Source organism: Dipodomys spectabilis, unplaced genomic scaffold, assembly GCF_019054845.1.
Source record: "Dipodomys spectabilis isolate Male_0828 unplaced genomic scaffold, ASM1905484v1 ptg000019l, whole genome shotgun sequence".
Taxonomy (NCBI): Eukaryota; Metazoa; Chordata; class Mammalia; order Rodentia; family Heteromyidae; genus Dipodomys; species Dipodomys spectabilis.
The window spans coordinates 6,904,716-6,976,804 of record NW_024870696.1 but is presented as its reverse complement, the minus strand read 5'-3'; positions in this window follow the sequence as shown (position 1 = coordinate 6,976,804).

Below are 72,089 nucleotides of genomic sequence, written 5' to 3'. Positions count from 1 at the left end.
GTACCAAGCTGTTTATCTCCGAGACAAGTAGAAAAGGTCAGATAAGTTGATGTTAGGTGAAATGAACCCCAAGATAAGGATTCAAATATTTATTTTCTTTCTTGTCATTGTTTCTAACATATTTATAAGATTATTTCTTTGTTGCTTTGTATGTCCCTCCCCCACGGTATAACCCCTGCTTTCACTGTATTTGATGTTGTTATAATTTGTGGAGGGGAAGGGAAGAAACAAACCATTTAAATAGGGATACAGGTGGACATATTGAAACAATGAGATGTACAAGTCATTATGTTGAAAACGAACTTTTTACTTAGGCCAGGAACGGGTGGGGGGGGGGTGGGAGTAAGGGGGTAAGGGGAGGGGAGGTGGGAAGGGATTGGAAGGAGTAACAAAGGAGGAGACAACAATGTTGATAAGAAATGTACTCATTATCTTGCCCATGTAATTGTAACCCCTCTGTATGGTATTTTCACAATAAAAAATTAAAAAAAAAGAATTGACAGGTATGTTCTGAACAAATAGCCTGGCTGCACAATGTAATGAGCTCTGATGCAAATATTTTGATGAATTATTTCCTTATGTTAACGTAAGTCGCAATGAACGTGTATCACCTTCAGACATACACATTTGGCTTTTAACAAAGTATTTTATTGGAATATATACTTTTTATTATCTGAATTGATTTCGTTAGGTTCATTTTCCATCAAAAGGTGCAAGTGTTATATATTCTTCATTGAACCTCAAGAATAAGAATATTTTCTTCAGAGAGGATAATTCATTTGTTTTGCTAATAAATGTTACTTCTATAACTAACTTAAAGAAGCCCTGCTGTGGACATTGGGATTGCAGATGTCAAGTAGATAGAAAAGATCCACAATCACAAGGGTGTGGACGGGGTATATGTGGAGGGTGTGCCAAGAAAGAAAAGAAAATATCCAAGTAATGCCAGCCTAAGTCACTGCCACTCTGCAACAATGTGCACCATCTATCAGTACAGAACATTTTTAACTACTTTGGGCAAAATAAGCATGGAGGTGTGAGAGAATCTTCTGTCTTGGGAAATTTACATGGAATTGGCAGCAATAGACAGAAGTGACACTTGAGAAATGAAAGAAGAAATGATAGATGTGTGAAAAATAAGGGCAAATAAAACAGAAGGAACAGTAGAATAAGAGGAAAAGCACAAGTATGCTTACAAAAGAAAAAAGCAACTCAGAAAAGGCAGATATTGTCAGAAAGGAGACAACAGAGCTAGAGACAACCTACATCTCCTCTACTGAATTTATTTCAAGTTTTGTGGGTAAACACTGATGATTGTGTGTGTGTGTGTGTGTGTGTGTGTGTGTGTGTGTGTGTGCTGGTCCTGAATCTTGATATCAAGGCATGGATGCTGTCCTTGAGGTACAGTTTAAGCTTTTTTTAAATAGGTAATTGGAGATAAGCATCTCATAAATATTCCTGTCTCAGCTGGCTTTGAACTGCTATCCTCATATCTCAGCCTCTTGAATCACTAGGATTAAAAGGTAAGCCGCCAGAAACTGGTTAAGAAACCACTGAAGATTTTTTAAGCAGTGTTCAAGAGTGTGAAATGAGCCAATTGGATTCATGTTTAAAAACCTAATTTATGTACTATTGGGAATGTTAATTAGGGAGAAGCCAAAGAAGAAATAGATCATCCCAAAGGGTATTGCAGTAAGTAGTGCAAGCATTAGGAAACACTGATTTGAACTAAGATAATCACAATGGAGATAAAGAGAAGTGAAAAGAGGTAAGATAAATATTTGAGTGGAGGGTGGTGCCAGTTACTGTGATAGATGATAAAGAAGCAGAAGTTGAGATGACCTAGGAAGTTCAGGGTTCTATTTGGAGTGTATCACCTTTGAGATGTTTATGATTTGCATGTTGAAGTGCCAATAGGCAGTGAGCTATATGATTTGAAATCCACAACTGAATGTGCACTTGTCAATCATAATGTATAATCGTGACTGTCTTCACAGAAGACAATGAGATCATCTACCAAGAGTTGAGAAGAACAATCATTGAGTTCCAGTTATTCGTTTTTTTCCAGGTCTACTGAAGTCACCCAGCTACACCTAAAATGAGACCAGATGAAAAGCAGAGAGGGAGATGATGCAAGACTACTATGTCTACAGAGTAGAATTCAAGTGTGCAGAATGCTGTTGAGTATCGAGAAAGATAAAACTACCCACCCACCCACTGACTGGAGAAACATGCCATTTCTGAAAGGGTACAGAGAGGTCACCACAGCACCTGGCAGGAAACACTTGCTGGGGAAGTGGTGCCGTTTTTGAGAAGGGCACAGGAATCTGATAACCTTGCACCACCCCATAACAAACAGTAGGGGGCAGCTGTTCCCTGAAGCACTGATCAAGGACAAGGTCAGCAGTATTTCATGCCAAATCTTGGAATTAGAAAGCCTAAAGCCTCTAAAATCACACTTGAAAACAAAAACAGACAGGTCTTAAAAACTGGGTGTGATTCCATGACATGTTTAAAGTGGAAACCCAGGTGCTGGCCACCGCTCCATGCTCAAGCTCTCTATATAGGGGAATGCTAGAGACCTACAAGCATGCTAGCCCCGCCCATGCTCAAGCTCTCTATATAGGGGAATGCTAGAGACCTACAAGCATGCTAGCCCCGCCCATGCTCAAGCTCTCTGCACAGTCTAGGCTGCTGGTAAGAGGCAAGTCCTACCTGTGAACTAAGGAGCCCAGCCCCCAGTGCTGCCTACTCTGTTGGGGAGGAGAGCTGCCGAGACTCCAATTTTGTAAGGCAGAGCGTTTTTCTGGCCACTCAAACAAACTGATTAGAAAATCCATCTTTTCTTTAGAAAATCTAGGTAATAGCCACACCTCCATATCAAGAAGGCTTCAGAATCCAATTACTGCCCTACCTCCCGGAACTTAAGCAGTGCAGATTCAATCTACCTGTGATATAAGGAACTCCACCCCCTGATGCCACTCAGATCTCCGCTTTGAAGACAGCTGCAGGTCTCAGTAACTAAAACATAGACTCCACTAAGATACTGCATGGCAGATACAGGGGATCACAATGTTCTGCAAATTGGAGAATTAAATTTGTTTTGTTGTTGTTTTGTCTTGTCATTAGGGTTTTTGTTTGCTTTGTCTTAGATATATAGTCTATGGTGATTGCTAATGTGTTTCAGTAGCTTTTCTGTATGGCAACAATGAGAAAATGGCCAGACAAAGAACAAAGGAGGAACCAATGCAACCATGATACAAGACAATATGCTGGAAATGAACTGTACAACTAGGTGGAGGGGTGGGGGAGAGAAAAACTGGGAGAAAAATGAGGGAGGAGGTAACAACGTTTGACGAGAAATGTACTCATTACCTTACACAGTTAATTATAACCCCAGTCCACATCACCTTGACAATTAACTCCTGGGCATTTATCCAATTGACCACACAACAGGCCATAGTAAAGCTCTCAGCACAACTGTGTTAATTGTGTTTTTTTGGGGGGGGAGGGGGGTCCGGTTATGGGACCTGAACTCTGGGTCTGGGCACTGTCCCTCAGCTCTTCAGTTCAAGGCTAGCACTCCACCACTTGAGCCACAGCACCACTTCCGGCTTTTTTTCTTTTTGCTTATGTGGTGCTGAGGAATCGAACCTAGGGCCTCATGCATGCAAGGCAAGTGCTCTACCACTGAGCCACCTTCCCAGCCCCTGTGGTATTTTTTTAACCAAGATATGGAATCAATCCAGATAGTGCTCAATGGAGGAATGAATTAAGAAAATCAAGAAAATGCTATATCTATATCTATGTGTGTATAAAATACATATATTAATGTAAATATTATATGTATGTACATATAGTGGAATTCTTTTTTTTTTCTTTTTTTTTTGGTCGGTCGTGGGGCCTGAACTCTGGGCCTGGGCACTGTCCCTCAGCTCTTCAGCTCAAGGCTAGCACTCTACCACTTGAGCCACAGTGCCACTTCCAGCTTTTTCTACTTATGTGGTGCTGAGGAATCGAACCCAGGGCCTCATGCATGCGAGGCAAGCACTTTACCACTGAGCCACCTTCCCAGCCCTATAGTGGAGTTCTTTGCTTCCACCAGAAAGAATTATTTTGTACCATTGGTAAGGAAATGGTAAGACTTGGAAAACAATGTATTCAGTGAAATAAGCCAGACCCAAAGAAATGTAGGTTGCATGCTCTCCCTTATTTGTAGTAATTAGAACGTGGCTATAGATCTACAGAAAATGCACTGGATGGTAAAAGACAAAAAATACACGTGGATATGATACATTAAACAGGACTCTCCATATTCACACCATGAGACCAAAGGAGGATATTCTTAGGAGAGGCTCACAAAGGCTCAATAGGTATGCACATATGATCAAATCAAATGATGTTTATCAAAATGAACTCTAAGAAATGGAATTAAGGGTGGTTTTTTTTTTTTAAATTTTTTTCCTTTTACCAGTGTTTCTGTACTTTGTGTCTTGATGAATGTTTATCTGTTTTGCAGGGGTGGGAGAGCACAGAAATGGTGAGCCAAAGGCTGAACTAATAATGCAGCAGTGATGCTCACTAGTTACTATATTGGAATATACTATACAACTCTCGGGGGAGGGCGTTGAGGAGGGAAAAGCTGGGAAAAAATGAGGGATGAGGTGACACTGTTCAAAAAGAAATGTACTCATTCTGTGACGTAATGTAACTGTGTCCTCTATGCCTATTCCCTTTATAGTAAAAAAAAAATAAATAAAAATGAAATAAAGTACAAACCTTCAAGAAGCTTACTGTACTGGCAAGTGAAGAAATAGAAATTTGACATTTTTCAAGTAATATTTCTTTCCTAAAAGAGATTCACCCCCCCAAAATACCTTCATATGAAATTGGCTTCTGAATGGACGAAAAATATCAATAAGAAAATTGATACTGAAGTCCTTGAGAATGTAAGAAGACATGGCCACTGGGACACAAGTGGACTATTCAGCTCTTGAAGAGACAGTGACACATTTTCAAGGTAGCATCACTAAAAACTATGTGGGTATAAATATAAAGGCACATCAAATTCATTCTCAGCTGATTCTACTTCAACAACTCTGAAATCTAGTACCTTTGAGTTATGAGATCATCTGCTTCTCCAGAATTTCTGTATACTGTCCAGAACTTAGAAAAGGTGAGGCTAAACAATGCCACTTTACTGTGTGACTTTTCAGATATTTTACTTTGATTTTTCTGTAGTGGGAATTTGTACAAGGGGATCTATGTGGCCAGGAGTTTTTCAAATTGGCTCTTCTCTCCTGATAATTCTCTATGCAATTACTTATTCCTGTGCATGCCATTCTCCAAGACCACATTTAAAGAAATTCTAAATCATTTAAATGAGCAGTATTTCTTAAATTAACTTATTTTTAAAAGATCCTGTCTTTATATTCCTTTCCATAGTCCTTTATTTTGCTAGCCCTCAAATAAAATTAAAAGGAGATTATAAGTATGTAGACCCAAACACTGATTAGGACTACTTTTTATCTTGAATGAAGATGTTAGTGAATTTTTTTTATTTGCAAGTAGGCATAAAAAATGTAATCCGAATTTGTGATATTTGTTCTGACTATAGTAAGATTTAGTAAATTAAGCATCTTCCTTAAGAAGTTATTTCAGCTGGCCCCAGGGGCTAGAGCTTATAACTGAAGCTACTCATGAGGCTGAAATCTGAGAATCCCACTTGGAAGCCAGCTAAGGTAGCTAAATCTGGGAGACACATCTCCAATTCACCAGCATGAAGTCACAAGTGGAGTGTTGCTGTGATGGAAGAGAGCCAGGCTTGTGGACAAAAGCGAAGTAAGAGTGAGATAATTTGAGTTAAAGTTCTGAGAATGGGGAAGGAAGGAGAGAGGGAGGGAAGGGGGAGGGAAGGAGGGAGGGAGAGAGAGAGAGGAAAGAAAGGAGGGAGGAAGGAAGAAAACAAGCTCCAGTATTGGCAGAAACATTAATTAACTAACTAATGAAATAAATATTAAACACTCAACTACTCAAACACTCATTTGGGATGACTGTGTACAGTTATCTGCATATAATGAAATAATCAAGAAATGTATGCTGAATGATAGTAGACTTTTAGAAAGACTTGCCTTAAACAGCCCAGAAAATTAAGCACATTGAGTTTAGTGAAGTCTCAGAAAGTTCCTGTTTCACTGTGTGAAATCCAGGAAGATCCACTCACCCAAAGGCATTTTCTAAAGGAGATAAATAGTATCTCAAATGACATTTTAGAAAAAAACACCTCCATAATCCTCAAATCTAGAAAAAATATGTAATATACTTAGGCTACTCTGCATGCTGCTAGATTAAAAAATAACCAACAACAACAAAACTAGATCTTTTTTTTGCAGTGAATCTTTCTCCTATCATTCTCCCTCCCTCCATCCTATTTTCCTTTCTTCCTTCTTTCCATCCTTCCTGTCTTTCTCTTTCTTTCCAGCTCTTTAGGATTAGTCATTTTATATTTGTGTACAGTTCTGAAAAAGCTTTGCAGGCTTCTGAGAACAGTATACTGCAGACAGTTTTCACCAAATATTTTTGCTTGTTTGTTTCACAATCTCAGGAAGGGCCCCTAGGGATTTTGCACAGTCCATAACACAGACCGTTTCTTTGGAGCAGTTATAAGTAGTGCTGGTGGTGGTGATGGTATGTGCTGTGTTGTTGAAGGGAAGGGTAAAAATGTTCACACATATAATTTATCTACATGCACACACTCAGGAGTTCTGAGACCTTTTATAGTTGGTATATTACATGACTGCTGTCATTTCTCTTTTTTATTTTAAATTTTATTTATCTATCTATCTATTTATTTATTTATTTATTTTCAATCACGAGTCTTTAACTCTGGGCCTGGGCACTGTCCCTCAACTCTTCAGCTCAAGGCAAGTGTTCTACCACTTGAGCCACAGTACTACTTCCAGTTTTCTGGTGGTTTATTGGAGATAAGAGTCTCAAGGCCTTTCCTGCCTGGGCTAGCTTTGAACCTTGATCCTCAGATCTCAGCCTCCTGAGTAGCTAGGATAACAGTTGTGAGCCACCAATGCCTGCCTCAGACTGCTATCACTTCTATGTCCAAGATATCTTCTCTAGATACTCTTCTTCCCATGATTCTAACTTTTGGGTTTCTTCTTTCAAAACAAAAGCATCTGGAGGGTCACTCTGCACATCAACCCATATAATGCTGTTATTCCAGCAGGAAACTCTGTTTGCCATTTAGAAGTGATGGAATTAGACTCAGCTCTTTTCCAGCCACAGAGTTTGGGCGCTGAGGAGACTTTATGGAACCTTCTCAATGACCTTGTCCACTTATGATTTGACTTCCCAGCTTATGTTTACTCCTTTTCATTCAGGGTTTGAGCTCTATTGCTTTCACTGAAAATGTGATTGACTTCTCTGCTTTTTTCCTGTCAGTAGTTGTTTCTATCAGTAGTTTTTGAGGAGAGGAGACTGTTTTCCTCAGCCTTCTTTTCCCAGAGATCTCTCAAAAGGGTTTTTCAGGGAAGAAGAGACAAGAGATATTGAATGGTTAAAAAACTGGTGATAGACAATTAGAGTAAAAATCTGTAAGGGGAGTAGATAGTGACCAGTTTGACTATTGCAATTTTATTAGCGGTAAAGATAAAATGTAATGGACATACAGAAATAAGGAAACTGTGTAGCTGGGATCTTCATTCAGTCAGCAGCTCAAGATGGAAGGATGATTGCAGTAAGTGGAATTCAAGAGAAAACCTGAATATATAATGTGTGTGTGTATATACATAATGTGTATCATTTAGAAGCTATGAGATGGTCAATGAATATAAATGAAAGTATTTTTTTCTGCTGTGATTCTGAGGGAAGCTGTATCTTAGCAGTGTAAAACAATCATGTAACAGATGTGGTGAGCAAGTAGGGCTCAGGCAATGTCAGCATGTGTTGGCAAGAGTTGGCTGGAAATTGGGTTGATTGCAGACTGCTCCCCAAAGTACATCTCTGTGTTGGAAGAGATGGCTGCAGCCTTTGCATTAGTCACAATGGCAAACTAGGATCTGGTTTTGTTTTCTAGGTTTTTTTTTTTTCCCAGAAATTCAGTTAAAATTTATGTGGAATATATTTTCAATTTTTCACAGTTGTATTTTGGTGGCTTCTTTTGTAAAAATATTCAAAAAGTCTTTAAAAACCTATGTATATTTTTGTCTTTAACATCCAGTGTGTTTACTTGTAGATTTATAGGCACATTCTAATTATTATAAGTGAGGACAACCATGCAACCTTACTTTTTTGTGTCTGGTTTACATTGCTTATTCAAGTCCTTCCATTTCCTGATGAATGGTACAATATTATTCTTTCTGATGGAAGCATAAAATTCCCTTGTGTATATATACTGTATTTTGTTGATTCATTTGTCTGCTGAGGGGCATCTGGTTGATTTCATACCTTGGCTATGGTAAACAGTACTGCAATGAACATGGTTGTGCTGGTAGCTTAAGTGTGGCCTAGTTTGCGGTCAATTGGATACATTCTCAGGAGTGGAATTTCTGGGTCACAGAGATGCTCTATGTTTAGTCTTCTAAGGAATCTCCATTCCAAGATGTCCCTCAATGTAGTAGAGTTCCCTTTGGCCACACCCCTGCCAGCATCAGTTATTGTTAGTTTTTTTGATAATGGCCATTCTAACTAGAGTGAGATGGAATCTCAATATTGTTTTGATTTGCATTCCTTTATGGCCGCAGATTGTGAACATTGTTTCATGTGTCTATTGGCTGTACTTACTTCTTCTGAGAAGTGTCTCTTTAAGTCTTTAGCCTATTTATTAGTAGGGTTGTTTTTTTGAGGATTTGTTTTGAGGAGTTTAATTTTTTTATTGTGAAAATACTGTACAAGGGGGTTAAAATTACATGGGCAAGATAATGAGTACATTTCTTATCAAGCATTGTAGCCTCCTCCTTTGTTTCCCCTTCCCATCCCATCCTCCCCCAAACCCTCCAACCCTCCTCCCCCCCTACCAAAATTGTAAAGTTCGTTTTCAATATAACTGCTGTCACTATATTTGATGTTGTTATAATTTGTGGAGGAGTTTAATTTTTTGAGCTCTAAGTATACTTTAGATATGATTACATTTAAGAGACTAGAAATAGAGATTGAAGGAGCCTTGGGGACATGATAGGAGGGATTAGAGATGTGGCTCAAATTGCAGAACATCAGTCTTGCATGAGCAAAGGTCCAGAGTTCAGTTCTTCCTAGTGCAAAAAAAAAAAAAAATCAAGCAAACAAGCAAAACCATGATGACAAGGAAATGTTTATAGATGAGTATTCCTATGTCAAAAATGATAGCAAGTGGCTAGAATCAGCGATATCCTTCACTGGGTTTACAGAATCTTCTCATTCTTCTACAATTTGATTTTTGAAAGTGTTTTGTATACAATAGTGTTGTGCTACTTGTAATGAGGAATTAAGGGTTGCATATAAACATGGTTCTGTGTGGCAGTAGACTTGAAATATCATGGGTTAATTATAATGGGAAATTGATTTTTCTCATGAGGCTCTGTGGTCACCAAGGCTCCTGCTCTGAGCATGTGGCTACCATCTTTGAAGATTTCTGCATCTTCATCTCACAGTAATATGCTATAGCAAACGAACTGCATATTTCACTTCTTCTGTGAAGCTTTCTGGAAGTTCTAAGGAGGTTTCTATTTACATATAATTTCAACATAACTGAACAATATATATAAAACAGACATTTTAGCTGACTCTTGTTACATAAATAACATCTGTGTCTTTTTACAAAGTAAATCTATTTGGTATGAATTATTGATCATTGTGAAGTCTTTGACTAGGTATAGGAACCTGATGTATGAACAAACATTGGATTTTAATTTCAGATGCCCAGATTTTAGGCATTCCCATTCTGCCTGAGGAAACTCTCAAGCTCCATGATCAAGTGTTTCAGAATTAATACTCCTAAAGAAACTTCAGTCTAATTCTGGTTAAATAAATTTCAGGAAGTAAAAATCAGCAATTTAAAACCAACTAACCAACAACAACAAAGTGTGTGTGTGTGTGTGTGTGTGTGTGTGTGTGTGTGTGTGAATTGGGGCCTGTGCACAGTCCTTGAGCTTTTTTTTTTTTTCCTTTTGTTCAAGGCTGGCATTCTACCACATGAGCCACAACTTCATTTTCACTTTCACTTTCACTCTCAGAAGAATCAAAAGGTATATTGTATACACATTTATCTGAATTAGGAAAGGGAAGCAGAACAACAAAATGGTGAAACAAAGGTTAAAGGGCGAACCAATGCAACAGGGATACTCACTAGACAACATGTTGAAACTGAACTTTACAACTTGGCAGGAGGGGCATTGGAGGAAAGGGAAAGTGAGAATGAAAGAAGGAAAGGGTAAAAACGTTCAACAAGAAATGTAATCCCTCTGTACATCACCTTGACAATAAAATTAACATTAAAAAGGCATGCTTTCCAATATGGAACATAAAGATATAATTAGAGTATCCCGATTGTCACTGCAACATTGGTGTGACTTCTCAAAATCTTGATTTACAGAGCCTTGATGAAAGATTTGGAAGAGGAAAGGGTGAATTGATTAATTTTCTGTAGTTTATTCCTTTGTTTTGAGGGAAACTATCATGTAGCCAAGGCTACCTTCATACCTGGACTCTTCTGGCATCATCCTCTGTTATTGAAATTATAGGTGTGTTGCACAAAACCTGAACTGGATAAATATATTTATGATTCTATTGTAATACTATATGTTGGAAATCATTTGAAATAAACCCTTTTCACCAGAATTGATATAATTTATGAAATAAGGAAAACATAACCTTTCCACTTAAAATTTTATTTTGTGTGTATGATAGAAATTATAATTGGTAGTGATTTTTTTCTCATCAATACAGCAGTTCTGAAAATTTTTTAGTCTGTTTATGTTTTAATTTATTCATTTATTGTCTTTAAATAGTTGCACAAAGGAGTTGCCCTTTAACAAAGCAATTCATTAATTCATCTTGATCAGTGTTACTCCCTTTAATATTTTCATCCATCCCTTCCTTACCCACTCCTTCCTTTCCTCTTCTTAATTTTGTAGGCTATACAGTGAATTTTTCACTGTATTTACACGCTGTATTCATCTGTGCAACTCTTCTCCCTTGACCTGACTCCACCCCTTCCAACTACCTGCTTCCTGGTATTTATTTTGTTGAACTTTGACTTTGCTTTTCTAAGAAACTGCACTATTTGAATTTTTCCCTTAAGTCTAACCAAGATTTGTGATGTGGGGCCACTTTATGATTCTCAAAAACTACTGAAAACACAAATTTTTGAGCATATATCACATTTTTTAAAACAGCATTGAAAGCTTGCATTTTAAGCCATTTAAAAATCAGTACAAATCCCTAAAATTTTGTGCAAATGTAACATATATATATATATATTTTTTTTGTCGGTCGTGGGGCTTGAACTCTGGGCCTGGGCGTTGTCCCTCAGCTCTTCAACTCAAGGCGAGCACTCTACCACTTGAGCTACGGTGCCACTTCCAATGTAACATATATTTTAAGGAGACACCTGTATTAAAAAAATAGTGGCAAGATAATGTTTTATATATTTGCAAATCTCCCCCATACAAGACCTAATAGAGTATTACCTGGTTATTTTATCTGATTTTACACAATATTTTTGTGATGTTTTCATGGATAAAATAAATTAAGAGAAGTCAGCCTTGTACACTTCATGTATGCAATTTAAAAGAAAGGAGTTCCATGATATAACTCCTTGGAATAATTAATTGACAGTTTATTCAAATGAATATCAGCAAGCTGAAACATATTTTGTCTGAAGGAGGTGAGTCTTAAGAAGAATGGCCCAGAAGTATTGAGAGAGGAAAGGTGGGTACAGTCATACTATTCAGTGCACACGTATGAAAATAGAACTAGGTAAATTGAGGGGACGAAGATGAACCAGGGGATTAGGGGAGTGGTATAGATGAGGGAGAAGAATGAAGAGGTAGTATTGACTAAGATGCATGTACTTATAAATTAACATGTTGAATTGAACCACTTGTACAACTTTAAACTAATAAAAGTAAAGTATAAGACAGGGAGGACTACTATCACCTTTTTAACAAATAGTTGTGAATAGTCTCTTTGACATTATCCCCAACCTGACAATTAGTTTCATAAAAATTAATTACAATGTGGAATCTAAATTTAATTGGTAAACTTCATTGCATTAAAATCCATTGGTCTTTCATTTAATTGTATTTTGTAATATGATACATTGGCTATTGAGACAATATTGTGATGCTGAATTATGCTACTTTTTCAAATGTTGATGAATTTCATTATAGGATATGAGAGCTTCCATTTATTCATTTTGCTAACAAATTCATAGGAGAAATGTTTAACTATTGGAAAGCTGTCAAGCTAATGGAAGCTTTGACTTGAAGTTTAAATTATCATTGGCAATAAATGCTGTCAGTTGTTTTCCTTAAGTGGTAGGCTTACTTTGTTTGGTTTTGATAAATATCTGCCAAATATCCAAGTCTGAATAACCGTATTTGACTGCCAATTGTTCTTTTCAGTAAAAATTGTGTTTTGTGAAAATAGAGCTAGTTCAATTGATAATTTTAACGACTGCACACATTTTTCTCATGGCATTATTATTTCTTTGTTTGCAATACAAGTATCTTAAGTATCCTTATCATTTTGACACAAAGCTTACATAAAGATATGTGTGTAGCAAGGGTCCAGAATTAATAATATTACTAATTTTTGTTAGCTGATTGAGGTCATTATGAAGTAGCAGTTCATATATTGGCTGTGCAGGGAATAGGAACTACTATATTGTTTTGGTGGCACTGTCCTGGTTGACTCTAAAATGCAGTATCTAAGTTGATCAATTTTCAAATTCAGTGCCAAGTATCAACACAGTGAAAGAAAAGACCAAGTGAGGATTTCATCAAGCATAGTCTGGTCAGTAGAGGATGGCTCACACCTATAATCTGAGTTACCCAGGTGGCTCAGGTCTGACAATTGTGGTTCAAACCTAGCCTGGGCAGGCAAGTCCATGAAACAATTTTCTCCAATTAAACACCAAAGAAGCTAAAAGGGGAACTGTGACTCAAGTGGTAGAATGCTTGCCTTGAGCAAAAAAGCTGAGGGACAGTGTTCAGGTCCTGAGTTCATGCCCCAAAACCAGCATTAAAAAACAAACAAACAAACAAAAAAAAAAACTACCAAAACCAAAATAGAACAGAATTCTTAGTTCCTTTTGAAAAAAGTGTGGTCCTAATCCTATTGGACTTTAAAATTAGTTCTAATCTTGAAATTCTCTCAAGATTTATTCAACACAATTCTTTTTTTTTTCTTTTGTCAGTGATAGAACTTGAACTCTAGGCCTGGGCACCGTCCCTCAGCACTTCAGCTCAAGGCTAGCACTCTATCACTTGAGCCACAGGACCCACATCCAGCCTTTTCTGTTTATGTAGTGCTAGGGCATCCAACCCAGGGCCTCATGGATGCAAGGCATGCACTCTACCACTGAGCTACCTTCCCAGCCCCCACAGTTCATTTTTTAAATTCAGTGCTGTGCTGGGACTTTAGGACCTCAAGGTTTTACTTAGTGTTTTCATTCAAAACTGGCATCCTATCACTTGAGCCACACGTCTCTACTACTGGCTTTATGCTGGTTGGCCAGAGATAAGAGTCTCAAGGGTTTTTCTGTCCAAACTGGCTTTGAACCGGAATCCTCAGATCTCAGCATCGTGAAGAGCTAGTATTGTAGTGGGGTTCAGAACCGGCAGACAGTGAGACTCACAGACAACTGAGTTATGGCCAAACAAGATTTTATTTGAGCATTGAAACATCAGATGGCACCCGAGGTCGGGATCTCTTGGAACCGCCTGGAGCATGGGCTTATGTTGGCCTTTGAGCATTTTCGGCTGGGGTGGGGAGAGGAGGAGGCTACAAGCATGCTCAGTAAGGCTGTTTGTTGGTTCTAGTCAATGACCAATGACAGAGTTGGTCTTTACACTTAAACTTTCTGACTAAGGATTACATGGTTTCCCGCCAGAGCAGGGAATTACATAAGAACTGGCAGGAACCTGGGGAATTGGCCAGAACCTGGGAGGCAGTGATAGGAAGTGGAGGGGTTACTCAGCCTGGTTAAAATACATATTGTCCAGCCGGGCGCTGGTGGCTCACGCCTGTAATCCTAGCTACTCAGGAGGCTGAGATCTGAGGATCGAGGTTCAAAGCCAGCCCGGGCAGGAGAGACCGTGAGACTCCTATCTCCAATAAACCACCAGAAAACCGGAAGTGGCGCTGTAGCTCAAGTGGTAGAGCGCTCGCCTTGAGCTGAAGAGCTGAGGGACAGTGCCCAGGCCCAGAGTTCAAGCCCCACGACCGACAAAAAAAAAAAAAAAAATGCATATTGTCCAAGTTCAGGAGAAGAGAGCGGAAGCAGAGTTATGAAAGTCCAGATAGCTGGTTAGTCAGTAAACGAGGCTATCCAGGGTCAGAGGCAAAACACTTTTGGTGGGAGCTACTGTTCAGTTTTACAAAAGCACAGTTACAATTATATTCCAAACTCATCCATCATTTTAATTTTCTTTTCATTTCTATGTAACCTAAATCAAATATACTTCGTCCTTATTTTTCCTTGTCACAACAATATTACAGGTATGAGTCACCAGCACCAGGCTTACCATTTTGTGTGTATGTGTGTGTGTGTGTGTGTGTGTGTGTGTGTGTGTGTGTGTGTGTGTGTATTATATGGCTCACTGAATAAGACTACCTTTGAATGATTAAAAAAAAAACTAGTAATGAATGAAGTAGCTGATTATCTCTGTTAATCCCTTTTTCTGGAGAATGTAATTTATGAAGCACCAGATAGCAAATGATATTGTCTCTGAGTCCACTTCTTTTGAAGGTGATGTGGTAAAGAATTTCACTCTTAATGTCAGATACTGTGTATATCTATAACCCATTAATGACCACATTTTTTTTGCATAGTTTCTGATCTCTGGTTGTTTTAAAAAAATTCTTTCAATGCATCATGAAAATTGTTTCTTTCATTATCTCAGTGAGACTACTTCCACACAGTGAATAGTATATTGCACATAGTGGGAATTTGATGTATTTTCTAATTCCCCACATATATTTCCCTGTTATTATTATTTTTTGGGGGGGGGAGGTTTGGGTCCGCTTGTGGGGCCTGAACTCTGGGCCTGAGTGCTGTCCCTCAGCTCTTCAGCTCAAGGCTAGCGCTCTACCACTTGAGCCACAGCGCCACTTCCGGCTTTTTTCTTTTTGCTTATGTGGTGCTGAGGAATCGAACCCAGGGCTTCAGGCATGCAAGGCAAGCGCTCTACCACTGAGCCACCTTCCCAGCCCTCCCTCTTATTATTGATAACGCAGGATTTTACTGAGGTGTCTGGTTATCTCTGTCAATTCCCTGTCTCTGTCTGTCTGTCTCTGTCTCTCTCTGTGTGTCTCTCTGTGTGTCTCTGTCTCTGTCTCTGTCTTTCTGTCTTTTGCCCCCTGTTACCTCAGCTGGAAAACTCATTTGCAATTTGTTCTTCTCTGCAGTAACCAGCTTCTTCCTGGCCCTTAGATTCCCTTTCTCTCAAAGCATGTTTGCAAAGCATAGTTCAGTCTCCCTGGTTCTATTCTGATGTGCACAGAAATAATCACACATACCAAACTTCATTTAGCTTTTGTTTACTTAACAAACCGATGACATTAAACATTGAAAATTCAGTTCTGTCATCCATATTCTATCACTATATTGGCTATTAGTTTACCCTGTTTGGATGCAATCTCATCTTGTCTGGGCTCTACCACTTTCTCCCTGGCAAAGCCACACAGGAATTCTTACTTTTCCCATTTTGTGAGTATTTTCATGTTCCATCTATTGAAAATGTATTCATCACAAATTATCTTCTATTTTTCCATTTATCCATTGGATGGAATAATGTACCTGTTCTCCAAATTCTTATATTGCAACCTAATCCTTAGCATACTGGTTATTTAAATATAGTACTATTGGGAGGTCATTAGGAGCAAAAGAGGTTGTGAGGGTCATGGTCACACAATGGGATCAATGTCCTTGTAAAAAGTAACACAAGCAAGATTGTTCTTACTCTTCACAGCCTTGTGAGTATACAGTAAGAAGGTGGATGTTAGCTGGGTGCTGGTGGCTCAAGCCCGTAATCCTGGCTACTCAAGAGGTTGAGATCTGAGGATCACAGTTCAAAACCAGCCTGGGCAGGAAAGTCCATGATACTTTTATTAACCACCAGAAAACCTGAAGTGGCATTGTGGCTCACGTGGTAGAGTGCTAGCCTTGAGATGAAGAGCTGAGGGACAGCCCCAGGCTCAGAGTTAGAGCCCTACAAGGAACAAAAAATAAAAAATAAAAAAAGGTGGCTGTCTGCAGTCTTTCTCCCAACACTGATCTCTGACCTTTAGCCAAGAAAAAGTACATATACATATATATATATATATATATATATATATATAATATGGCTTACTGTGGTATTTTCTTATGATACCTTGAACTTAATAAGACTTTATCCAGTGGGACTATTTCTATCCTCCATAAATTTTCCGTCCTCACTTGGTTGAGCTTCTGTATCAATGACTCAGAAAGCCATCTGTTTCCACTTCTCTGCAGTACTATCTGGAATCCTGGAATCTCTACACATTTGAATGAGAACAAGCTGTGACAATTTCATTCTTTTCTGCTGTCCTCAGACCTTTCCTCATGGCTACAGCCAAAGCTTCTTTTCTGAAGATCTGAAATACCTAGAATGAAGACCCTTGATTTATATCTTTCTCTCTCTCTTTCTGTCTCTCACACACAGAATATGCATATACATATCTTTTCATGGATAGAGAGGTATATATGTGTGTGTGTGTGTGTATGTGGGCAAGCGTGTGTGTGTGTGTGTGTGTGTGTGTGTGTGTGTGTGTCTGTGTCTGTGTATCTCTTCAGGGAGAGAAAGACAGAGACAGAAGGAGATAAAGAGAGATAGAGAGAAATTGGAAGAGTGTTTTTGTTAAGAGTCATATGGACTTTGTGGCCCAGGTTGTCTTTGAAACTTAATCCTCAAATGTCAGCCTTGTGAATACTTAGTCTTCCATAGAATATGAATAATTAACTGATCAGTGAAATTTTGGATGGGTTGAATTATTGCTTCACTTCTGTCTAAAGTCACACTTTTTCTTAGAAGTAGCAAAAAAAGAAGATATTTTGCAAAGATTTTCTATTTCTTAATTTTACTTCCAAGTAATTCATAATAATATTCTTTTTTTGTTGTACGTTTTTATTGTAAAAATGCTGTACAGAGGGGTTACCATCACATGATCAAGGTAATGAGTATATTTCTCATTGAGCATTGTTGCTTCCTCCTTAAAACCTGTTGTCACTGTATTTAATTTTGGTACCCTACGTATTATATATTTATGTTTATCTGAATTAGGAAAAGGAAGGGGAACAAAAAATTGGCAAGACAAAGAGCAAAGGAGGAACCAATGCAATAGTGATACTCACAAGACAATATGTTGGAAATGATCTGTAAAACTTGGGAGCGGGGATTGGCAGGAGGGAAAGTGGGAGAAAACTAAGGGAGGGGGTAAAAAGTTTGACAAGAAATGTACTCACTATCTTACTTATGTAACTCTAACCCCTATGTACACCTCCTTGACACTAAAATTAAAATAAAGAAAAAAATCTCTATATTCTGACTAGAACCAATCCTACCTCTAAAAAGGTTTTGGGATGTCCAGAGGCTAAAAGAGTTAGAAGATCTCTATAGTGTTAAAGGTCCTGGGATACTCACATACAATGAGACCAAAAAGGATAGTCTTAGGAGAGACTCACAAAGGTGCAATATTCAAGCACTTCTTCATGTGTATATAAAATAACATACATACTGAAAGGAACTCCAATGATATAGAAACAAAAAAAACTTTTTTCTTATTTCTTTTCTGATGATTCTGTAGTTGTTACTGTATATACAGTGTATTCAAATACACATCTGTGGGAGGGTGGGGGGAAGGCAGAGAATTAGGAAAAAGGGTGAAAAAGCACTGTATATCATCTCTGACACAAAAATAAAATAAATTAGAAAAAAACAAACTAACTGAAAAAAAAAAAAAACACGAGTCCTGGGAAGGGGAGATATGCTTCCTAGCTAGGATACCATTCTCCTCTGTCCTTCTGTCTGTTTTGAAAATGGAAGGACTTCCAGCTGGGCACATCCTGAAGAACACAGTGCACTTTGTTGACTCATAAGATTTTATGAAAGCTGCACTGTCTGAGTTAAATTGTATTTCCTGACTCTGAGGGCACAGAAAATACCCTGTGGCCAATAAAATGTCTAACGTTCCTTCAGTCATGGTCTCTGCTTCCTTTCCAAAATTACACCAGTCACAAAAGGCCCTGATGAGAACAATAAAAAAGTAGCAAGGTTGGTAGTTATCTGTAACCACAAACAAATAGCTGTGTCTGTTTTTATATCAAGGGTTGAACCTTATTTATTAAGATTCTTCAATCAGGTCAATCTTCAGCATCCTCAAAGTTAAAGAATGTCCTTCTCCCTCCCATATTTTGGATGTCGACATTGGGAGTAAAAGATAAATGCTATATAGCTTGGTTAGCATCTATGTGATGCCTTTTTACCCAAGTGGGTAATTTGCAATTTCTCCACATTGTAGCTTCATCCCAGTTTCCACTGCCATTGGCTATTTTGATTTTTCTAGTACCACATGTCTTTCCTTGTTCTTCTAGATAATAAATGAAGGAAACACATGCAATAGTCTTTATTATAATGTGCTTATAAATAGTATAGAGGCTATAAAAACCAAAAGACAATAAGTCCTCAGGATTGCCATGAAAATAAAGATCACTGTTATTTGTAACATTTATTGCAGTCCCATTTATCTACACTATTATGAAATAATGATGTAATATTTCTCTAATGCTTTCTCTGAGAATATTTGTTGCTGATCAATGTACACTTAAGTCAATGTTGACAATTTCTAATCGATTTACAAGATGTGGATACGTCTCTGTGGTTAGCATTGATATTTTTTATTTGTGCACAGGTATGCATCACCCAAATTATTTGATTGCAAGGAATTCAGGATTTTGTAAAGGTTAGATATTAGCAATAAATATTGCTATAAAAGTATGTATATACACTAACAACTCTGCATTGTAAAAATATTGTATGTGTAGTGTCTATCAACTCTATTTGTACTCATTTGTATATGTATATGTAATTACATATATAAATATGCATACATAAAACACCTATATATGTATGTATCTATCACCATAGAAAATTTTGACATGTAAAATTAATCAATGGCTTTATAAACAAAGATGCTAAATACTCTGAATGTTTTTCTTATAAAGAGATATATATCAGAATAAGTTTATACGAGTCACTAGTATGACAAATTACTTTAGTAAAGAAAAATAAATACAGATATAACTTGCAATAAAGCCCAAGCACTTGAAAAATGGATAAAATCAAGAGTACATGATTAAATTCCATTGTCTTCAGTTAATTTTCTTGATTTTTCCTCTTGGTTTACTTTAAATAAAAATAGCTATCAAAACATGATCATGCCAATATTAACAAAGAATGCAGTAAACATAAATAACTTTACTAATGTCTTCTCATCCTTCACAATGTAAACATATATTATTTTAGCATTATGTCAGGGCTAAAACAATTCCAACTTAATTTGCTTTCTAGATGAAATACTCTTCCTTAAACACTGAGACACAGAAAAATAAGACCCTCTGGGAATATATTCACATTTAAAAGTGAGGAGACAAAATAAAAATCCAGTGTCTATTTTTCTATGAAAACTTCACTGAAGAGCTCCACAAACTGGGTTTTTATGACACAAACCATTGAAAGTAGATCTCCTTCAACTCACTGATAGAGGCCTCCAATTTCTTTGGCTATGTGTTGGATTCACTGTCAGTGTGAGCAAATGACAGACTGTCTCAAAACCCTCACCACATTTACTCACTCAGTATGCAGTTGAGGAAAGAGAGCATTGAACAATCCAGAAAATAGATACTTAAAACATGGTCTCTATGCAGTTTGTTCACAGTCAGTGATGCACTTTAGCCAGCAAGTGTTTAATTTCTAACTTAATAAAATTACCAAAACGTGGATCTTCAAATAGAGAAGTATTTAAGCAATGTCTCTTTGGGGAGTGATTGCTATCAACTGCACGGAGAGCGCAATTGGATATTGCAATAGTACTTACTGTAAAATAGCATCTGTTCCTGAGCCTATTAATTCTCTTGCTTATAAAAACCATCCGCCCTTGAGTGCACAGAGGAAAGAGGGTGAAGTCCATGATGCTGATAGATGCAGGATGGGGAGGGGCCAGGCCACCAGGAGCATCCCTGAAAGCCACTTTAAGGCACTAAAGTCCAGCATCTGTTTGCTAATATTATTTTATTACTCTGTAAGGCCATGTCCAGTTTATTCAGTCAGTCTAATGTAGATAATGAACATGAAATCTTTAGGGTAGCTACGGATGTTTCCTAATGAATATAAGAGCCTCAGAAAGGGAAATGATGATAATGGATGGAACAGTGGTCTTTGAATCACTGGACCAAATAAATTGGACATGACATAATAGCTTCTTGTTTTTGCCAGAGACTCACTCTGGCTCCTTAGAGAGAAATTCAATCATTTCTGTTTCGGGCAACTCTTTATCAGCTGTTTAAATTATTAGATGAATAGTTCCAGTGGGCCTGGGATTTTTATGAATAGCTTAGGGTGCTTTTCTCAGTAACCAAAGGGTTTAGAATACTTTGGCTGAGCACATTTTCCTTGCCAAATCTTGTATCCAAAATTACTTGCAATGAACTGATGTGTCTAATTGGTATCTTTTGAGAATTCTTTTCATTTTCCTCTTCATATTTCAGTGGAATAAATTTTAATGAGAGCACATAGGGGTAAAACACACCACCAGTTTTCACTAAGATTAATCACCCTGTTTTTGTTTTTGTTTTTTTTAAGTAGAAGATACTGATTTCAAATTGGTAGAGTCTTTAGTTTACAATTTCAATAGTAGTGAAAAGAATAGCTAATTCTCATGCAGTGCTTATCAGCTAAAGTTCTAAATGCTTTTCTTATAAATAGAGCAACTAACATGTGACAAGTAATGCTATTGATCATGCCAATCAAGATGTTTAATGGATATGGCCTGTGCCTTTCTGAGGATAAATATGTTAAGTTACAGTATTCAGTGGGAGATTTTTATAACGAAGGTCATAAAATTGCCTAAAGGCTGCATATGTGGAGCCCACATTGACAATGAAACTGCAATTCTGTAGTCAAGTTTAGAGGAGAGAGGACTTCCAGGTCAGGCTTCCACATTGCTCTGATGATTTCCCACTTACCACCTGTTTCCTGCCTACAGAAAGCTGGGCCCAGTATTTTTCCTTGAGTTATCTTGAACTTGCTACTTTTTTCACCCACTCCTGTCTCAATGATTTTAACTTCCACTGTTGATAACTTAGTCTTTGCCTGTTTCATATGCATAAGTGTGTTTCTTTCTATTTCTAAGTATTATTTATCTTCCTTAAATAGTTGTACACAGGGGTTTCAATTCAACTTGTCAGTGTATGAGTACAATGCATCTTGATCAATGTCACACTTTCTATCATGCTTCTATTGATGTGTTTCCTATTAAGAAAACTCTTGTGAGAGGCCCCTGTAAAGTTTTGTTCTCATCCACCAGCATTCCTGCCCTCGAAGCTATGACCATGCCCTTCAATTTATGCCTAAGACATTCCCTCAGAAGCTAAGGGCCGTTAGATATATATCATGTTACATCTAAATCATATTTTTGCATATATTTCTCCCTAAAAATATGCAAATTCCAGCCAGTCTAACAGCTCTTATGAATTACATTTGATATCAATTATTACTACTAAGATTTCTCCTTAAAATGAGTGGAAGTAGTGTTTTCTAAACACATAATTATCATAAAATTATTAGCCAATTACTAAATTTGAAATAGTATAAATACGCATGAGTTTAAATATATCTACCCAGTTTCTAATTCTCATACTGTTATAGAAATTTAAGAATTAAATGAAGATACATCTTTCATGAAGAACAAAAGTTTAATACAGAAGTTTTTCCAAAGACTAATTATTCAGTTTGTTTTATTGTTTTGTGTTTTTTTTGTTCTTACGAAAATACTCTAATTTCTAGGGCATAATGGATCTTTCCATTTTTACCAATTAATTGTACACACTGAATATATTAATGGCAAGAAATCACTCTCTCAGAACTAGTTATATTCTGTCCTATGTGTTATAAATCTTGACATAAAGCTGCACCTTGATGATGGATTCCTCATGTAAGTTTCCTTTACTGTGGAAGATCTTTCACCCCTCTGTTTAGACCCTAACTTTTGGTAACTCTACACATAGCCTGGACACTGGGTACCATGTATGGCTTTGTGTGGCTATCTTTGTCGAGATAGTATGTCTGGAATGAATAGGAACCAATGGAGGGCAAGGTGCAATGTCCAGAAGAGGACAAGGGTCTAAAGGTGTACTGATTGAAAAAATGTGATCCTTTGAAGAGTGAAATACAGTTTCTGTATATGAATATATATAAATATGAATATAGATTCTGTACAGTATATGAATAGGAGAGCCTGTGAATCAAAGTATGGCTGTCCATTCTTATTAGTCATGGCACCTTTGTCTTTGACCTGCAGGAATCAAAGGAAAACTTGAAAACCTACAACACATTCTTTTATTCTTGTGACAGTTTATTATGGGAGACATCAAAACAAAGCTTCGCAGAGTAAGGAAACTTATCTGTTGGGAAAAATAAGTGAAATTAAACTGGTGATAATAACGATTCCTGGCTAGATAAAGGGTTTCAGGAAGCTGAGAACCTTCATCATATGTCTTTGAAATGTTACTACTTTGGTTGATATGTGATGTGTTTTGAAATAACAGGTTTTATTCATTGATGTATTTATTCTTTAATCATTATTTGATAGTTGAAATCCAAGCTCAATTTGCCATTTTTATAACAAAGAATTTAAAGAAATATTATTTTAAAAATTTCCAGTCCGTCTACCTAATGTGAATGCAAAAACCTATTGTGTATTTCTTTCTCACCTGGTGATCTCTGGAACTGTGTTGTAAATTGTCGATTATACTAAATTCAGGCTGAACTTTGGTTCTAAGTGGCTTAGAGACAGCTCTGTGCTACTCATTAGTGGGATGTTTTTAAGCCCATGGTGGCAGGTAGAGGAGAAAATCATAAAATATTTATGAGAAATAGGATATACTGAATTAGAAGTTGGGAGTGTGCCACTGAATTGTACAACAAGTTGAGATGAGTCTGTTAACCCCAGCCCTCAATTTCTCCACTGGCAAAGTGGGGGTGATTGTGTTAGTTCTCAGAGGCAGTTGTGGATTTGAAATATTAATACAAGATGTTTGATACATGATGCCATTCTCAGACCCCTTGAAAATACTATTTCTTCTCTTGGTAAAATATGAGTTCCATAAGAAATAGGGACTTGCAAAATGACATGTTGTTAGAAAAGAAACAGACCAGTGATAAAGCTAACATATAGATAATTCATCTTGAATTTATCCATGATACTCTAAAACATCAGATGAATCCAGACAGAAGGGGCTTGTTATAACTCAGGAGATTTAGGCTTTGAGCTTCAATGAATATTCATACAGTTCCCTGGGCGAACCCTGGGGATGTAAGACAAGAAGGAGACAGGTTAGTTACTTGAAAATATTTCTCCTCTATTTCTACAAGTCTTTAAAAACATTCTTTCTGTGTTCAAAAGATTTCAAGTAAAATAGTTGGTAATCAAATGTTTGAAGATCTTGGGTCTTTGTCAGCATTCCCATGTACACAAAAAATATCTTTTCAAATCCAGCCCTAAATCCTGCAAATCTTTAATTCTAATGGCAAAAATCATGTTCAAGTTTGAGGGAAATTGCTTAAGACTTTAAAGCAAGGCTTTTCAAACCTTGTCTGTACATTTGATTCACCTTGAGAGAATAAAAAAAAAGTCTTGACGCCCAGGTGGCTTTCAGACCAATTATGTCAAGTCTCCACAGGTAATTCCGATGTGACGCCAAACATGGAAACCACTGGCCTGGCAGGATGGAGAGGTGACTTTGATGTGAGCTGCTAGGGAGAGTTTATGAAGAAAGTAGGCTTTGAGAAGAGTTGACAGATGGTCTGAGTTTTGATAGACAAAAGTGAAGGCAATTTAGCTGCTATAATAATATTTTGAAAGAATATAGAGTGTGTGTGAGTGTGTGTGTGAGAGAGAGAGACAGACAGACAGACAGAAAGAGAACAAAAATCACAGTAAATGTTAAAAATAACAAATTTTGGCTCTATTTCTTAATACCTATGAAAGTATAGTGAAGTTATTTAATCTCTAAATCTGTTTCTCCCTCTGTTAAATGGGAAATAACTGGCCAATTGTAAAAGTTCTGTACAAGCTACATGGAAAAATTGGGACCAAGTAGATACTTGGCTCACACTTTATCCAAAATGTTCAACTTTTGACTAGTATTATAAACTTGTTCATTTCTTTCTTGAGGTTTTGGGCAGCAAATACAGGTCTTTCTTTATATTACCACTGAGCTACATCATCAGCCGGATAATCACTTTTATCATCTGTATATCAGTTCCAATCGAGGTAATATGCTGGGCCCTGATGTGTGACACTTGTAATCCTTGCTACTTAGTAGACTGAGATCTGAGGATAGCAGTTCAAAAGCAGCATGGACAGAAGTCTGTGAGACTCTTATCTTCAATTAACCACCAAAACCCAGAAGTGGAGTTGTAGCTCAAGTTGTAGAATGTCACTCTTGAAGAAAACACACACACACTCACACACATGCACAACTAACTAACTAAATAACCAAGGGAGAGAGTTTAAGCCTTAGTATAGCACAAAAATAAGGATAGTTATTAGATAGATTTAAGGAGTTACTTTAGGTCAGATTTTGGTGAGTTTGATACCAGTTTAAGAAGATTTTTCCCCCATTGGAACTTATTTTTGAGAATAAAAACCAAAACAAACAATGTAACTATTATATGTGTAGTGTAGTCATCATGCACAGAAATGATAGAAGAAAGCAAGAATCAGGGGCTGAGAAACCAGTTAGGAGAAGAATAGGAGCTCAGAAGTTGTGATACTTTCAATAGTTGAATTCTATTAGTTTTCTCTGTTTCCCTGAGATACTACTCAGGAAAATTAGTGAATAGTAACTGATTTGGTTTATATAGTAGAAGACAAATCTGAGAGAAAAATATCAACATAACAGGAGCTTTACTTATTACAGAACTCATACTTAAAGGACAAAGTAATATGTCCCTTTGACCTTTGAAGTTGAATGTAGAGCAGAACTGTTAATCAGATAGACGGCAGGAGGATGAGAATGTGTTATACACATGGAGGTTTGTGTGAGTGTGAAGGGGATTGTCAACCAAGGGAGGGCTGTGATGGTCACTCACTCAAATTGTCTTTACAACTTTATGAAACTGATGACATCACAGGAGCTATATTTCCACAGGTTGGGAAATCCATGAAGCACAAGTTTTCAAACTCTGTATTTGATCTTAAATTTATTTGAGCAAATTTTTTTCTCCATTCTTCTTCTTCTTTTTTTTTTTTTAGACAGTCCTAGAGCTTGAACTCAGGGCCTCGGCACTAACCCTCAGCTGCTTTTTTGCTCAAGGCTAGTACATTACCACTTGAGCCACAGCACCATTTCTGGCTTTTTCTGTTTATGTGGTGGTAAGGAATGGAACCCAGGGCCTCATCCATGCAAGGCTAGCACTCTACCACTGAGCCACCTTCCCAGCCCTCCATTCTTCTTTTCCCTCTCATCATTGTCTGAGTCACAGTCACCTGACACTGGAACTCAATCCTTCCTTGTATTCCATCTGCTTGAGAAGACAAAGTCAAATCACTGTAATCCTCACTTTCTCATTATTACCATGTGCTTCAGAATTTTCATATCCCGATCTTGCTGACTACAAGGTTTTTCCATTCTTTTCCTGAACTAGAATTTTTCTTTCTTCAAACTTAAGATAAAAAATATCTGTCTTATTCATAACCTTTTAAATTTTCTCATATTTTTTTGTGTGTGTCCGGTCGTAGGCCTGAACTCTGGGCCTGGGCGCTGTCCCTCAGCTTTTCAGCTCAAGGCTAGCGCTCTACCACTTGAGCCACAGCACCACTTTCGACTTTTATTTTTCTGCTTATGTGGTGCTGAGGAATCGAACCCAGGGCCTCATGCATGCAAGGCAAGCGCTCTACCACTGAGCCACCTTCCCAGCCTCTCATATTTGTTTTCTGTCAATGTTGTGTATAGTTTACAGTAACAAAAGGCAAGCACTTGTTTGTCTCCAATTAGATAATAAGTTACATTAGATGTTACTTTTGATGCATACTTAAAAATTCCTATCACTTATGGTAATAATGTAGCTTTTTCAAGATACATCCACATGCTCTAAATCTCTAGAAGGACATTTGAAAATAGAAAGAAAGTGTTTTGCTTTCCTAAGAATGTCTAGTGAATGCTGTGGCTGATCGGTGATGCTTAAAGTCTAGGAATAAATATTTGGCAATGCATGAGGTCCTGGTTTAAAGTGAAGAGTTTACATGGCAACAAATTTCTTTCTTTCTTTCTTTCTTTCTTTCTTTCTTTCTTTCTTTCTTTCTTTCTTTCTTTCTTTCTTTCTTTCTTTCTTTCTTTCTTTCTTTCTTTCTTTCTTTCTTTCTTTCTGTCTGTCTGTCTGTCTTCCTTCCTTCCTTTCTTGTTTTTATTTTGAGAATACCATACAGAGGAGTTACAATTACATGGGCAAGATAATGAGTACATTTCTCATGAAGCATTGTTGCCTCCTCTTTGTTTCCCCTTCCAATCCCTTCCCATACAACCCCCTTTCCTCCACCCGATCCTTCCTTCCCCACCCCCTATGAAAGTTGCAAAGTTCATTTTTCGACATAATGACTTGTACATCTCATTGTTGCAATGGGCCCACCTGTATCCCTAGTTAAACGATTTGTTTATATTTATTTACTTGAATGGCAGAGTCAGATTTGCAGTTGTTTTCAAGTAACACATGCAAAAGAAGAAGAGAGAGGGAAGTTTACTTGGAGAGAGTTAACCACCACATTATGATTTCTTTCCCTAAAATGTAAATCAGAAAATGTGAGCAAACATTAGAAAAGATTGTCCTACCAGTCTCAAAAATAATTAACTATTTATACTCTTAATCTCTTGACAGTTGACTGAAGAATAATTAACATATTGAGCATCCTCTAGATAATGAGATGAACAAGTCCCAAGAAGTGTTTTATAATGAAAATTGTTTGCATTCTTTTTGAAGTATAACTTTATTTTACTATTATTATTATTATTATCATAAGGAGGAGGAGTAGCAGCAAGCTTGAGTAGAATCAACTTCAGCTAATCCTAAAGACAGAGCAAAGTAAAAAAATAAATAAAAACCTTAATTGCTTTAATCTAGGCAGGGTTACAGAATACTCAGCAGGGATATCTTGTCTGTGTTACACAGTTGTTTATGGAGTATTCTTGTCAGATCTCATGTTTACTAAGTACATTTCTCTGGTGGCATTTCCTATCCATTCATTGTGAACCTTCCCAAGGTTAATGCAATGATTTTCTTCTATTTTGAAGTCCTGTATTAAAAACAGAGAACCAAAAAAGCCTGTTTCTAAAAAGCTTTTTTTTTTGGCCTTGTACAGAAAGAGAACTGGGTCTATGAATTTTATGGGAAATGGGATGGATATGAAGCCCAATGAGCCCTTTATGCATTCTGGAGATTGCCTAATGCCTGGGCACATATCAATTATCTGATCAATTATCTGCCTCTCAGCATTGTTAAGCTTCTGAAGATTCCTATACTCACTGGCTGATTTATGGTTATGCAAGAAACAAAATTTCATTGTAATCAACCTGTTTTCCTGAAATGCCTCTATACCCTTTGCAAGCAGATGAAACCATTCTGTAGTCTACAAGGTGAGCCTTTTTTCAGTCTGTGGTGAAAGTGGATTCAGACTCTAAGTGTTGTTCATTAACCTTGGTGCATCAGGGAGTTCCAGCTCTTCTTCCAAAAGATGTAATTTTGGAAATTAAGCTCCTTATTTAAAAATGGCAAATTATTATTTCTTGTGAAGACAGTGGCTCAACATAATGAGTTACTAAACAGATGATTGAGTGCACCACTTTTAAAGTGTACAACAAAATGAAAAAAGTATTTATCAGCAGGCTGTAATATGGAAAGACACCAGCAGGGGACAGCAAAGAATGTGAAGTTACTGCATTTATACCTATGATAAAACAGACTAGAAAGATACTTCTTTTTCCTTTGTTTCTTTCCTTTATCTCTTTTTTCTTTTTTGACAGTACTGCAGGTCAAGCCCAGAGCCCTGCATATGCTAGTCAAGCACTGTATCAGTGAATTATATCCCATAACTATATTTATAGTTATATAGTAAGAAATTTATAAGGAAAAAATAGATATCGAATTTCAAGTATCTTCTAGATCTCATAATGTTATTAAATGTGGAAGAAGACTGAGTCACCTTTTTTTAATTGGTGAATCATATCAGAAATAAAGGACTGAATTAGGTATGTGTAAAATCTATTCGGAGGCCGGTGAAAATCTCTTTCTTCATCTAAATAATGCAAAACACATCTATGTATCTCTAGATGCACATTAACTTACATATGTATATATACCCACATTCATTTATTATTGCTAGTAGTGATTACGCATAGAATTTATACATATCACACATGTATACTTTTATTTATATCTCATTACATTCACATATATTTTCTTCCGTGAAATAAGCAAGCCAGGCTGATTTGTGCCTCCATACCTGTTGCTTACGCTTTTCTAGACTCTTCTTGAAACATCTTCCATGTGATACTCTTGCTGACATCTTCCAGTATAACATCCTGCACTTGATGTGTTGTTTGTATTCCAACATTTCCTTATATGTTTTGCAGAAGATTATGTTGTTGTTGTTGATTTTTCCTGCACAAACTCATTTTCCTGTTGGTCATATTTTGTTTAAGAAATTTGGAAAGGAAATGTGTTTTATTTGATTTTTGACTCCAGTAAGTAAAACTTCATGAACCCATGCCAGATTTTCCAAGCTGAGAGAGCCATACGAATTTTTTTTAATGCATAGAGCAGAGACTACACATTAAATTATGGTTCAAGACATTCACACACAGTGAGGCCAGAGGAGGATACTATTTGGGGATTAACTTAAGGTTGCAATGCCTCTGTGCCTATGGTTACATGAACTAATATTTATCAAAATGAATTCAAAAACAAAAAAGGTAATATTTCATGGTTAAGATTGATATCAGCCACATTCAATCAATAACTGATCAAAGTTTTATTGTTATTCTTAGTAGTATTTTAAACACAAAATTCATCATCATTCATTCTATATCTTGAAGTGTAGATGGAAGAAATTAATCTTAAAAAATAGAAAGTTGACAGATAATCATAATTTTCATCACACTGTAAAATAACTTATGTTTATAAAGCTCTCTGATCTCCCCATTCGCCACATCTATAAACTGGATTAAATAAAATTCAACTCAATGCTGATCCTGCCATATGCTGACTGGTACTCCCTGATCAGCTTGGAGTTTAGATTTTAAGTTTTTAAACCCTGTGTTTACAAACCTTCTGCTTATTTTCCAATATTGCAGTGATTCTAAAATCCAAGCCAAGGAGACTTAATTTCCAAGAACCAAATGTTCAAGCTAAAGAAAGATACAATATCTTGCAGTTGTGTGGCCTATTGAATGCCTTTGTGAGAAGTATGGCTTCATGGTTGAAATATTATAAAGAAATAAATTTGTATTTTATCAATTTGGAATAGCTTTTTTGATAGTAAAGATGTAAATAAATACAGAATTCAATTTAAAATTTAAGGTGGCAAATGACATGATCGAGATTTCCTTCTTATTGCATACAATGTTATTAAACACACACACACACACACACACACACACACACACACACACACACACCCCTCCATCTCCACTATGTGAGCTGTAGACCGAGAATATAGTTAAACAATAGAGTGCCTGACTAGCATATTCAATTCTCTGGGTTTGATCCCTAGCACCACATAAAGCAACTCAAAACAAACAAAATGGTCTAGTGAATGGAGATTAAAGACAAGTAGAGATAATGCTTTCTGAGCAAACGTAGATCTTCCTCAGAGATCGCAGAACGGACAGCCGGGACAGCGTGTAAACACCAGGGGCTTAATTCTGCCACTGACTTCCATTTCCTCATGCTTCCTCAGACCTAAAAAAAAAATCCTTATGAGCAATTTAAATAGAAAATCTTCAAGAGATATAAACATTTTCCATCTCTTAAAAGGCTATCCTTGTTAAAGCATATTAAAAAGGCTAACCCCTTTTAATCCTTAGAACCTCCTTTTAGATTTTGTAATAAACTTTTAAAATACTAAATGCATACAAATAAATGAATGGTCCCAGTACACCATAATTCACAAAATTTTCAGTTTCTTATTCCCAGAAGCAATCCTGCACAACTCCTACTGGAGTCCCCTCCCTTTTTTCTCCCCCACCCTAAAATGTGCTTAGATATTGGAATCATTTCATCCAAGCTCCATGCGATCTTTTAGAATTTGTCTGGGCCTGAGTCATGCATCATTTTAATGAGCCATTTTTACAAACCTTCAAAATACTATGTATTTGTCTTTTATTATAGCATTTTAGATATCAAATTCCCAGAATAGAATACAAATGGGTGATTTGTTAAAGTGTCTTCTCTTTCATTATATTACCTTTCCCTCTCTCTACCTCTACTGTTCATTGGTTTTTTGATTAATACAATGTTAGGCATCCAGTGGCCACTATTGAATAATTGATGAATGAATAAAAACTCTATTTGCCAGGTGGCTGGATTAAAGTTCCTGAAGTGAGAGAAATTGTCACATAACCATGCTTTGACTTCTTACTTTGTTTATAGGAGATCTCAAAGACATGAGTTAATTATTTATTTTGAATGTCCTCATTGCTACGAGTTTCTCTCCAACACAATGTATGGTAATGCTGTCTTACCATGCTTATGTCTGCAGTTATGTTTAAATTGTGACTATCCTATTTATCAGCTAAATTAAGCACTCATCTCTATTAGCACGTCTTGCTTTTTTAAAGAAGTCTTGTAATGTTCCCATGTATGTGTACAATATACTATGATCATAATCATTCCTTCTATTTCTCCTATTTTTCTCAAACTTCCCTCTCCCTTTTAAACCATTTTTAATCAATGTCACACAAGACATATTACTCAGCCACAAAAAATGAAATTATATTCAGGGAAATATCTAGAAATGGAGATCGTCATCATGTTAAATAAATTAGGCCGGATCAGTGAGACATATTCTTTTTTTGTTGTTGTTTTTGTTTTGTTTTGCTGGTCATGGGGCTTGAATTCTGGGCTTGGGCGCTGTCTCTGCGTTCTTCACCCTAAGGCGAGTGCTCTACTGCACTGCTTTCATGGTTTTTTTGTTGTTGTTGTTGTTTTTGTTTTTTGTTGTGAAAATACTGTACAGAGGGGTTACAATTACATGGGCAAGGTAATGAGTACATTTCTTATCAAGCATTGTTGCCTCCTCCTTTGTTTTCTCTTCCCATCCCTTCCCATCTCCCGCCCCGCCCCCACTCCTGCCAAAGTTGTAAATTTCGTTTTTCGACATAAGGTCTCTTACATCTCAGTGTTGCCATGGGTCTACCTGTATCCCTATTAAACAATTTGTTTTTTTCCCTTCCCCTCCTCAAATTATACCAACATCAAATACAGTGAAAGCAGGGGTTATACCATGGGGGAGGGACATACAAAACAACAAAAAAATCACATGGTACCTTATAAATTTGTTAGAAACAATAGCCAGAAAGAAAAAAAAAACACTCGTGTCCCTATCTTGGGGTTCATTTGCTTAACATCAACTTATCTGACCTTTTCTGCTTGTCTCAGACATATATTAGTTATTGCAACTAAGGGAAACCATGAGACCTATGTTTCTTTGCACCTGGCTTACTTCACTTAATATAAATTTTCCAAGTCTTTCTATTTCCTAACAAATGCGGCAATGTCATTCTTTCTGATGGAGGCATAGAATTTTCTTGATCCATTCATCTACTGAGGGGCATCTGGGTTGGTTCCATATCTTAGCTATGGTAAATGATGCTGCAATAAACATAGTTCTGCTGGTAGCTTTTGTATGGTCTGGGCTCTGTGAGTGTCTTAGGAGCTAGTCACTTCCGGTTTTCTAGTGGTTTATTGGAGGTAAGACTTTCCTGCCCAGGCTGGCTTTGAGTCTCTATCCTCAGATCTCAGCCTCCTGAGTAGCTAGGATCACAGGCATGAGCCACCAGAGCGCAGCTTCAGTGAGACATGTTTTATTATGTGTAGAGTCTAGGCCACATATGAATGTGTGTATACACGCTTCAGAGTGTAGCTTTTGGGACAATGACTTACATTGCTAGTCTTCAGTCATTAGGTGAACAAACACAAATGCTCTAGTGAGCTTACTTTGTCTTCTGTTCACATATTGGGGTTATTAAATAATCTCCAATGATACTTGGTAAATGTCTAAAAGGGTTGGGCCTTTAGGATGACTAGACCCTCCTTCAAATTCTTGATAAATTCATTGAATTATTGATCTATAACTCTTTTAGGCACATAATTTTTAGTCCAGCTCACCTAATCTGTATCTATATCTTTCTTTGGCTGTTTATGAATCATGGTGTGTGTGTGTGTGTGTGTGTGTGTGTATGTGTGTGTGTGTGTGTGTGTGAAGGTTATGGGGCTTGGCCTCAGGGACTGGATGCTGTCTCTGAGGCATTTTGCTCTACCACTTGAGACATAGTTCCATACCTGGCTTTTTTTTTTTTTGTAATTAATTGGAGATAAGAGTCTCATGGACTGTTCTGCCTGAAATGGCTTTGACTTGCAATCCTCAAATGTCAGCATTCTGAGTAGCTAGGATTACAGGGGTGAGCCACAGGTGCCCAGATTCCATGAGTAGTTTTAAATTTATTTTGTTAGAAACTAAATTCCTGATTTCACACTACCGTTCTCAACTACCCTCTCTGGTCTAAAAATCTTCCCCTCCAGCCTCCTCTAGCTCTTTCATTACCTAAGTTAAAAATTATCGCTTTACTCCTCCCTCTCCTTTCTCTTCCTGACTGATCCAATGTGGATGGCAGTTCTCTTGGTTCTGACTTTAAATCTAGCATCAACCTTTCCATGTCCAGGCTATATCTCTGGCCCATTCTATTACCACTTCTTTCCTGCATGTATCTATGAATATACACATGTATATGTATACTTGCGTAGGTACAAACACAGTAGATATTTATGATAGCTCTTAATCTTGAATGTCACTGTTTTGCTTTTCCTTCCTGTGTGCTAGTTTAAATTCTATTATAAAATATAAATACATTCATGGTATTACTTCTTTTTATAGAATTTTTAAAACTTTTTATTTTATTGTAAAGATGCTGTACAGAGGGGCTACAGTTACTTAAGTAAAGTAATGAGTACATATCTTGTAAAACATTGTTATACCCTTGTTTGTTTTTCTCCTACTATTCCTTTCCTCCCCTATGTCCCCCCACTCCTAACCCCACCCAGAAGCTGTAAAGTTCATTTCCAACATGGTGTCTTGTGAGAATCGTTGCAATGGGTTATCCTGTGTCCATATTTAATCATTTTGCTATTCCCCTTCCCTTCCCCAAATTAGATAAATGTATATACAAGATGCAGGGTACCAAAATCAAATACAGTGACAACAGGGATATACCATAGCTGCATGAACATGCAATAGAAACAAAAAATGCATAATATAATAAAATAACAACAACAAAGGAAAACCTCTTGTGTCTCATTTCATCTAGCATCATCTTATATGGTCATATGTACATAGCTTTTGAGCTTTTCTGCTCATCTGATAAGATTAACCTAGACATATAGTTATTATTGCAAATAAGGGAAACCATGGGACTTATATTTCTTTGGGTCTGACTTATTGACTTAGTATGATTTTTTTCCAAGTCTTTCCATTTCCTAACAAATGGGGCAGTGTCATTCTTTCTGATGGAGGCATAGAATTCATATATATATGTGTGTGTGTGTGTGTGTGTGTGTGTGTGTGTGTATACATATATATGTATATATATATATCACATTTTCTTTATCCAAAGTTCTCCTATCTTACTAATCCCACCTCTCTCTCTCTCTCTCTCTCTCACAATGACCTCCCACCAAACCTGTGTCATTTTACAATATTTTTTGTGCATTCCTTAACTGCAATTACCAGTACTGAAAGAAAATAGTTTCATCTGTATTTTTTCCATGTCCTAATACAATGCCTTTCCCAAGGCACTTAAGAAATATCTTAACTCAATGAATGAATAAACTCAATCATTAATATTAATTATTAATAATTATAAGAATTAATTATTGATATTATCATTAAACTTGGTATCATGTTTAATATTAATATGAAATAAACCAAGTTACCATATCTAAGATACTTATCAAAAATGACATTAATCAAAGACACTCAACGTTGTTTTCATAGGCTAGTATTTTCTAGATAGTGTGCTGTTTATTTCAGGTTATTTGGGTTCTTAGGGACTTGTCCAGGCCACCAGTCCTTTATCTAATTCATGCTCACTGATGAAGATTCTCCAGTGAGATAATTTATAAACTATGAGTTATTTTCTGTTCTGGGACAATCTGGTGCAATTTGCATCTTAATTTAGTAAAAATTATTGTTAAAATACAAACTATATTGTTTCGTGAGGTAGCAATGATTTTTTTAATAAAATTTTGTAAGTTATTTTTAATAGATATAAGAACAATGAGTGATTTCAACTGTAAGACAAATTGTGACCAAGACAGGTCAAAATTTTAGCTGATACTGTTAAATTACAAGTGTCTGGCCTTATGAAAATGGTTAGTAAAGAAATACACAGCCAATTGTAAATTGATTCTTTACATTTCAAAGTAAGTATAAGTGAAGTTAGTAACATTTTGAATTATGTATTTCATAAATTTAGATGTATATATAGGCTATTTTTTCCAGACCATATGAAGAACTGTGTTAATATTATTTATTAAGGTTTTCAACAAACAAGGTACTTCACCTTTGTCAATTTCTCTTAATAGCCTGAGGAAAATTTATCTACACAAAACAAAACAACATACATTTTATTTCAAAGAAGAAATGGTTTGTTTTACTCAAGGGTCATATATTTGGTTTCACCGCTTTTCCTTGACCTTTAAATCTATCATAAATTTGATGCTTTATTGGAAGAATCTGAATTTGAGTTATACAGTAGATATATCATGGTTAACCAATCAGGAATATTGAGAATTGTTCGAACATTCATAGACTGGTTTATTTATAATTCCAAAGGCGGCAATGCAACATTATACATATATGTTACATATTATCTATGATGTCTGAAGTTTCTTATGATATATTTACTAGGGTGTACATACTACAGTTACTAAAGTGTACATAGGAAAGCAAATCTTAATTCCTTTGTTGGAATATTGTCCTTTATATAGATGATAGCCATTCTTGTCAGGAGTCACCATAGAGAAACAAACAATGAAATAGGTAGATTGATATATGAGAGGAAATGTTTTCTAAGGAATTGGTCCAGGCATAAAGACAATGGGAAGATAGCAGCATGGCTCATTACAAATTGAAAGCCTTCACAACCAAGGAAGCCAATGGTGCAACTCTCAGGCCAAGTCCAAATTCCTGAAAACCAAGGCTATTAGTGCAAATTTTGGAGTCCAAATGCTGGAAAGCTTATAATTAAGGTCAGACTAGAAGGGTCTCCAGCCATAGAAGAGATGATTTGCTTTGCAGTTTGAAAAGGAATACGCATTTCAGTTAGTAAACATGGTGAAAAAAGATCTGTCTATTTTCGTACAGGACAGGTACTAGCTCATCTTCTGGAAGAGATTGAACAGAAGAAAAGATAGCCAAATGGTAAATACTATCTCTTCACTTCTGGGACTGGGTGATCAGAGTGTTCTGCCCTGGGACATCAGATTTCCTAGTTTTCTTGCTTTTGGGTGTGGACTGGACACTGACCACCTATGTTCCTATTCTCTAGCTGGTGGCAGCAGATGACAGACATCTCAGAGTTTATAACCTCATGAGCTAACTTTCCATAATAAAGTTCTTTCTAAGCATCTCTCTCTCTCTCTCTCTCTCTCTCTCTCTCTCTCTCTCTCTCTCTCATTGTTCCTGTTTTTCTGGACAGTCTTGATTAGTATCATTTCCACACATTGGTGATATCTAGAGAGACATTTATTATAGTATAATCACCACTGAAAGTTTGGTTCATGGGATGCTACATGAGCATTAAATCACTGAGCATGTCTGATATATAATACTTAAGGGGGGGAAGGAAAGTGGAAGAAAACAAGGGGTTAGGAGGTAACATTGTTCGACATGAAATGTACTCATTACCTTACATATACAACTGTAACCCTCTGTACATCACCTTGCCAATAAAATTAAATAAAAAAATATTACAGAAACATAGCAGAATGCTCAAATCTGCAGTATTCTCTGAAGTACAGAGTTCGTATTGGAAAGTCCAAGTATGCAATCAAGCTCTGAGACCAGTTGCACGATATTGCTGGATCACTCTTCCTTTTCATACATATGTTAATGGAGACTTTGTTTGATGAATTTAGACTTTTTCATGTGCATTGTTAAAGGAAAAGTTAGCTGTTGTTAGCAGTTTCTTTCTTGTTCTTTCTTTTACCTCTGCTGCTGCTTTTCTGAAATTCCAGGCCTCTGGCTGTCTTTGCTTTAGTTCCCTTCCAGTGTTCATTTTTACATTAATATATTCATATTTAAGAGAAATATGCATTTTTCTTCATTTTTCTCTCTTCCTTACCTAACACTTTTATCCAAGTATGACATAGATACCATTAGATTCACATTGTAAGAGTACAACTTAACATTTTTGGTAAATGTGTAGAATTAGGTAACTTTGATTAAAATCCAGTTTTGAAACATTTTCATTTCTCTCAAAAGTTCCCTCGTGCCTTGTTTACATGCAATTGCCTTTTCCACTCAGTGATGTACATTTAAACATCTATATTACATCTTTCACAGATAATTGCATTTATGCTCTATTTTAGAATGCTGAAGCTTTTTTTTTTTTTTTTTTGTTTTTCATGTGACTACTTTATTATTATTATTATTTTTTTTTTTTTTGCCAGGCTCAAGAAATAAGATTTTCTTTTTAATTGTGCTACTCAATTGACTCAATATCACACACCTACTTTACAAGAAACATCACATAGAATGCTGAAGCTTTTTTTTAAAGAGGGAATATCAAGAAGCAAGTTGTTGTAAAACAGGAGACTGGAATCAGATATTGTAGTAAAGTTATGGAAAAATTTCTACAGAATTGCATCTGGAATGGTTCAATGTCTGATAGCATTGAATATGTACCATTAAATCTGGCTCGGGTGATATTGTAAGATGGAGTAGAGGTACAGAAAAAAGGCACTGCATGGTGGTAGTCCAAGTATGCAGCAAGGAAACCTGTGTTTTATCCTTTCCTTTGAACTTTACTGGTTGTAGTTTGGGGGCAGTATCTGATACCACTGATCTGTTTTCTCATTTTAAAGTGGGGGTAGTACCCACTTTCTTTTATTGCTTTAATTACTCACTTTCTTTTATTATAACAGTTAAGGAACTGTCTGTGAAACACTTTGCAAAACTGCTACACAAAGATTAGCTTTTCCCTTTCATATGTATATGGGCCAACCTATGTTTACAATGAACTCATTTTACCAATGCTTTAAAACTGAGTTGATAAATTACCATAGTATTTTTCAGCTCTGTATTTATAGACTCTGTAATTCATTAGCTCCATGACTGAAAGTAATTAACATCCATTGCAGTTACATTTTTCCCCCATGACTTGAATAACCAAAGTTTTAATATTAGCAGAACATGTGGAAAATATATTGAAATTTCAATACAATTCCATCTTTTTATTCCCTGAAATCTAATGTTTGACTTTTCTTGATGAAAATTTTCAAGAGCTCTCATCTTTCTAGTTGAGAAAGAATTTGAAGTAGCTAGTAGCACTCGGCAGGAAGCAACCCACATGATGTGATTGTAGCTTCACTCTCTGCGAAGGTTAAAAGCTCAATACGATCTTGCTGTATAGGTAGAGTCGGAGCAAGCTATTCGAATTGTCTTAAGTGGAAAAGAATGGAATGGAGAATTGATGAAATTTTTCCAAGCCTACTTCTCAAACATATTTATTTATTTATTTTTCTGTCAAATTCTGCTATGTTTGAAAGGAACCCATTGCTGACACAGTCATATAAACCTGTATCATATAACTTTCTTTATCTTGTGCATAGTAAGGAAAAAAAAAACTTTTGCAGACATACAGTTCACAGTCTTAGAAAACTGAGCAGGTCCATTATTTCCTGTTAGGGTACTATATGTTTTGGGTCAGCAATTGCCATATTACTTGCAAAGAATCTGGCCATTCCAAAGCCCTAAACTGAAAATTGATTGGCAACTTTGACAAGAATAAAACACAGACTTTTAACAACCATTGTTTTACTTATTCTTTTGTTAAAACTAAATCATAGCTTACAATTGATAGTAAACATTGAATTCTTCCTTTTGTTTGTCCATTGCATATTGGTAAATAATACTTCCATATCTCCCTTTTCCAAGCTTTCTTGGTCTCTAGGTAAATACTGACTTGCATAATTTCATTTTGACTTTGGATTAAATTTTACTGACTTTAAATGATTAATTTATAATTGAAGTATGAATATTTTGCCATCACATTCATAAAGCAAAAATTTATACATGGGCTTACACAGTTTACAGGACCAAGCACTGCTCTCCATATTCATTTTCTGACCCACACTTGACACATTTGTTTTTGCATCATTTAACTTCAACTTTTTTTTTTCCCTTCCTATTTTAAAATCTTCAGCGCTAGCAGTCTCCTCTTCCTGGAATGCTCATTGCCCTAATCATACCATAGCTGGCGTTGGAGTTCAGTTTCCCAGGAAACAGTCTCTGAGGTGGAAATTAGGATGCGGAGAGTTTATTAGGAAATACTCTCAGGGTCAATGCTGTGCAAGGGAGGAAAGCAAAATTAGGTACAGAGAGAACTTGGGTTGCAACACAGCTCCACAAAAGGCTTCAGGTAGCCCCGCAGGTATCTTTGAAGTGGGATTGGCACTCCAAATGGACCATAATACGGCTGACTAGATCAGCCCTTTGTTCTTCATCATTAATAGTTACTGGATGTAAGATGCTCCTCATAGGAGTACGATCTTCAGCAAGAGAGGTCTCTGCAGTGAGAAAAGCTTCCAGTGAGGGCAAACAACTGGGCGTTCTTAGCCAGCAGCACTTGTAACTGCAGGGGGAACACCGCTGAATCCTCAGGGAATTCTCAGTAGTGCATCTCAGGGTCGAGGCCAGCTGCTTTCCCCTGGATTTTCCTATTTCAGCTTCAATGCTCCCCTTTCGATGGGCTTTTCAGGTTCACTGTGGGAACCCCTCCATAGTCCCATACCCGTGTAAAATCCTCTCCCTGTGATAAGTGGAACTCATTACTTACTTCTCATCATCATATTATACCAAAAGGGCCTGTGTCAATACTATGGTGATTAACAGCCTGGAAAGAGAGAGACTCCCTGTGGCTGGGAAAAAGCATGCAGGCTGTGACCTGCCTATGGAGAGTCTCAGGGAGCAGGATTGGGAGCAAGGACTAGGGGATCCTAGACCAGCTAGCGCTTGAGGGCTGTGTATGCCTGACTTCAAGTTAGAAGCCAGGGTTCTCAGTCATAGTGATACAGCCCAAGGCAAATGAATTCCACCAGCCATTGGGAAAGGAGGGTCTCAAACTCCACAAAGAATGCAAATCAAAATCACAAGGAGTTATCAGCTTGCACTTATTAGAATAGCTAGCAGAGAAACACAAAAGGCAAGTGTGGCCCTTAGACTCCTATCCAAGCAAACTGAGATAAGAAGTTTGTGTTGTTTTATTATGTCACAGAATCTGAGTGATCAAAGGGGGAGGGGAGAGGGAGAGAACTAAAATATACAGTAATTTCTTATTACTATTATTATTTTATTTATTTATATTTTTGTCGGTCGTGGGGCTTGACCTCTGGGCTTGGCGCTATCCCTCAGCTCTTGAGCTCAAGGCGAGTGCTCTACAGCTTGAGCTATAGCGCCACTGCCGGTTCCCTAGTGATTTATTGGCGGTAAAAGTCTCAGGGACTTTCTTGCCCGGCGCCGGGCATGACATTATTCTTTTAAACTCATTGCACCATGTCATATTTTCTCCGTGTACTATCAGTTTTCATTGCTAGAATGGAAGCGACCTGGAGACTTGCATATGGGCAGTTTTGTTCCCAATTCTTTAATCAGTGTTGAATGCTGTGAGGAATTGGAAAGTATTTCATCCTTTCCTGTGTTTTCTCCTTGTTAAACCCAGATATGGTGGGACAAAGGGTGAACGAATGCAACAGTGACATTCACTAGACACTATGGTGGAAATTAATTTTACAACTTGGGGCAGGGAGTGCAATCAGGGTGGGGGAGGGAAACAGGAGAAAATGATGGTGGGGGGTAACATTGAAAAGAAATGGTCAGATAAGTTGACGTTAGGAGAAATGAACCCCAAGATAAGGACTCAAACGTTTTTTCTTTCTTGCTATTGTCTCTAACATATTTATAAGAGATTTTGTTGTTGTTGTTTTGTTGGTTCCTCCCCCAAGGTATAACCCCTGTTTTCACTGTATTTGACGTTGGTATAATTTGTGGAGAGGAAGGGGAAAAACATATCGTTTAAATAGGAATACAGGTGGACCCATTGCAACAATGAGATGTACAAGTCGTTATGTCCAAAACGAACTTTACAATTTTGGCGTGGGAGTGGGGGGGGCAGGGATGAGGGGGGGAGATGGGAGGGGATGGGTAGGGGAAACAAAGGAGGAGGCAACAATCCTCGATAGGAAATGTAGTCATTACGTTGCTCATGTAATTGTATGGTATTTTCACAATAAAAAAACTTAATAATAAAAAAAGAAAAAAAGAAGTACTCATTAACTTAATTATGTAAGTGTAACTCCACTGTACAATATCTTTAATATCTATATCTGTATCTCTATTTCTATCTATATCTGTATCAATATCTATCTGTATCTCTCTCTATAGATATAGACATATATCTGTATTTCTCTTTCTCTTTCTCTCTCTCTCTCTATATGTATATACCTATGAATACATACCTTCCCATTCCTTCCATGTGTTTTACATAAACATGCAAAACCAAATTAAACATCTTCATGTAGCATTTGATTTCTGACTTTGTTTTATTTTATGTTTTAATTAAAAATATTTTAGAAATGTGACCATGCCACTCTATGTCAGCTTCACGCTTTCATGTGATTAGGCCATATTGTTGCATAATGTGGGTACATTGTGATTTAACATTTCCGTAATAATAGGATGTTTTCACTTCCACTGTTTTTGAACAGTCACATAATTTTATTTTGTATACATTTTCCTGTAAACACACCAAAATTTGTGTAAAAGGGAACTAGTTTGGAAATTACTAAGGGGTAGATAATTTTTTTCCTTTTCATCTACATTTATTGCTAGAACTGTTCTAATAATTTTTAAGAGACTGTGTCATTTCTAGTTCTGATCAGGTAATAAACAACTTTCTTAAATCTTTCAATGTTTTCTCATACTCAAATAAGATCTTAACTCCTTAGTCTAGCATTAGTCTAGGAAAACATTATTCTAGCCCTGTAGCCTTGTATTACTAATATATTGCAAAGATCTTCTATTCCTCATGCATCTTAAGACATTTATAATCTATGTAGTTTACTTTTTTTTTCCCTTAGAAAAAGATCTTTTCTTTAGTTTGTGGTACTCCTATCTTGTCATGTAGCTTGAATGTTACATTTTCTCATGAAACACTCATTGATTTTCATAGCATTTGATAATTTTGTTAATTAGTTTCTTGTATCTATAGTGAAATTTTTTACACAAGCTACTTATGAAGAAAAAAGTGATGTTTTTGTTGCTTAGTTTGGTTTTGCTTTGGGGGTACTGGAAATTGAAGCCAGTCTTTTCTTGAAAGAAATATATATTGTTAAGTAATTGTACAAAGTGGTTTTAATTTAATATGTCACTTTGTGAGTACAATGCTTCTTGATCAATATCCTTGTTTTTAATATTTACTCCATTCTTTCCAAAATCCACCCATTCCTTCCATTTACCTAATTCTATTTTTATATATGTACAAACATTATAATAGCTTTCACCAATCCTTCTCTCCATTTAGCTGCTTTCCCACTTTTTAACTTGACCCCCAACCTACCACACAAATTTCTGCTTCCTAGTATTCATTTAAATTGAGTTAGTTGTACAAAAGAAATACAAAATTGGAATCCTCCCTGGCCCATTCTTTACTTTAGTTAACATATCTGTGTATATATGCATAGAATCTTCTGTATGTTTACATATATAAATCCGATCTATCTTCCTCCTGTGAGGTAATCATGTATCTTTTTTCTCTCCGAGCCTGAATTACTTCACTTAACATAACTATTTCAGATCTTTTCATTTCTATGCAAGTGACATAATATTCTTAATAGATGAGTTAGACTTAAATTCTCATATATATATACACACATTTACATACATGCAGATATATACATATAGATATATCTCACATTCTTGATATATTCATGCATTGAAGGACATCTGGGCTCTTTGCATAACTTCGTCATGGTGAATAGTACAGCAATGAACCTGGGTGTGCAAGTGACTTTACTGTATCCTGACTAATCTTTTGGATTATGCTCAAGAGTGCTATTTCTGGACCATGTAGTAACTGTATGCTCAGTGTGGGGGAGATTCTTTAAATGTTTTGCGCTGTGGTTTCACCAGTTTACAATCCCATCAGCAATGCAATAGAAGTCCTTCTTTTCCTCCCTCCCTCCCTCCTTCCCTCTTTTCTTTCTTTCTTTCTTTCCTTTTTTTCTCTCTCTTTCTTTCTCCCTCCCTCCTTCCTTCCTTCCTTCCTTCCTTCCTTCCTTCCTTCCTTCCTTCCTTCCTTCCTTCCTTCCTTCCTTTCTTTCTTTCTTTCTTTCCTTTCTTTCTTTCTTTCTTTCTTTCTTTCTTTCTTTCTTTCTTTCTTTCCTTCCTTCCTTCTTCCTCTATACTAGGTAAGAGTTCTGTCTCTGTGTTCTATTACCCTTGTAAAGAGTATTGCCTAGGCAGGATGGGGTGGTGAGGGGTAATAGTTTGGAGGTAGGAGGGAAGGGAAGGTAGGGGAAAAACAAAGGAGGAGGAAACAATGCTTGATAAGAAATGTACTCATTACCTTGCTCATGTAACTGTAACCCCTCTGTACAGTATTTTCACAATAAAAAACTTATTTAAAAAATAAATATATTTTTTGAACATTGTCACTCCTTACCTTGCTCTCTCCCAACCCCCATCCCCACCCAGTCGCTGTCCTCACCTACAGGATGTCTAGTTCATTTTCAACAGTGTCTAGTGAGTGTCACTATTGCATTTGTTCACCCTTTGTCCCACCATTTCAGTATCCCCCCCTTACTCTGCCAAAGACATACAGCACAAACAAAACAAAAGGAAAACAAAAACAGCAAAAAAGACCAAAAAAGACCCTCTTGTTTCCATTTCCTGGAGTTCATTTTGATAAATATTATTTCATAAAATCAGATGCACAGAGCTACACATACTTCTTTTAACAGAATTGTAAAGCAAAATCTTCTAAGTCCTGTGACTGCCCAGTACATTGGGGGTGCTCTTTTTGACATGACTGTAATACTGTGTTTGTGCTAGGCTATTCTTATTCAATTCTGCTCTAATTTTGAAATTTAATTTTGTATATTCCTTCCAGATTATAAACTCATTGAAGCAAGAACATTTCTTCAATTTAATTAACAAAATATTCCCACAACTTCTTACTCTCTATGTTTAGTGAATTAAAGGTTCAATTTCATTTGCATTGTATTTAATGAGGAAAACCATAGTTTGGTCTACAGGGAAAGGCAGCTGAGTCTGGGCCAATCATTCTCCTTTAGGAAGACTCTGTCATTTGGTTTACATTTCTCCACATTGTGATGCACCCTGTCAGCAAGCACTGCTATTCATGTGTGGGTTCTGTGAGCATTTGGCTCCCAGATATTATTTTAGCCAATCCCTTTAAACAGCATTTATAGAAAAATTTTAAAGAAAATTTGAGGATCTGGAATCAATTTTAAGAGCTCATCAGAGTTCATTGCCATGAATGGTCTGTATCCAGTAGACCAAAGAAGTTCTAGGGATAGACCAGGGTGAAACCTTTCCTGTATATCAACCTTCCCCTTCTGTATCTTTCTCATGTAACACAACACTAAGTTTTTTTCAACACAATCTGTAAAATTAGCCACATAGGCTCTGGGACAAATCCACTGATCAGATGAGATGTTTCTTGAGTGTGTATGTGTGTGTGTGTGTGTGTGTGTGTGTGTGTGTGTGTGCGCGCGCAGCGGCGCGCGCGCATGCGCGCTTGCTCCAGTACTGGGGCTTGAACTCAGGGCCTGGGCATTATCCCTTAGCATTATTCTCTCAAGTCTGGTGCTCTACTATTTGAGCCACAACTTCACTCCTATCTTTTTGACGCTTAATGTGAGATAAGTATGCTATAGTTTTTCCTGCTAAAGCTGGCTTCAAACCACAATCCTTAGATCTCAGCCTCCTTAGTAACTAGGATTACAGGCATGAGCCAGCAATGCTGGGCTTGAGAAGTATTTTATGTATGATGTTTTTATTATTATTATTTGAATTCTTGACCTATAAAATATCGTTACCTCCCTCATAGTCCCTTTTAATTAAGTTAAGTAATCTGATAGGGAAACTGATTATGAATGGAATAAAAGTGAAATCATTAGATAATTACTGCCTACATCTAGAGCAATGTCTTACCTGTCACCTGAATACCCAATTCTGCCTTTAAGATAAAATAAATTGCTATTTGTGACTGGGTCTTGAACTCACAGCATATGAAAACCTTTAAAACAGACCTGCTTTCTCTTTGTAATAGTAATATATGATTTAAAGCCTTTCTCAAAATATTCTGAGTACGTTTACTTTGAAACACAGATTTTCATTGGTTTGCAAACATAATCCCTTTTGACAATGGAAAATGAAGGATGGGAAGGTAAAATAGGCTATGTTGTGGAAAGGTATCAGCAGGAATAAGGAGGGTGAGTGAGTTCAAATATTAAAATACTTTATAGATAGGTGAAAACAGAACAATGAAACTACAGGAGAGTGTTATAAGAAGGGAGATAGGAGTAAATTATAAATAAAGAGAGGTTGATAAGATAGATTGTAAAAATGACATAATGAACCCCTTTTCGGTACAATCAGTATCTTCTTATAACAATCTTAATAAGAAAATCTGTTTGCAACAAAAAAGAAAGAAAATGTTCCAATGACACTGAAATGCACAAAGAAAACTGTAGAATTCTCCATTGTTCCTTTACTTTTATATTCATGAATAGTTAACTGTTAGTAATTTGGGTTACATCTTTGCCTATGAAGCAAATGTGTGTGCAGTGTGTGTGTGTGTGTGTGTGTGTGTGTGTGTGTGTGTACTGAAGACATATTCAGACTATATCATTATTCTTCAAATTATTATTTTCATTCCAAATATAACGTGAGTTGCTTCCATGTGAATGCATAACTGTCACCTTGCACAACCCTCGGGCTGCAGCTAACATTATTACAAAGCTTCCTCTGCAATACTGGCCTTGTTTGTATTCACCATATTTACTTGTCCAGCCATCCAGGGAACAGCTAGTTCAAAGGTGAGACAGTGCAGGTGTGGATATTTGCATTGCCCATAGCTCCCCGGAGGGCTGCTGTTTCTTGCTCTTTGATCTCAAGTTGTATGAGTGGAAAATAATCTTTCTTTTCGATAGGCTGATTACTTCTCATAATAGAAAGAAAGGTGTAAAACAAAGTTGAACATTTTTCTTTTTAATTATTTACCACAGAGTCAAACTAACCTCTGCACACTTCTAGGGTCATTTGAAAGCAAAGCTCTTTACCACATGAATGCATTTTCATTTCATGACAATAGCTAGTCATTTCTACTGGGCTGTACATGTCTAAAGCTACACATTGATGCAAAATATTGAGCTGCTTCCTCCTCTTTTTCTTCCTCCTCTTTTTCTTCTTCTCGTTCCTCCTCCTCCTCCTCCTCTTCCTCCTCCTCCTTCCTCTTCTTCTTCTTCATCTTTGTTCTCATCTTCTTCGTCTTCTCCTCCTCCTCTTCCTTCTCTTCTTCCTCCTCTTCCTCCTCTCCCTCCACTTCCTCTTCCTCCTATATCCCTCCTCCTAATTCTCCATACTTATAGATTTTTAAATATGTAGACAATTATTTTGTCAACTTAAATACGGGTTGAGAAAATATTCTCAAGTAAATGGAAAAGGTCCTTTATTATTCAATTTCCATGTATTGTAATATAATGTAGTATATTTATTATATGGTATATATAAAAATAGACCATATATATGGTGTATTTTTTCTTGATTATTTCTCACCATAGCTTAGGTATGTAACTAGCTCACAGTGCTCTCAAGTGTCTTTTGAGAAGGCCTAAACATGAATTTTCAGGATGTGAAATTCAGATATTTTATATTTTTTCTTCTGTTTTTATCTACATGTGAGAGAATTTCCTTCATCTACCTTCTTGAAACCTAAACTGTAAGATTTTGTTTTATATTATCTCTTTCAATTAGGCACTGAAAATGACTACACATATTGGCCATTCAAGTTTGAATTTATGTTGTCAGTTGTTTTTTACCTTGCAAACAATAGTTTAAAATTAACCTAATTGCTTACATACCTAATTTATCATCATTTGAATTTTTATCTGTTGCTATTGTTCAATAATTTATGGGCTATTGTGTTCACTCTGGGAATGTGTGAGATTTATTTTTGTTCCCACATTTTCCCCACTGAAAACAGTAACACATATTTCATTTCTAGTTCTGTTTTAAAATTTTCAATATTCAAAATATGAAGGACCACAAACTATGAGCAATTCATCTGCTTTCTCTTTCCAACAACCCACTCATAATATTTTGGTTTCATGTAGATTATGGTGATATGAGGTAAAGTATGAAAAAGATAAAGCATGGTTTGGTAAAACCATATATTGATTCCTTCATTAATAAATTCCTTTGACTAATAGCCATTATTCGGTGTTAAGAGTTTGTCTATAAACTCTCTAAGTATCATAATTCAGTTTGATAGAACTTCCTGAATATACCTTATAAGTTAGAGACCAGTTTTCTTGGCTTTTACCAGTTTAGTCACATACAAGCAGAGATGTTTGATCATATCCTATTCCTGGCTTCACATTTCTAGTCTCAGCTGGGCAGAAATGAAAGATTATGAGTGTGTTACATTTCTATAGCTCTTTCATTTCTACCCCAACCCTAGCTTACTTTCATGTCTGCAATAAAAATTTTGATCCAGGTTGGATTTATGTGCACATTATATTTTTCAGATTGACCTACAGTGTGACAGAATTTTTCAATAAAACCTTATCAGGTTGCTATATACCACTGCAACTAGGTACCTTAAAATTAGATGGAAGACACAGGGTTGGTTCATACAGGATGAACTGACTGGGTTTTACCTTGTTTCATATTTTGGAGCATATAAGCCACTTTAAAAGTTTGCAAGTCTTTAAAGCATTACCTTTAGATATTTTAGATGTGCTAAGGTTAGAGAGTGCAGCGAGCAGTTTGAAACACGTGTGGAGGAAATGCTGATATTCTATTATATTAAGGAATGTTGAGAGAAATTCCAGAACATGTGGAAAGAAAATAAGAGAGCAGATTTTCTTGTGTAATTCTCTTCTTACAGATTGGGTAAAAGATGAAACATAAGCCAGATCCTTGCCTCCCATGTTGTCTGAAATTTACTGATCATAATTTGTCATTAGTGTCGCAATTCATAATTGGCATGATTTGGATAAGAGAAACTATTTTACTGAGTTCACACCAAATAGTTCAGGGTACAAATCTATAGGTCCATTTGGAGCTCACAGATTCCCAAAGCTATCTTGAGAGCTGGTGTGCATACTGGTTAGAATAGCTGCATGGTTAGAATTTGAGTCTTTAACCAGGCATTTATTAACAGAATAACTCTGTGCTTTCTTCTCACTTGGAAAATGAACACTGCTGATCTCCTATCATTGATGTAATAATAAATACTCAACAAATGCTTCTAGGGAATGGCTCACGGAACACAGTATGTATATAGTAAATACTGTTTCTTATTATTTTTACAGTGTTATCATTGACATCATTACTTTTGCTTTAGAATTCTTTTTAGAGTGAACTCTGGAGTACAGGATGTCCAGACTGAAATTCCTTGATCTAAACTCATAGGTTTGCTCATTTAAATTTCAACTTCAAAAAGTTATTTAAATGAACAAAACAAAGATTTAATATTTTTATTGTGTATCAAGGAAGGGGAAATTTTTTAGGCATGCTCTCTCTATACACATACACACACATATTCATATATATGATTAATTCAAAATAGTTTTCTCATTCTGTTTTGATGTTCAACAAGACTTGACAAAAGTCAGTCAGATTATGAACCATATTTTATTAAGAATGCACAGAATGCTTTCCTAGCAAAAGACACCTGCAGACTGAAAAGTAAATTGCTCCTTAAAATTAGTATTAGTTTATCCAGAAATCACTTTTATTCTGTGTTTATAGTGCTTCTCCCCGTTTTCTCCTCTTTATTCATTCTTTGTCTTAAAAGCAGATAGGTAATTCCTAGTGAAATAATGTATCTAAATATTTTAAATGGGTTTTAGAATATTATGTCACAAAGTAATAGGAATTTAAACAGTTGTTTGACTTTAATATATTTAGTTCTGAGCCAGGTGACATGTATTATTGAGACCCTAAAGTCGGTTTGGCAGGCAAACCTATTACTAGAACAAAAATGTTTTATGAACAACACCCTTGTACTTTTAATAAAATGTTAAATTTGAAGAATTACATTATCATTTTTGTTTTCTAATACATGTTGCCTTAATAAACATAATCTTATATGATAAAGTAGCTCACATATGCAATTCCAGCTATTTGGGAGATTAAGAGCAGGAGAATAATTATTTGAAGCTAGACTAAATGAAAACTAAGTAAGACCCCCATCTCAAGAAAAGTTGGGGATAATGGTTTACTTAGGTAATCCCTGAAACTAGGGAAGGTTATTATGAGATTATGTCAAAAATAACTAGATTGGATTAAAGGCATGAGCTACCAGTACCTGTCCAAAAATATTTTAAATATATAGTATACAGTGTTCTCTAAGTTGGAAAATCAATTTGGAAAATCAGATATTTCCTTGTTCTTGCTATATATTATTTGTAGTTTATAGAATTTTTTTTTGGGGTCCAGTCATGGGGCCTGAACTCTGGGCCTGGGCGCTGCTCCTCAGCTCTTCAGCTCAAGGCTAGCGCTCTACCACTTCAGCCACAGCACCACTTCTGGCTTTTTTCTTTTTGCTTATGTGGTGCTGAGGAATCGAACCCAGGACCTGATGCATGCAAGGCAAGCGCTCTACCACTGAGTCACCTTCCCAGCCCCAGTTTAATAGAAATTTAAATGCAAGAATTATGAATCATGTCATAAGGCCAAAGAGCTGATTAGGTAAATTATGTTGAGTGTTTCTGTGTTAAAAGTATGACTATAATATGTTATGAATCAAGCAGAAAAGGTCAGATAATGTGATGTTCGGAAAATGAACCCTTAGATATGTATGTAAGTGTTTTTTTTTTCTTTCATGCATTTGTTTCTAACGCATTTATAAGATTATTTCTTTGTTGCTTTGTATGTCCCTCCCCCAGAGTATAACCCCTGCTTTCAATATATTTGATGTCAGTATAATTTGTGGAGGAGATGGGGAAAAACAAGTCGTTTAAGGATACAGGTGGACCCGTTGCAACAATGAGAAGTACAAGTTGTCATGTCGAAAACGAACTTTGGTGGAGTGGGGGGAAGATTGGGTGGGAGGGTGGGGGGAGGCTGGGAAGGGATGTGAAGGGTAAACAAAAGAGGAGGCTGCAATGCTTGATAAGAAATGTACTCATTATCTTGCCCATGTAATTGTAACCCCTCTGTACAATATGTTCACACAAAATAAATAAATAAATAAAATTTAAAAAAGTATGACTATATAAACTACAGAATCAATATACTTTGTTTGTAATTCAATAATTTTAAACAACTTCTCGCAACATGACTGCATGTATTACCATTTAATCATATCTGAAAAGAAATCTAATTCTCACAACTTGATTATTTTTCAAGGTTAATACCTCATTTGATATTTCTGTATGATTTTTAGGCAAGATTGTATAGGTTACTAACAATGTATGTTTGTCTTTTAAACACAATTGAAAATACATAATGAAATAGCAATTTATCCATTTATTTACATTATTACAAAAATTGTGTTAGCCTTTATTTGACAGTGAACTAAAATGGTTAAATCCTTCCTTCCCTCAGGGAGACGAGGGTAGTAAAGATATGCTGAATAGCATATGAACAAGCTGGGGTGAAACTGCCATCACAAGCATCTGAAATAAAAAACCTGCTTCATATAATTCTCCCTTGTAAATACAGGTTACACTGTTTGAATTTAGAGCCTTGTACTCACTTAGCTTTCTTGCTGAAACTGCCACTCTACCACTTGAAACATGCCCCTCGCACTATTTTTAAGGAGATGAAGTATTGTGAACTCTTCAGCTCATATGGGCTTCAAAACTTGATCCTCCTTATTCCAGCATACTCAATAGCTAATATTATAGGCATGGGTGACTAATGTCAACCATCATCATGTATTTTTTTTGGATTATGGTGGTAATATTCTTATCATTTTTTAATATTTTTCCTTACTATTGAAGCCTCCATAAGAATCTTCCTCTCACTGGCTCATGCATACATTAGTAAAATATCCCTACTTTCAATGTTAAGAATTAAGTGCTTTGAAGAGAAAACATTTAATGAACTGTGTAGTGTTATTTAACAATGTCAGAATGGAGGCATGGATCAAGAGTATAGTACCACTTAAATAACCAACCTGAATGAGCAGGAAATTCTGAATTTAAACTTTAGTTCCAGTTAATACATTTAAAAAAGTCTGAATGGCTAGTTTATGTTGTTTGTGCCACCGAGAGAAAACTAGCAACAAGTAGGGTTAAAAGAGAGTATGAGGCTGTCAAAGCATGTGAGCAAGTGTGGGTGCGCTCACACACACACACACACACACACACACACACACACACACACACACACACACATTCTCTAACAATCCTACCTCCAAATAATATGTCTAATATAATGAAAGCATGTAGTTATGATGCACGGGAAATGTGGAGAATATTCAATTACCTATCCAGGTTGTTTCTTACCAATCACGATGCTGTCTGACTCAGACTTCTATATGAGGTCTCTCTGATATTTGTGAAAACATGATTGAAAAGAAAGTGAGCCGTTATTGTTGTACACATTTGTTATTTTCAGATGGCAAGTTAGCTTATATAATATTTACATGAGAGCTAATTGTTTTCAGGAAACAAAGTCCAGGATTGCTTAGTACAAACCATCTTAGACAAACCAAGTCGATTCTGCTACAGACTTTTATTAGACAAAGACGCTAGGAGAAGAGCATCATTACTTCCTTTGCCAGGAGAACTGCTATTAAATTTTAAAAGAAATCTTGTATATATATTTTTCTAATTTGGGGAGGGGAAGGGAAATAACAAAATGCTGAAATAAGGATATAGGTTTACCCATTGTAACAATGAGATGTACAAGACACTAGGTTGAAAATGAACTTCACAACTTGGAAGGGGTGAGTTGGGGAGGTGAGAAGGGAAGGGATGGTAGGGGAAAAACAAAAGAGGATGTAACAATGCTCTATAGGACATGTACTTATTTCCTTACTCATGTAACTGTAACTCCTCTGTACACTATTACAATAAAACACATTTTAAAAAAAGAAATTTGACTAGGTGATCCTTTCTGAAGATATCTTCCATTTCTGTTTTCTTGTCTCAAGGAAAATTATGGCCCCTAAACCTGCTTAAATTCTTTTCTCCCCAGGAAACATTCCTGAAGATTCTTTACCAAAGAGCAAGAAGATGATTTGAGAAAAAATACATTCAGTTCAATGGTTACTAAGTATTTGGAATGAGAACTTTTTTACAATCCTCTTTTGGCTGAGTTCAAGGGGTACATGATTTAGTGACATTGGGTATGATTGTAGATGCCACATAGATGAAAATACAATAGATTTGTGTCTCATGGCATAGTTAGCCTGTTGGCTTGTGTCTGACAAATGAAATCATTGGTCACTAATGGTTGCGAGAAGAGTGATGTGGCCCTGTGGAGGTTAATATCACAGCTCTGAATACTCTGGCATGGTTCAAGGAATTTTCAAAAGTTAATACTCCCATATTCAAGCTGTGGACTTGCATATGAGGGCCAGTGATCTAGGAAAATCTTAACACTGCAATAAAGGTTATCAAAATGGACCTTCAGTTTGATATTATAGAAGATAAAAGCCATTAACATCAGATGAAATAGAGTTTATGGATGGCAACTAGGACAGAGAACCAGCAGAACTCAGGACTCAGGCTGTCAGACTGGACAGTGATGACATAAGCCATGGCACTGCTAAGCAAACACATAACGCCACTTGAGGCTTACTTTACTTTGGGGTGAGAATGAGTGAAGAGCGAGAGAAGAAACTTCATTTGACCCAGTTTTATACTGAAAGAAACTGTTACTTTGAATCTGCAAGACAAATTCATTTAGCAAAAAAGAATATCATAAGCAAAATTCTGTTCAGTGTTATTATAATAACAATTATAGTTTTGAGAGATTAAATTCATTACTGTGAAATTTCAAGAATGCTCTACTAGCTCTGCTAAAGAATAAATAAATAATAGAGGGAAACTAAAAATGGAAGAATGTTCAACCTCACTAATCATGAGGGAAATGCAAATGAAAACTGCAATCACTCCAGTTAAATGATTATTAACACAAAGACTAAGGATGACAAGTGCTAATGAGAGGAAAGAGAAAAGGAAGCCCTTACAAACTGTGGGTGGGAAGATAAACTCGTTACAGATAGCCTTTATGGAATAGAGTGAAAGTGTCTCAAAAGAATTAAATAATTTCATGTGATCTAGTCATCTCTCTACCAAGTATCTAAGCCAAAAGAAATGAATTTTATATTATTGTAAAGTGATGCACAGAAGGGTTGCAGTTATATAAGTCAGGTACGGAGTACATTTCTCTCTGAACATTGTCAACTCTTTTCTCAGTTTCTGCCAGTATTTTTTCCTTCCTGAACCTCCTCCCTCACAAGTTGTATAGTTCAATTCTTTTGTTTTTTAAATTTTTTTTATTTTAAAAATACTGTACAGAAGAGTTACAGTTACATGAGTAAGTAAGGAGTACATTTCCTATTGAGCATTGTTACCCCTACTATCCATTCCCTCCTCACCTCACCAACTCCTCCCCCCCACTTTACCCCAGTTACAATGACTAGAATCAAGAAATCTAATAACAACAGATGCTGGAGGGGATGGGACAAAAAGGAACGCTACTGCATTGTAGGTGGGAGTGTAAACTTGTTCAACCTCTCTGGAAAGCAGTATGGCAATTCCTTAAAAGATTCCACATTGAGCTCCCCTATGACCCAGCAATCCCATTTCTGGGCATTTACCCAAACTATCACAAACAAGGCCATATTGAATCTACCAGCACAACTATGTTTATCTCAGCATTATTCATCATAGCTAGGATAAGGAACCAACCCAGATGCCCCCTCAGTAAATGAATGGATCAAGAAAATATGATATATAATGGAATTCTATGCATCAATCAGAAAGAATGACACCATTCCATTTGTTACAAAATGGAAAGATTTGGAATAAAATTATATTAAGTGAAGTAATCCAGACACAAAAAACATAGGTCCCTTGGTTTCCCTTACTTATATAGTTCATTTTAATTAATTTGTTTATTTTGTCATTTGTGGGGCTTGAGCTCTGGGCCTGGGAGCTGTCCCTCAGCTCTTCAGCTCAAGGCAAGCAGTCTACCACTTGAACTATAGCACCACTTCCAGTTTTCTGGAAATTTATTGGAGATAAAAATCTCATGGCTTTTCCTGCCAGGGCTGGCTTTGAACCACAATCCTTAGATCTCAGTCTCCTGAGTAGGTAGGATTACAGGTGTGAGCCACAGTTCCCAGCTGTATAGTTCATTTTTAACATAGCTTCTAGTTTCACTGCTGAAGTAGTTTACCATTAGTCTCACCATATCTATGCTTCTCCTTCCTCTCCCCAAATCAGATAAACTTACATACAAGATAAAAGATACAGAAATCAAAAACAGTGACAAAAAAGGGAAAAACAGAAGAAAAAACTCAAAACATAAAATAAAAAAATTCTTGCTGTTATTTCTTGGAGTTCATAAGCATCATTTTATATTATCATATGCACATAGCTACTGAGCCATTGTCATTCTCTCCTAAGAATATCCTCCTTTGGTTTCACTGTGTGATTGTTTAGATTTCTGTTTAACTTATCATGCCCAAGTGCATTTTTTTTTAATTGTGAGAATACTGTACAGAGGAGTTACAATTACATGGGCAAGATAACGAGTACATTTCTTATCAAGCATTGTTGCCTCCTCTTTGTTTCCTCTTCCCATCCCTTCCCATACTCCCCCTTCCTGTCACCCAATCCCGTCCCCACCCCCCACCAAAGTTGTAAAGTTCATTTTTCGACATAATGACTTGTACATCTCATTGTTGCAATGGGTCCACCTGTATCCCTAGTTAAACGATTTGTTTTTTCCCTTCCCCTCCACAAATTATACCAACATCAAATACAGTGAAAGCATGTGTTAAACCGTGGGGGAGGAACATACAAAGCAACAAAGAAATCATCTTATAAATATGTTAGAAACAATTGTATGAAAGAAAAAAAAACACAAAAAAACCTTTGAATACTTATCTTGGAGTTCATTCCCTTAACATTAACTTATCTCTCCTTTTCTTCTTGACTCAGACATATACTAGTTATTGCAAATAAGGGAAACCATGGGACCTATGATTTTTATGGCGTGTCTTACTTCACTTAATATAATTTTTTCCAAGTCTTCCATTTCCTAACAAATGGGGCAATGTCATTCTCTCTGATGCAGGCATAGAATTCCATTGCGTATATATACCACATTTTCTTGATCCATTCATCTACTGAGGGGCATCTGGGTTGGTTCCATATCTTAGCTATAGTAAATAATGCTGCAATAAACATAGTCGTGCTGGTAGCTTTACTGTGGACTTGTTTGTGATTATTTGGGTAAATGCCCAAAAGTGAGATTGCTGGGTCATAGGGGAGCTCTATGTGGAGTCTTTTGAGGAACCTCCATACTGCTTTCCAAAGTGGTTGAACAAGTTTACACTCCCACCAACAATGCAGTAAGGTTCCCTTCTGTCCACATCCCCTCCATTATCTATTGTTATTAGAGTTCTTGATTATAGCCATTCTAACTGGGGTGAGGTGGTATCTCAATGTTGTTTTGATTTGCATTTCTTTTATGGCTAGAGAGGTTGAGCATTTCTTCATGTGTCTATTGGCCATCTTTCTTTCCTTTTCAGAGAAGTTTTTCTTTAAGTCTTTAGCCCACTTATTTATTGGGCAGTTGCTTCTTTGAAGATTTCTTTTTGGGGGATTTAGTTTTTTAAGTTCCAGGTATATTTTAGATATGAGACCCTTGTCTGTTGTATGGTTAATGAAAATCTTCTCCCAATCTGTGAGCTTTCTATTGATCTTGCTAGATATGTCCTTTGCCATGCAGAAGGTCTGCAATTTCATGCAATCCTATTTGTTCAACCTTTCTTTGATTTCTTGTGTTTCTGGGTCTCTATTAAGAAAATTTCGGCCTGTGCCAAGGAGACCTAGGGTTTCTCCTATTCCATCCTGTAATGTTTTCAGAGTGTCTGCTATGACTCTGAGGTCTTTGATCCATAAGACATGATGCAAACATAAAGGAAAAGAAGAATTAAAACTCTCTCTCTTGCAGATGACATGATCTTGTTTTTAAAGAATCCCATGAACTCCGTACCCAAATTACTCAAGGGGATTCAAAACTTTGGGAAAGTAGCAGGATATAAAATTAACTCTCAAAAATCAATGGCTTTTCTGTATGCCAACAATGAGAAAAGTGTGACTGAAATTAGGAAAGCAACTCCATTTGAAATAGCCCCACAAAAAATAAAATACCTAGGAAGTAACTTAACCAAAGAAGTGAAAGAACTCTATGATGAAAACTTTAAAAACATGAAAAAGGAAATCAAAACAGAACATAGGAAGTGGCAAAAACTCCCATACTCCTGGATTAGAAGATCAACATCGTGAAAATGGCAATACTTCCCAAGGCTATCTACAAATTCAGTGCGATACCTATCAATATTCCAACCTCATTCTTCAAGGAAATAGAAGAGGCAATCCAAAACTTCATGTGGAACAATAAAAGACCCAGAATAGCAAAAACAATCCTTAACAGTAAGAACAGTGCTGGAGGAATATCAATACCAAATTTCAAACTCTACTAAAAAGCCATAGTAATCAAAACAGCTTGGTACTTCCACAAGAACAGACCTCAGGACCAATGGAATAGAATTGAAAAACCAGAAATGAACCCACAGACCTATAGCCACCTAATCTCCGATAAGGGAGCTAAAAAAATAGAATGCAAGAAAGACAGCATCTTTAGTAAATGGTGCTGGTAAAATTGGTTAACTACTTGTAGAATACTAAAGCTAGATCCTTATATATCACCCTGCACCAGAATCAACTCCAAATGGATCAAAGACCTTGAAGTCAAAGCAGACGCTCTGAAAACATTACAGGATGGAATAGGAGAAACCCTAGGTCTCCTTGATACAGGCTGAAATTTTCTTATTAGAGACCCAGAAACACAAGAAATCAAAGAAAAGTTGGACAAATGGGATTGCATGAAATTGCAGAGCTTCTGCATGGCAAAGGACATAGCTTGCAAGATCAATAGAAAGCCCCAGTGCATTTTTTGTCTTTTACTATCTGTTATGTTTGCTTGTAGAATTAGAGGCACATTCTAATTACTGCAAATGGGTGAAACCATGCAACCTATGTTTCTTTGGGTCTGGCTTACTTAATCTAACTATGATTTTTTCCAGTTCTTTCCATTTCCTTATGAATGAGGCAATATTGCTCTTTCTGATAGAAGCAAATAATTCCATTGTTTATGTATACCACATTTTCTTGATCCATTAATCCCTGAGGGAAATCTGAGCTAATTCCATATCTTGGATATGGTAACCCATGCTATAATGAACATGGTTGTTCTGGAAGCTTTAGTGTGGCCTGCTCTGTCAGTTGGATAAATTCTGAGAAGTGGAATTTCTAGGTCCCAGGAACAATCTACGCTTGGTCTTTTCTTTCTTTTTTTTTCTTTATCTTTTCTTTTCTTCTTTTCTTTTTTCTTTTTTTAGTTTTTCTTTTCATGCTGGTCCTTGAGCTTGAATTCTGGGCCTCAGTGCTGTCTCTGGGCTCCTTTTGCTCAAAGCTAGCATATTACCACTTGAGCCACAGTGCCACTTCTGGCTTTTCTGTGATTTATTGGCTATAGGAGTCTTAGAGTCTTTTCTGCCCGGGCTGGCTTTGAACCACAATCCTCAGATCTCAGCCTGCTGAGTACCTAAGATAACAGGCATGAGCCACTAGCATGCAGCTTATGTTTAGTCTTTAAATGAACCTCTATACTGTGTTCCAGAGTGGTTGAACAAGGTTACATTCCCACCAACAAAGTAGTTAAACACATCAACAGAAGCAAGTAAAAGAATCATATGATTATCTTCACAAATGCAGAAAAAAAATATTTGAAAATATCCCAAACTGCTTTCTCATGAAACCTCTGGAGAAGCTAGTAATCCATGGAACATTCCTCAATACGATAACTGCAGCATACGACAAACCTACAAGTCAGCATATACTTAGTGGTGAAAAGTTAAAACCACTTACTCTAAAATCAGGAATGATACAAGGATGTCCACACTCTCCACTCTTCTTCAACATATTATTAGAATTCCTAGCTAGAGCAATAAGAAAAAGAGAAAAAGAAAAAGGGATCCAAACTTGGAGGGAAGAAGTAAAATTAACACTTTGCAGATGACTTGATCTTGTATTTAAAGAACCCTGTAGATTTCTCTCCCATTACTCCAGCTTTTCTGAAACTTTGGACAAGTAGCAGGGTATAAAATTAATCAACAAAAGTCAGTAACTTTTCGGTATGACAATGAAAAATTTGAAACTGAAATCAAGAAAGCACTTAACAGCCTCAGAAAACAATACCTAGGAATTATTTTAACCAAAGTTGTGATAGAACTCTATGATGAAAATTTTAAAACTCTGAAAAACAAATTAATTAGAGCAGATTTCAGAAAATTTTAAAACATTCTATGATCCTGGATTGGAATGATTAAGTTTTTGAAAATGGCAATATGACCCAAAGTTATCTACAAATTCAATGCAATATCTATCAAAATGCAAACAACATTTTTCATTGATATAGAGGAAGCAATCTAAAAAGCCATATGGAATAATAGGTGACCTCAAACAATACTTTGCAGGAAGAACAGTACTGGAGAAATGTCAAACCAAACTTCAAACTCTATTACAAAGCTGTAATAATGAAAAAATCTTAGTACTGGCATAAGAATAGGCTTAAAGACCAACAGAATAGAATAAAAGACCCAGAAATGAGCCAATAGACCTATAGTCACCGAATATTTGATAAGGGAACAAAAAACACAGTATGGAAAAAAGACAGCCTCTTCAACAAATGGTGCATGGAGAACTGGCTATAAATGTGCAGCAAGCAGAAGGTAAACTTTATCACATTGCACCAGGATCAGTTCCAAATGGATTAGAGAGCTTACGGTAAGGTCAGATACAATGAAAATAAAATATTATAGGGAGGGGTAGAGGAAACACAGGCTCCTTGCCATGGGTCAAATCTTCCTAAGTAAAAACTTAGAAAAACAATAAACAAAAGAAAGACTGGATAACTGGGACTGCATCAAACTGAAGAGTTTCTGCATGACAAAGGACAAAGCTAGCAAGATTAATAGCCAACAGAATGGAAGAATATCTTTATTAGCTATGCATCAGACAAGGGCCTCATATCTAAAATATACTTACAGCTCAAAAAATTAAACCTCCCCAAAATAAATCCTCAATGAAACAACAACCCCATTAATAAAGGGGCTACATATTTAAAGAGATACTTCTCAGAAGAAAAAGTAAGAATGACCAAGAGACATATGAAGAAATATTCAACATATCTGGCCTTAGAAGAAATGCAGATCAAAACAACATTGAGATTCTAACTCATCCCAGTTGGAATGCCATCATCAAGAAAACTAAAAATAACAGATGCTGCTGGAATATAGCCAAAAGGAAATCAATATGTGGAAGAGACATCTTCCTTCTCAGATTGATTGCAGAAAGATTCAGCTCATCATGTCCAGGAAATGAAGACAAATGGAGTACCCATTAACAAACGGATAAATATAATGCGGTACATAAATATAATGGAATACTACTCACTCATAAAAAAGATACGATTCTCTCTGTTGCAACAACATAGATGAAATGGAAATAATTATTTTAGCTGAAATAAGTCAGGCACAGGCAGATTAATAACATCTCACCCATTTGTGGAATCCATAAGGCATTCTTTTTCATAGGAACACATAAGAGAGCAGTAGTTACTCAAGCTTGAGAGGAAAGGAATGAGCCACTGTGTACTAAGTTACAGTTAGAAGGCATTACTTCTAATATGCTATTGTACAGTGGGGTGATTAACTAGAGATGTGAGTATATATCCTACATAATTCAAATGTGCTAAAAGAAAGGAAATGTTCTCTCCATTAAAAAATAATAAATAGTTAAGGAGACAGAAATACCTTCATTTGAATATTGTACAATTGTTTCCCATACATATAGACTATTATTGTGTGCCACTTTAAAAAGATAAAGAGATTATCTGTTTGTAACTGTGTTACCTTGGTCATATCACAAAATCTTATTGTCTTGACGTTTCTTTACATATAGGTATGTAAAATGACATGTAGGGTAGGGTTTTTCAGTAGACTTGCTGGGACCAGGCCAGGTTGGCACTCCACACAGCTGGGAAAGGCCTGGGAAAGACCTGAGAAAGAAAAGAGCTAAGAAAGCTGAGAAAGAGCTGAGAAAGAGTGTCTGGGCCTGGGCTAAGCCTTAGCTAGGGTATGGGCAGAGAAAGGCATAGCCACATCAAATTCAGATGTGACCTCAGCAGATGCAGATGTGACCTCTTCCAGGTATGCCAGTTGCCTAGATAATGCAGGTACTGGGTGGAGACTTTGCTGCAAAGAGGGTGGAGTCTGCTCACCATCCAGGAGTGGACCTCACATTCCAGCTTTTTAATAATCATGAAATAGGGCATGGATTCTCTCTGGCTACTTCTTGCTGACAAGGGGCGTGGACAATAAGGGTAAAAGGCTGGAATTTGGTCCCCTCCTAGAGAAGGCAGTGAGCAGCAGCTGTCCCTTGGTGGCATGAATCCTTAGATGAAGTCTGGAAAAATCTCATGACGCATTGAGGGGCTGAAAACACTAGAGAGAAAATAAATGGCAAGAGGAAGGACTTGGGGCTGAAAAATGTTGGTAGAAATGTCCCTAGCTACTTCTGACATCTGGTGACTAGGTAGAAGAAGTCAGGTAACAAAGGCAAGAATATAAATTCCTATTCAGTTAATAGGTAGACACTAGATGGGCAGGCTTCTTACTTCTATTGACCTCTGGCTCTGGTTAATTTTGAAAGGGCAGGCACAAAGTTGCTGATGTGCAATCATCTCCTCTTACTCTTCTCCATGTTCCCTTGTTCCCCAGACTGGCTGAGTCTAGGTGCTTGTTGCTGGGATGGCTTGTCCCAGGTGGTATTCAAGGAGGATTAAACTCAGGGCCTGGGCACTGTCCCTGATCACTTTGTTCAAGGCTAGCACTCAACCACTTTGAATTATAGTATAACTTGCAGTGCTTGCTGGTTCGAGATAAGAGTCTTGAGCCATGCTTCCAGCCTGGCTCTTTGCAGATTAGTTGGGAGATGGAGTCTTAGGGATTTTTCAGCCCGGGCTGGCTTTGAACTGCAATCTTTGCCACAAAAGCCCTTTATTATTTCCAATTAAAGCAACGAGGAGATCAAATAGAATAGAGCTTACCTGGTCCTTTTCAAGAATTGACCACAAATATTCTGCAATGACAAAACTTGTTAGATGTGATGAGAATTTTAGCACAAATAGGCCCAGTATTTTAGAACCACATAGTCAGTAGTAGAATACATAACACAAAACAAAAAAGGCAAAACTCAAAACCTAAAATTTTTTACAACAATGTGTAGGCATCTTTGTTAACAAAGCACATCAGATGGTTGGGCCTCAGTTACCAGGGCCTGTGAAAAGAGCAACCTGTTAGCAAGGCACCTTAGAATAGATGGATGGAGTGGTAAGCTTGGTGGAAGGTTAAGGGTCAGATGGGGCCAAACCCTTAACCCACCATGTGTCCAAGATTGTAAACTCAAGATGGCGAATTTCTGAAAGAATGCAAAGAAACCCTGAACAAATAGATCAGGCCTACATTGGCTTGAGAGGGAACCTAGAAAGGGGTCCCTGGCACCCAGCCTGCATCGCACTCTTCAAGGCACAAGCCAAAATGTAGAAAAGAGAAAGGGAGAGATAGGGAAAGTTGGACATGAGTGGAAGAGAGAGAGAGCAAAGAGAGCCTGAAAGTAAACAGACTTCTGACCATATACAATTGCAGTGGCAAAAACTGTCTACATCTGAGAACGGCATAAAAAATAGGCACTCTGGCTTTCCAGGGAGCACAGGAGGCATTAGAAAAGGGGTTTCATGGCTCAGGCGTGATTCGCAGCACCCCATTAAATGAGTAGGAGAGTCAGTCTGGTGAGTGAAGGAGAGCTGACCAGGCTGAAGCGGCATCCTGACTTCCCCCAGAGCCCTCTAGAGAGAAATGGCCAAGCCCCCAAAGCCAACCGTCCTCTTCTTCAGAGGTGACAGCCTTTCAGCTAAAGGCCGTAGGAGCTCTCTGGTGTGGCGCCACATCTGGACAGAGACTGAGCAACAGAGAGCCGTAGAGAGTAGATTCACTCACCAGAGTAGAGAAGTGGTGTGGATGTGGATGTGAAGACCAGCAATGGTATCGATGTGCTGTGTCCACAGCAGACAGATGGGTTCGCAAAAGGCCGTCAGGACTGTAGGTATTCCTCAGAGCAAAAAGGGAAAAAAAAAAAAAAAAAAGAAAAGAAAAGAGGAAAAAAAAACAGAGAGGAATCCCACCTATCCTGACTTTAAGCCCTTTATCCGAGTCACGGCACCATTTATGTTAGGTTTTCAAAAAGAGGTAGCTGAGTAAGAACAGCACCATGCACATGGTACTCAGGTAAGGGGTAGGTTTATTCAGTAGACCTGCTGGGACCAGGCCAGATTGGCACTCCACACAGCTGGGAAAGGCCTGGGAAAGACCTGAGAAAGAGAGAGCGCTGGGAAAAGAGCTAAGAAAGCTGGTAAAGAGCTGAGAAGGAAAGAGAAAATAATGATATGTATTCATAAAACAACTCAAATGAAATGTAACTGAAAACATCTAGTGCAGGTTCTGGCTCTGTGCAGATCTCCAGTAGGTATTTAGCATTATCTAACTTGCACAAGGGTAATCTCACTCTAGAGGCTGAGATCCAGAAGATCTTGGTTTGAGGTCAATTTGGGCATTTAAGCACATCTTTACTTTTCAAAAAGCCAGTTCAGAGATATGGCTCCATTGGTAGGGCACCAGCCTAGCAAGGTTGAGGCCCTGAACTAACCCATATAAATGATATTATACTATGCTGCATTGTTTTATAGCTAAAATAGCTTCTGCTTTTACACTCAGGCAAGTCTGTGAACTTTTGAGATGTTAGGTCACCATTTTTATTGCTCTATTTTGGGAATCTATACATTTTCTGTGAGGAGTATGGTTTTAACTGTTATTGGCAGTTTGAGTTTCAGTAGTAAATGAAACAAGCAAATAAATCAAGTGCCAGTAATTCTCCTGTATTACTGTAGGTACAAGTGTAATGAGTCAATGAACCATAACAGATGTGATCTGAAATAAAGCCTTGCAATGCTGGAATTAGCCCTCTATATCATTCATATTTTTTACACTGATATTTAATTATTTTCACTTATTGTAGGATTTTTGTTATTTTATCATAAGTTATATAGCAGAGTGGACAAGACAGAAGACACATTTGTGCTATTTCATTCATTATCCATTTCTTCATTCATTGCTTTATCTGCAGTATGGGTAAAAGTGCTAATATGCCATGCATATGTGTATTGTGCAGAGGCTCAAGAATACTCAGGTGTAATGAATAACATCCACAGGCTGTTTGGGAGCAGTTTTTCCCAGTTATTATTGATGATAACCCTTCCACAGGACATCTTCGAAGCAGGAACCAAAAGTCAACTATTTTCTTCATTTTCAAAAGGGCTCCACCGAGGTTTGCAAATTATTGGAGTTTGAATGCTGTAATGAGTGGCATGAGACTAATTAGAGACCACAAGCTACATGACACTTTCATTCTTCAGGAGACAGCACACTTGAGGAGTTCCATGACAAAGAAGCTGAGGGGGCAGCCCATTGCAGAAGTAATCATTATTCAAGAGCAAAGGAACTTAAAATAATGGTGTTTGAATTTTCACAAATACATTGGAGCCTGATACTGATGCCTCAAACCTGTAGTCCTAGCTGAGATCTGGATGATAGAAGTTTGAAGCCAGCCAATATAGGAAAAAATCCATGAAACACCATCTCCAAAATAACCAACAAAGAGTCAGGCTGGAGGCATGGAGAACTGGTCATTTCAAGGCCCTGAGTTTAAACTTCAGTTCTGGCAAAATTATCTGAAGAGTTAAAAGACAGTAAAAAACTGTTTTTAAAAATGATCATTGCAGCATTTTTTGTGAAATAATGTTTTATTGCTTTGTTATTTTCAAAGCAACTAATTTAGACCACATAATCATCCAAAGCAACACTAAAATTATATGGAATATGTAATTGTGAGGGAAAAAATTGTGGTTGACAGAACAAAGACCTAGAAAGGCAATCTTTTATTTTCTTCTCCAGCCCTGTGTTTTCTCTTAGATAAAATGAAGACATGGTCTTAAAACTCTCTCAGTTCCTTTGCTATTCTAACATCTTCCAAAATTGATTCATCAATTTGGGTTGATTTTCCATTTGACTTTCACAACACTTAGCACTGATATTTGATATTTTATCTTTCCTAACCACACTGTTAAAAATATGACTTTGTGGTACTAGAGACAGAAATTATATCCTTGTAGAATAAAACATAATAACAAATTAGACTCTATATGAGTAACAAATAAGACTGTACCATTATTTGGAAACTAGGACCCCAATTATTCAGTGAAATGTATGTCTTCCATATGTCATTAAAAGTGCATTAGGGGGCTGGGAAGATGGTTTAGTGATAGAGTGCTTGCTGTGCATGCCTGAGATCCTGGGTTCAATTCTTCAGCACCACATAAGCAGAAAAAGCCGGAAGTGGTGCTGTGGTTCAAGTGGTAGAGTACTAGCCTTGAGGTGAAGAGCTGAGGGACAGTGCCCAGGCCCAGAGTTCAGGTACCACGATAGACAAAAAAAAAAAAAGTGTATTAGGAAGTCAGATGCAAAGTCTTATTTTTCTTTCCTCCTCCAGACTTTTTCTGAAGTCAGGAGTTGAGTATTTGTAATAGAGTTAGTTAGCCCTAGTGTTTCATATGGGCTACCATAACCAAACTTTAACAGTGGTGCAGAGTCTCATACCTATGGATTCACAGCATTTCCTCAGATTCAGTTACATCATTTCACAGATGTGAAAACAAATTCCTGTGAGATGGAACAACAATGTAGAGAAACTAGCATCTCACTGAAGATACTTTACTGAACAATTGGAAATGCTGAGATAAAAGCATAGAGATCTTAAAACAATTGTGAAAATCACTGCCGACTAAAGAAACAGTAGAATTTTTAAAAGTATGCATGGGAATTAATCATATTCTAGTTTACAGTCATCTTAAGAGCAGAAATACCATGGGTTTTGGATAAGTGATGACAAAACTAATACACCTGCTTGTAGGTTTATAAGTACATTCTAATTATTACAAATGAGGGAAAACATGCAACCTATGTTTTCTTTTGGTTGGGGCTGGCTTACTTAGCTTAATAAAATATTTTTACAAATCTTTCCATTTCCTTATGAATGAGGCAATGCTATTCTTTCTGATGGAACCATTTTAACAAGTTTTACCATGGAGAGATATGGGTATAAATTTTAGGGCTTAATAGGTTAATAAATGCAAAGTAAATCAGATAAATGTACATCAATCAAAAATGAATGGCATGGATGAGCTAAACCTTTTACTTTATAAATATAAAGTTGCAAAATCTTGAAATGTTAGAAGAATGCACATATTCCAAAGCCCAACAATTTAAAAACAGTGGCAGTTTACTTGATAAAGGACAATGAGAGAATTTTAGTAAAATAGAGTTTGTTATAGAGGAATTTGATTTAATAAAAGATTTATATATGTATTTTAAATTTTAACCTCAGTGCCACATACACCATTTTATACAATCAGTGATTGACTGTTAAACTGTATTCTTCTGTTGTGACTTAAAAAATAGTATTAATTAATTGTACAAAGAGATTCATGTTGACACACCCATGATCAGACTTACCTCTTCTATCACTCTCCCCTCCCCCCTTCCAGTCCAAATAAACGCCATTGTTCCATTTTCACAGAATATGTAATGTACTTTGAGTATTTGCTCTCCTTTACCTTCTCTGTTTACCCTCTCAATTCCTTCCTCAGATCACAGACAGGATTTGTTTTACCTTTCTTTCTTTTTTCCCTGTTGATAGAGTTGCTGAATTCTTTTTTTTTTTAATTGTGAAAATACTGTACAGAGGGGTTACAATTACATGAGCAAGGTAATGAGTACATTTCTTATCAAGCATTGTTGCCTCCTCCTTTGTTTCTCCTTCCCATCCCTTCCCATCTTCCTCTCCCCCCCTGTTCCCCCCCCTCCAGTGCCAAAGTTGTAAAGTTCGTTTTTCGACATAACGTCTTGTACATCTCATTGTTGCAATGGGTTACCTTTCTAATATTCATTTATGTTAAAGTGGTCCTCAAAGGAACTTTAAAAGCCCCAGAATGAAAATAAAAAGTAAAACTCACCAGGGTGCAAAAATATAATAATACTTATTTTCATCATTAGTGGGAGTTGTTTCAATAAATGGAATTATTTCACAAAACAAGTTTTTACAACATATGGAGGGAAAATATTTACAAGAATATTAAAATATGATTAGATTTTAGTTAGTTACTACAGAAAGTCACTGAAAATGTGTTACAAAGTAGGCTCAATAGCATACTTTTGAACTAATTTTTCCTCATATTTATGTAACAATTGAATAAAGTTATGTAATATTTTCCATTACAGACAAATATAAATATACCCTTTAATTTTCAGAAAGCTTCTAATATCCTGGCAGCGTTCATTCATATATGAACACTTCATCATTGAGTAGAAAATTCTGTTAGAAATGGGGTGGCATTGACCAAGAAGAAATGTCCTTATAATTTGATTTATGGATAGTAATACCTTATACAACTAAGTAACAACAACAACAACAGTAACAGCAAGAATAAAATAAAAATGCTTAAATAAGGATACAGGTTGACACATTGTAACAATGAGATGTAAAAATCACTATGTTGAAAAAGAACTTTACAATTTTGGAGTGGGGGGTGGAGGGTGGGGGATAGTTGTGGAGGTGGGAGGGAAGGGATGGTAGGAGAAAAACAAAGGAGGAGGCAACAATGCTCAATACGAAATATACTCATTACCTTACTCATGTAGCTGTAATCCCAATGTTCAGAATTCTTACAATAAAAAAATGTACAAAAAATAAATTCAACCACCAAAAAATGAAATGAAACTAATAAATTCAATAATCCCTTTACATAAGATGATGAAGTGAATATTATAAATTATGAGAAAATACTATCATATGATTAAATAGGCATCATTGGCTTTAATATGTTGATAAAGAATGAATCATAATTTTATATATAAATTTCACATATATTGATATTCTCATTAATGGCTCATGAAGAAATACACTTAGTGTGAAGTATAAATTCTTAAATAGTTTAGAAAGAAATTATTGGAATCTATTTATTGGTTAAAATGTTTAAAATTCACTTATACATGTTATTTAATATTTTTCTTCCTAGATTGAGTAAAATGATTTCAGTTAATTGTCGTTTTTGATCATTACATATTTTTAGTTAGTAGATCCTGTGTTTTAACTGTTTTGTTTATATCTATCTATCTGTCTATCTATCTGTCTATCAACATCTATCTATCTAACTGTACCTATCTCTCTATATTATTTTAAACAGTTATATAAAGATGGAGCAATGATTTATATAAGTACATATTGCATTTTATTATTAAATATTTGTATACAGTGGTTATAAGTACAATGTATCTTGATCAATGTCATCACTTCCATAGTTCTTCCCCATTTTACTGCTTCTGTCCCTACCCTCAATTTACATATTCCAAATTTTACATAATGTACATTGAATATAACGAGTGCATTTGATCAGCTTTCCTCTCTCCATTCCTGTGCCCCTGTCCTCCAAAATAACATTTTATAGATCTTAAAAAATAAAGCTTGAGAAGACACACTTTTCTTTCTCCATACAAAACTTGAACTTATCCAAGGAACCAGCATATATTTATCTGGGCTAGAGTCAGATTCAAAAAGTTAAAATTTGTGTCTGCCCAAGTAGAGGAATTATCAAGAATATCACTCTGCTTAACAATATATCACTCTGCTTATCATGAGTGGTACACTTAGAATTCAAGGGTGATTTAGAGTCAGATGGGTGCTCTCTCTGATGGAGCATAGAATTCCATCATATATATATAGATAGATAGATATAGATATATCCCATTATATCTATCTATCCATTTAAATAGATAGAATAGATAGATAGATAGATAGATAGATAGATAGATAGATAGATAGATAGATAGATAGATATAATGGAATTCTATGCATCCATCAGAAGGCATGGCACCACCCCATTTGTTAGGAAATGGAAAGACTTGCGAAAAAATCATATTAAGTGAAGTAAGCCAGACCCAAAGAAATATAGGTCCCCTGGCTTTCCTTATTTACAATAATTAGTATACATCTAGAATAATCTTACCAGACAAGCAGAATAGGTCAAAAGCTATGTACATATGACCATACAAGATGATGCTAATTGAAATGAATCCCAAGATATGGACACAAGAGGTCTTTCTTTGCCGTTGTTGTTTTTAATGTACTATGTAATTTGTTTGTTTCCTTTGTATATTTTTCCCCTTATGGTATATCCCCTGTTGTCACTGTACTTGATTTTGGTACCCTACATCTTGTATATATATTTGTATAATTTGGGTAGGGGAAGGAGAATAACAAATTCTGAAACTGGGACACAGGATGACCCATTGCAACAATGATACCCACAAGACAGTGTATTGAAAATGAACTTTACAACTTCAGGTAGGGTGGGGAGTGAGGAGAGAGGGAGGTGGGGGAGGGAAGGGATAGTGGGAGAGCAAGTGAAGGGATAAAAATGCTCAACCAGAAATGTGCTCATTCCTTTATACATGTAACTGTAACCCCTCTGCACAGCATCTTTATAATAAAATAAAATAAAATTTAAACAGAACACTTCCAGTTTTCCACATTAAAAGATAAATGCTTTCCTCTGGTGTGTGAATGTGTGTGTGTGTGTGTGTGTGTGTGTGTGTGTGTTTGTGTGCATGTGTGTTTGCTCTAATGAGCACAGGTTTGGGGATCAGAATTAGCAAATAAGTTAAAATTAAAAGTGGGAGGAAAGATGTTACACCATAAGATATATCTCATTCTGTGTGTGTGTGTGTGTGTGTGTGTGTGTGTGTGTGTCCATGTGCAAACTTGAAAGGAATTGGAGTACTGGGAGTGAATTGAATTCACTAATAGATGTCATACAAAATTGAAATGAAACAATTAGAATATTAACTGCTTAAAAGCCAGCAATACCCTATCTACTTTAAGTGCAATTGGTACTTGAATAGAAAGTCTGAAAACTTAGTATTCCATTTGAATTTCAAAAATCTCTTTTGGATTATTATATGATAGATCATAAGTGATGGATCTGATGACACCTGGAAGGCATCTACTTTAATCACATGTGTCACGTGGCCATAAAGCATGGATAATTCCCACAATACTAGCTGATAGTATTTTAGTTGCCCTACTTTCAGATTTATTGTTTTTCTTTTTTTTTCTTTTCCTTTTTTATATGTTTTTAATGTAAAAATCGTGTAGAGAGGGGTTACATTTACATGAGGAAGGTAATGAGTACATTTCCTATTGTTACCTCCTCCTATGTTTTTCCCCTACCATTCCTTCCCTCCCCACCTCCTCCCTCCCTCCCCCCCACAAGTCCTAAAGTTCATTTCAACATAGTGTCTTGTACATCTCACTGTTACCATGGGTCAACCTCTATCCCTATTTAAGCATTTCATTTTTCCCTTCCCCTCCCCAAATTAGAAAATTTTATATACAAGATGCAGGGCACCAACATCAAATACAGTGAAACACAGCAGTTATGCCGTGGGGGAGGAAAATACTAAAGAAACAAAAAAAAAACACATAGTACATTATAAGTATATTAAAACAATAGCAAGAAAGAAAAAACACATTGTGTCCCTGTCTTGGGGTTCATTTCATTTAACATCATCTTATATGGTTGTATCTACATAGCTTTTGATCTTTTCTGCTTGTCCCAGATATATACTAGTTATTGCAAATAAGGGAAATCATGGGACCTATGTTTTTTTTGGGCCTGGCTTACTTCACTTAACATAATTTTTTTCCAAATCTTTCCTAATGGGGCGATGGCATTCTTTCTGATGGAGGGATAGAATTCAATTATATATTTATATATATATACACACACACACACACACACACATATATATATATATATATCTGTGTTTATTCACACACACACACACACACACACACTCACACAAACACACATACACACACCACCACCACCACATTTTCTTGATCCACTCATCTACTGAGGGGCATCTGGGTTAGTTCCATATCTTAGCTATGGTAAATAATGTTGCTATAAACATAATTGTGCTGGTCGCTTTAGTATATCCTTGTTTGTGATCATTTGGGTAAATGCCCAAAACTGGGATTGCTGGGTCATAGGGGAGCTCTATAGGGTCTTTTGAGGAGCCTTCATACTACTTTCCAAAGTGGTTGAACAAGTTTACACTCCCACCAACAATGCAGTAAGGTTCCCTTCTGCATTCCACATCCCCTCCAGCATCTGTTATCAGAGTTCTTGATTATAGCCATTCTAACTGTGGTGAGGTGAAATCTCAATGTTGTTTTAATTTGCATTTCTTTTATGGCTAGAGAAGATGAGCATTTCTTCATGTGTCTAATGGCCATTCTTTATGGTCTTTCTTTATGTCTTTAGCCCATTTATTTATTGGGCAGTTGTTTCTTTGAGGATTTGTTGTTGGGGAATTTTCTTGAGATGATGAATGGGGGTCCCGAAAAAGAGCGTTTGACTCTTGTGTTCATAGTGGAGCTTTTATATCTGAAAGCAAAACTCTACCCAGACTAACCTGTTAGTCTCACAGAAATAAATCAAATACCATTTGATGTATAAATTATTAGTCAAGATGTACAGATTATGTTAATGTTAGTAGTAGAAATTATTGCTAATAGTTATCAATATATATTTATATTTTCTTTATGCCTTTATAGAAACATATGTATGCACTGATTCATAGATTTAAAAGTTATTTACTAGTAATTACTTAGCATTTATTGATTGAAGATGATCAGGAGAGGTTGAGTAGTCTTAAAAATTCTGTTAACTTTTTCTCTTTATTGTAAAATACTTTATTAACTTATTTTTCTCACCTTAATATTTATGTATAGAAACTTAAAGGGAAAAATTTGCCTTGAATATCTTGAGAGATGATAAGAAATAAGACTATACTATTGAACAAAATATATGAAATGATGTAAGTTACTTCTGAGGTCATATTAGAGTGACATATGAGAGTTTCAACATAAAAATTTTAATCACTTCATTCAAAGTCAAAATAGCAGTATATTGAAAAGCAATTGTAAAAAAATGTAAATTGTACAAATTACAGAAAGCAACAATGAGTCAGACAGGATGGCATGCAAGCATTATCCCAGCTACAATGGAAATGGAGATAGTCAGGTTGGGATTCAATGCTTGCTCTAGAAAAATGTTTTTTACAAAACCCTATCTCAAAGAATAAGTTCAGTGTATTGGTTCATATCTTTAGTCCTTGCTATATTGGAGATACAAATAGGAGGCATTCAGTATAAGGCTCTGCTTAGGCAAAAGCCAGCCATTATCAGGAAAACAAAACAAAACAAACAAGCAAAAACTAAAGCCTGTAATCA